Source organism: Triticum urartu, chromosome 5 (assembly GCF_003073215.2).
Source record: "Triticum urartu cultivar G1812 chromosome 5, Tu2.1, whole genome shotgun sequence".
Lineage (NCBI taxonomy): Eukaryota > Viridiplantae > Streptophyta > Magnoliopsida > Poales > Poaceae > Triticum > Triticum urartu.
Genome location: NC_053026.1, coordinates 561,439,174 through 561,510,808, shown reverse-complemented (window position 1 = coordinate 561,510,808; position 71,635 = coordinate 561,439,174). Strand labels below are relative to the sequence as shown.

General features: G+C 44.7%; 3 protein-coding genes and 2 non-coding genes across 7 annotated transcripts; 3 read left to right on the top strand and 2 right to left on the bottom strand.

Moving 5' to 3' along the window:
* Positions 1-23,170: 23,170 nt before the first annotated feature.
* Positions 23,171-26,693, top strand: LOC125510729 (NADH-ubiquinone oxidoreductase subunit 8). The gene is made up of 8 exons (XM_048675978.1): positions 23,171-23,405; positions 23,561-23,642; positions 24,124-24,177; positions 24,281-24,372; positions 24,458-24,571; positions 25,961-26,028; positions 26,153-26,264; positions 26,354-26,693. The coding sequence occupies exons 1-8, from the start codon at positions 23,352-23,354 to the stop codon at positions 26,447-26,449; spliced, it is 672 nt and encodes a 223-aa protein (XP_048531935.1). The 5' UTR covers positions 23,171-23,351; the 3' UTR covers positions 26,450-26,693.
* A 489-nt stretch (positions 26,694-27,182) lies between these two features.
* TRNAT-AGU lies at positions 27,183-27,256 on the top strand. Its single transcript has one exon. It is a non-coding gene; the product is annotated as a tRNA-Thr (tRNA).
* A 1,101-nt stretch (positions 27,257-28,357) lies between these two features.
* Positions 28,358-28,431, top strand: TRNAT-AGU. The gene has a single exon. It is a non-coding gene; the product is annotated as a tRNA-Thr (tRNA).
* Positions 28,432-28,766: 335 nt separating this feature from the next.
* Positions 28,767-32,737, bottom strand: LOC125510728 (pectin acetylesterase 9-like). 3 transcript variants are annotated; one of them, XM_048675977.1, is made up of 11 exons: positions 32,447-32,737; positions 32,114-32,326; positions 31,727-31,806; positions 31,559-31,645; positions 31,314-31,438; positions 31,159-31,219; positions 30,981-31,037; positions 30,780-30,857; positions 30,590-30,695; positions 29,140-29,285; positions 28,767-29,036 (listed from the first exon to the last, which is right to left on the bottom strand). In XM_048675977.1, exons 1-11 carry the CDS (start codon positions 32,601-32,603, stop codon positions 28,929-28,931), a joined length of 1,218 nt encoding a protein of 405 aa, XP_048531934.1. In that variant the 5' UTR covers positions 32,604-32,737; the 3' UTR covers positions 28,767-28,928. The 3 variants fall into 3 exon arrangements, 1 of the variants encoding a protein (XP_048531934.1); XR_007284729.1 differs by lacking the exon at positions 30,590-30,695; XR_007284730.1 differs by lacking the exons at positions 28,767-29,036; positions 30,590-30,695 and having other exon boundaries at positions 30,981-31,219; positions 32,447-32,736.
* A 5,585-nt stretch (positions 32,738-38,322) lies between these two features.
* LOC125510727 (tubulin alpha-2 chain-like) lies at positions 38,323-40,776 on the bottom strand. Its single transcript, XM_048675976.1, has 4 exons — positions 40,565-40,776; positions 39,740-39,974; positions 39,265-39,635; positions 38,323-39,130 (listed from the first exon to the last, which is right to left on the bottom strand). Exons 1-4 carry the CDS (start codon positions 40,655-40,657, stop codon positions 38,474-38,476), a joined length of 1,356 nt encoding a protein of 451 aa, XP_048531933.1. The 5' UTR covers positions 40,658-40,776; the 3' UTR covers positions 38,323-38,473.
* Positions 40,777-71,635: the final 30,859 nt, after the last annotated feature.

Here is a 71,635-nt window from a genome sequence, read left to right as displayed (position 1 = left end):
AGTATAGTATTTTTCTCTGTTGTAATACAACACTTCTTTCTTCTATAGCATGACAATTAATGGACATGTGTAGCAAATTTCTTTGTTATGAATGGCAATTATGTTTGATGTATCATGTCAATCCTCTTTTCGAGCAACAGGGTTTGACCAGCTCCGATGAGGAAGGACGATGACGGCGACGCGTCTTCCGCTTGCTCCGGTGCTTGTAATCGTCATCAGGTGGTCCATGAACGTGGTTGTAATTTTATTATCTCTAGTGTTCTTCATGTTTTCTATAATTTTTATTAGGTGATGTTCTCCATACCTCTAGTTTTTTAGGGGTTCTATAACTCTAGTTTTTTGTTTTTTTAGGGGAAAGCTAAGCTTTATTGATGATAATCCACAAGGAGTGGGATACAATTCCAATCGTGGGGATTAGCCAACCAGACGTGGTGTCCCGGACCGAGGGAAAGAGAGTGCTTAGCTAAACTGTGGGCCTCGCCATTAACGGCTCACCCTTCAAAAATAAAACTACATCTAAAACTAGTAGCTCGAAGTTTTATCTCTGTAATGATGGATCCATAAGGACCTTGATTTCCTTCTCGTATATCTTCCACAACCTGTTTGCAGTCCAAAGAGATTGCGAAGTCTTGAACTAGCAAATCTTCCGCAAGGGCCATTGCTTCCCTGCACGCAATTGCTTCAAGGGTGGCGGGATCTAGTTGTCCATCAATCACCAGTGAGGAGCTCCCAAGGTAGTTGCCCTGTTCATCATGGCACACAGTCGCGGCCGAGCCACCCTGGTACCGCCGGACCATGCCATCCACGTGAATTTTGGCAAAGCCATCGGAGGGGCCTTTGGCCTTGCATGTACCTGGCAAACTTCGGGGGGCCTGGCTGTGAAAATGTCGGCTTTCTCTTCTGAAGCATATCTAGTTCCGCTATAAATCGCTGGATGAACAGGTGGGTGGAAAGAGGACTTTGTGTGATACCTTCATGAATGAATTTCCGGCGTGCAGCCCAAATAGCCCAAAGTGTGAATGCCATTCTCACAAATTCCACGTGAGGTAACGCATCCATGAGCGCAAAGATCCCGTGTTTTGCCCTCAGCTCCGTGCTAGTGATCATCCGGTCTACTATATCTCCTTTATCCAGCGCCCATATACATCTCGCCAATGGGAACTCTAGGAGCGAGTGTCTCTAGGAATCCGGCGAGCCACAAAGACCACATGAACTCATGGTCGACATGTGATGGTGTGCTCGTACATCTTCAGTCGGTAGCGACTGTTTAGCCACGCACCACAGGAATATCCTTATCTACGCTGGAACTTGGGTATTCCACAACTGCTTCCATGATTGTTTCCTCAATATGAGCAGTATATGAGCTGGATGATCCCTCTAACCAAGCTTCTCTTCACTGTCTAGTCGCCACAAGCATCCTGTACGCTGAACGCACTGAAAAAGCGTCGTTTCTCTCAAAGTTCCAGGCCTAGTAGTCATCAATGTTCCTTGTGCATATAGGGATGGCCATGATAGCAGGAACATCGATCGGGAGGAAGGTTTGTTCAACAATATTGAAGGAAATATGCCCTAGAGGCAATAATAAAGTTATTATTTATTTCCTTATTTCATGATAAATGTTTATTCTTCATGCTAGAATTGTATTAACCGAAAACATAATACATGTGTGAATACATAGACAAACATAGTGTCACTAGTATGCCTCTACTTGACTAGCTCGTTAATCAAACATGGTTAAGTTTCCTAACCATATACATGATTTGTCATTTTATTAACGGGATCACTTCATCAGGAGAAGATGTGCTTGACTTTTGACACATTCCGTTAGCTTAGCACTTGATCGTTTAGTTTGTTGCTATTGCTTTCTTCATGACTTATACATGTTCCTATGACTATGATATTATGTAACTCCCGTTTACCGGAGGAACACTTTGTGTGCTACCAAACGTCACAACAAAACTGGGTGATTATAAAGGTGCTCTACAGGTGTCTCTGAAGGTACTTGTTGGGTTGTGATACGTCTCCAACGTATCTATATTTTTTGATTGCTCCATGCTATATTATCTACTGTTTTGGACATTATTGGGCTTTATTATCCACTTTTATATTATTTTTGGGACTAACCTATTGACCGGAGGCCCAGCCCAGAATTGTTGTTTTTTTTGCCTATTTTAGGGTTTCGAAAAAAAGGAATATCAAATGGAGTCCAAATGGAATGGAACCTTCGAGAACGTGATTTTATCACCGAACATGATCCAAGAGACTTGGACCCTACGTCAAGAAATAAAGGAGGAGGCCACGAGGTAGGGGGCGCACCTCCCCCCCCCCAGGTGCGTCCTCCACCCTCATGGCCCCCCTGTTGCTCCACTGACGTACTCCTTCCTCCTATATATACCTATGTACCCCCCAAACGATCAGAAGAGGAGCAAAAACCCTAATTCCACCACCGTAACTTTCTGTATCCACGAGATCCCATCTTGGGGCCTGTTTCGGAGCTTCGCCGGAGGGGGCATCCATCATAGAGGCTTCTACATCAACACCATAGCCCCTCCGATGAAGTGTGAGTAGTTTACCTCAGACCTTCAGGTCCATAGTTATTAGCTAGATGGCTTCTTCTCTCTTTTTGGATCTCAATACAATGTTCTCCCCCTCTCTTGTGGAGATCTATTCGATGTAATCTTCTTTTTTGCAATGTGTTTGTTGAGACCGATGAATTGTGGGTTTATGATCAAGATTATCTATGAACAATATTTGAATCTTCGCTGAATTCTTTTATGTATGATTGGTTATCTTTGCAAGTCTCTTTGAATTATCAGTTTGGTTTGGCCTACTGGATTGATCTTTCTTGCAATGGGAGAAGTGCTTAGCTTTGGGTTCAATCTTGCGGTGTCCTTTCCCAGTGACAGTAGGGGCAGCAAGCCACATATTGTATTGTTGCCATCGAGGATAACAAAATGGGGTTTTTTTTATCATATTGCATGAATTTATCCCTCTACATCATGTCATCTTGCTTAAGGCGTTACTCTGTTTTCATGAACTTAATACTCTAGATGCATGCTGGATAGCGGCCGATGAGTGGAGTAATAGTAGTAGATGCAGGCATGAGTCGGTCTACTTGTTTCGGATGTGATGCCTATATACATGATCATACCTAGATATTCTCATAACTATGCTCAATTCTGTCAATTGCTCAATGGTAATTCGTTCACCCATCGTAAAATACTTATGCTCTTGAGAGAAGCCACTAGTGAAACCTATGGCCCCCGGGTCTATCTTCATCATATTAATCTTCCAATATTTAGTTATTTCCTTTTATTTTTATTTTACTTTGCATCTTTATCACAAAAATACCAAAAATATTATCCTATTATATCTATCAGATCTCACTCTCGTAAGTGACCGTGAAGGGATTGACAATCCCCTATCGCGTTGGTTGTGAGGAGTTATTTGTTTTGTGCAGGTATGAGGGACTCGCGCGTAGCCTCCTACTGGATTGATACCTTGGTTCTCAAAAACTGAGGGAAATACTTACGCTACTTTGCTGCATCATCCTTTCCTCTTCAAGGAAATCCAACGCAGTGCTCAAGAGGTAGCAAGAAGATTTCTGGCGCCGTTGCCGGGGAGTCTACGCAAAAGTCAACATACCAAGTACCCATCACAACCCTTATCTCCTGCATTACATTATTTGCCATTTGCCTCTCGTTTTCCTCTCCCCCACTTCACCCTTGCCGTTTTATTCGCCCTCTCTCTCTATCCTCCCTCTGTTTCTCTATTTGCCTCTTTTTGCCCACTTGCTTTTTGTTTGCTTGTGTGTTGGATTGCTTGCTTGTCACGATGGCTCAAGATAACACTAAATTGTGTGACTTTACTAATACCAACAACAATGATTTTATTAGCACTCCGATTGCTCCTCTTACCGATGCTGAATCTTGTGAAATTAATGCCGCTTTGCTGAATCTTGTCATGAAAGATCCATTTTCCGGCCTTCCTAGTGAAGATGCCGCTACCCATCTAAATAGCTTTGTTGATTTGTGTGATATGCAAAAGAAGAAAGATGTGGACAACGATATTGTTAAGTTGAAGCTATTTCCTTTTTCGCTTAGAGATCGTGCTAAAGCTTGGTTTTCGGCTTTGCCTAAAATAGTATTGATTCTTGGAACAAGTGCAAAGATGCTTTTATCTCTAAGTATTTTCTTCCCTCTAAGATCATCTCCCTTAGAAACAATATTATGAATTTTAAGCAACTTGATCATGAACATGTTGCACAAGCTTGGGAGAGGATGAAATTAATGATACGTAATTGCCCTACTCATGGTTTGAATTTGTGGATGATTATACAAAAATTTTATGCCAGATTGAATTTTGCTTTTAGAAATCTTTTAGATTCGGCCGCGGGAGGCACTTTTATGGAAATCACTTTAGGAGAAGCTACTAAACTCCTAGATAATATTATGGTTAATTATTCTCAATGGCATACTGAAAGATCTACTAATAAAAAGGTGCACGCGATAGAAGAAATTAATGTTTTGAGTGGAAAGATGGATGAACTTATGAAATTATTTTCTAGTAAGAGTGTTTCTTCTGATCCTAATGATATGCCCTTGTCTACTTTGATTGAGAATAATAATGAATCTATGGATGTAAATTTTGTTGGTAGGAACAATTTTGGTAACAACGTGTATAGAGGAAATTTTAATCCTAGGCCTTATCCTAGTAATCCCTCTAATAATTATGGTAATTCCTACAACAATTCTTATGGAAATTATAATAAGATGCCCTCTGATTTTGAATCTAATATTAAAGAATTTATTACTTAGCAAAAGAATTTCAATGCTTTGATTGAAGAAAAATTGCTTAAGATTGATGAGTTGGCTAGGAACGTTGATAGAATTTCTCTTGATGTTGATTCTTTGAAACTTAGATCTATTCCTCCTAAGATATCAATGAGTCTCTCAAAGCCATGAGAATTTCCATTGATGAGTGCAAAGAAAGAACCGCTAGGATGCGTGCTAAGAAAGATGCCTTTATAAGATCGTGTTCTTCTAGTTCCTACGAAAATAAAGATGAAGATCTAAAAGTTATTGATGTGTCCCCTATTAAATCTTTGTTTTGCAATATGAATCTTGATAATGATGGGACTGAATATGATCCACCTTTACCTAGAAGGCGTTCCAAAAATTCAAAGTTTTTAGATCTTGATGCTAAATTTGATGAAAGTGGGACTGAAGAAATTAAAACCCTAGATGTTGCTAAACCCACTATTTTGGATTTCAAGGAATTTAATTATGAAAATTGCTCTTTGATTGATTGTATTTCCTTGTTGCAATCTGTGCTAAATTCTCCTCATGCTTATAGTCAAAATAAAGCATTTACTAAACATATCGTTGATGCCTTGATGCAATCTTATGAAGAAAAACTTGAGTTGGAAGTTTCTATCCCTAGAAAACTTTATGATGAGTGGGAACCAATTATTAAAATTAAGATTAAAGATCATGAGTTCTATGCTTTATGTGATTTGGGTGCTAGTGTTTCCACGATTCCAAAGACTTTGTGTGATTTGTTAGGTTTCCGTGATTTTGATGATTGCTCTTTAAACTTGCACCTTGCGGATTCCACTATTAAGAAACCAATGGGAAGAATCAATGATGTTCTTATTTTCGCAAATAGGAATTATGTGCTCGTAGATCTTATTGTTCTTGACATAGATTGCAATCTGTCATGTCCTATTATCCTTGGTAGACCTTTCCTAAGAACGATTGGTGCAATTATTGATATGAAGGAAGGAAATATTAGATTCCAATTTCCGTTAAGGAAAGGCATGGGACACTTTCCTTGAAAGAAAATTAAATTACCTTATGAATCTATTATGAGAGCCACTTATGGATTTCCTACCAAAGATGGCAATACCTAGATCTATCCTTGCTTTTTATGCCTAGCTAGGGGCGTTAAACGATAGCGCTTGTTGGGAGGCAACCCAATTTTATTTTTATTCCTTGCTTTTTGCTCCTGTTTAGTAATAAATAATTTACCTAGACTCTGTTTTGGTTGTTTTTTTTGTGTTTAATTAGTGTTTGTGCCAAGTAGAAACGTTGGGAAGACTTGGGGAAAGTCTTGTTATCTTGCTGTAAAAAACAGAAACTTTAGCGCTCACGAGAACTGCTGCCATTTTTATTTGGAAAGTGCTATTTAGTTAATTGTTTTTGCAGATGATTAATAGATAAATTACTCACGTCCATCAATTTATTTTAGAATTTTTGGGGTTCCAGATCTTGCACTAGTTACAGATTACTACAGATTGTTCTGTTTTTGACAGATTCTGTTTTTCGTGTGTTGTTTGCTTATTTTGATGAATCTATGGCTAGTAAAATAGTTTATAAACCATAGAGAAGTTGGAATACAGCAGGTTAAACACCAATATAAATAAATAATGAGTTCATTACAGTACCTTGAAGTGGTCTTTTGTTTTCTTTCGCTAACGGAGCTCACGAGATTTTCTACTTTAAGTTTTGTGTTGTGAAGTTTTCAAGTTTTGGGTAAAGATTTGATGGATTATGGAACAAGGAGTGGAAAGAGCCTAAGCTTGGGGATGCCCATGGCACCCCCAAGATAATCTAAGGACACCTAAAAGCCAAAGCTTGGGGATGCCCCAGAAGGCATCCCCTCTTTCGTCTACTTCCATCGGTTACTTTACTTGGAGCTATATTTTTATTCACCACATGATATGTGTTTTGCTCGGAGCGTCTTGTATGATTTGAGTCTTTGATTTTTAGTCTACCACAATCATCCTTGCTGTACACACCTTTTGAGAGAGCCATACATGATTTGGAATTTGTTAGAATACTCTATGTGCTTCACTTATATCTTTTGAATTATATAGTTTTGCTCTAGTACTTCACTTATATCTTTTAGAGCACGGTGGTGGATTTGTTTTATAGAAACTATTGATATTTCATGCTTCACTTAGATTATTTTGAGAGTATTAAATAGCATGGTAATTTGCTTAAATAATCCTAATATGCTAAGTATTCAAGATTAGTAAAAAAATTCTTATGAGTGTTTTGAATACTAAGAGAAGATTGGTGCTTGATGATTGTTTTGAGATATGGAGGTAATAATATCAAAGTCGTGCTAGTTGAGTAGTTGTGAATTTGAGAAATGCTTGTGTTGAAGTTTGCAAGTCCCGTAGCATGCACGTATGGTAAACGTTATGTTACAAATTTGAAACATGAGGTGTTCTTTGATTGTCCTCCTTATGAGTGGCGGTCGGGGACGAGCGATGGTCTTTTCCTACCAATCTATCCCCCTAGGAGCATGCGCGTAGTGCTTGGTTTTTGATGACTTGTAGATTTTTGCAATAAGTATGTGAGTTCTTTATGACTAATGTTGAGTCCATGGATTATATGCACTCTCACCCTTCAATCATTGCTAGCCTCTTCGGTACCGTGCATTGCCCTTTCTCACATTGAGAGTTGGTGCAAACTTCGCCGGTGCATCCAAACCCCGTGATATGATACGCTCTTTCACACATAAACCTCCTTATATCTTCCTCAAAACAGCCACCATACCTACCTATTATGGCATTTCCATAGCCATTCCGAGATATATTGCCATGCAACTTTCCACCATTCCGTTTATCATGACACATTCATCATTGTAATATTTCTTAGCATGATCATGTAGTTGACATAGTATTTGTGGCAAAGCCACCGTTCATAATTCTTTCATACATGTCACTCTTGGTTTATTGCATATCCGGGTACACTGCCGGAGGCATTCATATAGAGTCATCTTTTGTTCTAGCATCAAGTTGTAATCATTGAGTTGTAAATAAATAGAAGTGCGATGATCATCATTTTCTAGAGCATTGTCCCAAGTGAGGAATTAAAAAGGGGGGAGAAAGGCCATAAAAAGGGAAGAGAAGGCCCAAAAAAAAGAGAGAGAGAGAGAGAGAAAGAGAGAAGGGACAATGCTACTATCCTTTGCCACACTTGTGCTTCAAAGTAGCACCATAATCTTCATGATAGAGAGTCTTTTGTTTTGTCGCTTTCATATACTAGTGGGAATTTTTCATTATAGAACTTGGCTTGTATATTCCAACAATGGGCCTCCTCAAGTGCCCTAGGTCTTCGTGAGCAAGCAAGTTGGATGCACACCCACTTAGTTTCTTTGTTGAGCTTTCATACATTTATAGCTCTAGTGCATCCATTGCATGGCAATCCCTACTCCTTGCATTAACATCAATCGATGGGCATATCCATAGCCCATTGATTAGCCTCGTTGATGTGAGACTGTCTCCTTTTTGTCTTCTCCACATAACCCCCATCATCATATTCTATTCCACCCATAGTGCTATGTCCATGGCTCGCGCTCATATATTGCGTGAAAGTTTATAGGTTTGAGATTACTAAAGTATGAAACAATTGCTTGGCTTGTCATCGGGGTTGTGCATGATGAGAGCATTCTTGTGTGACGAAAATGGAGCATGACTAAACTATATGATTTTGTAGGGATGAACTTTCTTTGGCCATGTCATTTTGAGAAGACATAATTGCTTAGTTAGTATGCTTGAAGTTTATTATTTTTATGTCAATATGAACTTTTATCTTGAATCTTTCGGATCTAAATATTCATACCACAATTAAGAAGAATTACATTAAAATTATGCCAAGTAGCACTCCGCATCAAAAATTCTGTTTTTATCATTTACCTACTCGAGGACGAGAATGAATTAAGCTTGGGGATGCTTGATACGTCTCCAACGTATCTATAATTTTTGATTGCTCCATGCAATATTATCTACTATTTTGGACATTATTGGGCTTTATTATCCACTTATATATTATTTTTGGGACTAACCTATTAACCGGAGGCCAGCCCAGAATTGCTGTTTTTTTGCCTATTTTAGGGTTTCGGAGAAAAGGGATATCAAACGGAGTCCAAACAGAATGAAACCTTCGGGAACATGATTTTCTCACCGAACATGATCGAGGAGACTTGGACCCTACGTCAAGAAATAAAGGAGGAGGCCACAAGGTAGGAGGCGCGCCTACCCCCCCCCAGGCGCGCCCTCCACCCTCGTGGGCCCCCTGTTGCTCCACCGACATACTCCTTCCTCCTATATATACCTACGTACCCCCAAACGATCAGAAGAGGAGCAAAAACCCTAATTCCACCGTCGTAACTTTCTGTATCCATGAGATCCCATCTTGGGGCTTGTTCCGGAGCTCCGCCGGAGGGGGCATCCATCACGGAGGGCTTCTACATCAACACCATAGCCCCTCCGATGAAGTGTGAGTAGTTTACCTCAGACCTTTGGGTCCATAGTTATTAGCTAGATGGCTTCTTCTCTCTTTTTGGATCTCAATACAATGTTCTCCCCCTCTCTTGTGGAAATCGATTCGATGTAATCTTCTTTTTTGCGGTGTGTTTGTTGAGACCGATGAATTGTGGGTTTATGATCAAGATTATCTATGAACAATATTTGAATCTTCTCTGAATTCTTTTATGTATGATTGGTTATCTTTGCAAGTCTCTTCGAATTATCAGTTTGGTTTGGCCTACTAGATTGATCTTTCTTGCAATGGGAGAAGTGCTTAGCTTTGGGTTCAATCTTGCGGTGTCCTTTCCCAGTGACAGTAGGGGCAGCAAGGCACGTATTGTATTGTTGCCATCGAGGATAACAAAATGGTTTTTTTATCATATTGCATGAATTTATCCCTCTACACCATGTCATCTTGCTTAAGGTGTTACTTTGTTTTCATGAACTTAATACTCTAGATGCATGCTGGATAGCGGTCGATGAGTGGAGTAATAGTAGTAGATGCAGGCAGGAGTCGGTGTACTTGTTTCGGACATGATGCCTATATACATGATCATACCTAGATATTCTCATAACTATGCTCAATTCTGTCAATTGCTCAACAGTAATTCGTTCACCCATCGTAAAATACTTATGCTCTTGAGAGAAGCCACTAGTGAAACCTATGGCCCCGGGTCTATCTTCATCATATTAATCTTCTAATATTTAGTTATTTCCTTTGCTTTTTATTTTACTTTGCATCTTTATCACAAAAATACCAAAAATATTATCCTATCATATCTATCAGATCTCACTCTCGTAAGTGACTGTGAAGGGATTGACAACCCCTTATCGCGTTGGTTGCGAGGAGTTATTTGTTTTGTGTAGGTACGAGGGACTCGCGCGTAGCCTCCTACTGGATTGATACCTTGGTTCTCCAAAACTGAGGGAAATACTTACGCTACTTTGCTACATCATCCTTTCCTCTTGAAGGAAATCCAACGCAGTGCTCAAGAGGTAGCAGGTTGGCGTATTTCGAGATTAGGATTTGTCACTCCGATTGTCGGAGAGGTATCTCTGGGCCCACTCGATAATGCACATCACTATAAGCCTTGCAAGCATTGCAACTAATGAGTTAGTTGCGGGATGATGTATTACAGAACAAGTAAAGAGACTTGCCGGTAACGAGATTGAACTAGGTATTGAGATACGGACGATCGAATCTCGGGCAAGTAACATACCGATGGCAAAGGGAACAACGTATGTTGTTATGCGGTTTGACCGATAAAGATCTTCGTAGAATATGTGGGAGCCAATATGAGCATCCAGGTTCCGCTATTGGTTATTGGCCGGAGATGTGTCTCGGTCATGTCTACATAGTTCTCGAACCCGTAGGGTCCGCACGCTTAAAGTTTCGGTGATGATTGTATTATGAGTTTATGTGATTTGATGTACCGAAGGTAGTTCGGAGTCCCGGATGAGATCGGGGATATGACGAGGAGTCTCGAAATGGTCGGGACGTAAAAATCGATATATTGGACGACTATATTCGGACATCAGAAAGGTTCCGAGTGATTCGGGTATTTTCGGAGTACCGGGGAGTTACGGGAATTCACCGGGAGAAGTATTGGGCCTTATTGGGCCATACGGGAATAGAGGAGAGAGGCCAAAAGGAAGGAGGTGCGCGCCCCCCTCTGGTCCGAATTGGACAAGGGGTGCAGCCCCTTTTTCCTTCTCCCTCTCCCCCTTTTTCCTTCTCTCCTACTCCGGAAAGGAAAGGGGAATCCTACTAGGACTTGGGAGTCCTAGTAGGACTCCCCACACTTGGCGCGCCCCCTCTTGGGCCGGCCTCTCCCTCCCTCCTTTATATACGGGGGCAGGAGGGCACCTCTAGACACAACAATTGATCTCTTTGATCTCTTAGCCGTGTGCGGTGCCCCCCTCCACCATAGTCCACCTCGATAATATCGTAGCGGTGCTTATGCATAGCCCTGCGTCGGTAGAACATCGTCATCGTCATCACGTCGTTGTGCTGACGCAACTCTCCCTCAAAGCTCCGTTGGATCGGAGTTCGAGGGACGTCATCGAGCTGAATGTGTGCTGAACTCGGAGGTGTCGTACGTTCGGTACTTGATCGGTCAGATCGTGAAGACGTACGACTACATCATCCACGTTGTGCTAATGCTTCCGCTTATGGTCTACGAGGGTACGTGGACAACACTCTCCCCTCTTATTGCTATGCATCACCATGATCCTGTGTGTGCGTAGGAATTTTTTTGAAATTACTACGTTCCCCAACAGTGGCATCCGAGCCTGGTTTTATGCGTAGATGTTATATGCATGAGTAGAACACAAGTGAGTTGTGGGCGATATAAGTCATACTGCTTACCAGCATGTCGTACTTTGGTTCGGCGGTATTGTTGGATGAAGCGGCCCGGACCGACATTACGCGTACGCTTACGCGAGACTGGTTCTACCGATGTGTTTTGCACACAAGTGGCTGGTGGGTGTCAGTTTCTCCAACTTTAGTTGAACCAAGTGTGGCTACGCCCGGTCCTTGAGAAGGTTAAAACAACACTAACTTGACAAACTATCGTTGTGGTTTTGATGCGTAGGTAAGAACGGTTTTTTCTCAGCCCATAGCAGCCACGTAAAACTTGCAACAACAAAGTAGAGGACGTCTAACTTGTTTTTGCAGGGCATGTTGTGATGTGATATGGTCAAGTCATGATGCTATATTTTATTGTATGATATGATCATGTTTTGTAACCGAGTTATCGGCAACTAGTAGGAGCCATATGGTTGTCGCTTTATTGTATGCAATGCAATCGCTCTGTAATGCTTTACTTTATCACTAAGCGGTAGCGATAGTCGTAGAAGCATAAGTTGGCGAGACGACAACGATGCTACGATGGAGATCAAAGTGTCGCGCCGGTGACAATGGTGATCATGACGGTGCTTCGGAGATGAAGATCACAAGCACAAGATGATGATGGCCATATCATATCACTTATATTGATTGCATGTGATGTTTATCTTTTATGCATCTTATCTTGCTTTGATTGACTATAGCATTATAAGATGATCTCTCACTAAATTATCAAGGTATAAGTGTTCTCCCTGAGTATGCACCGTTGCGAAAGTTCTTCGTGCTGAGACACCATGTGATGATCGGGTGTGATAGGCTCTACGTTCAAATACAACGGGTGCAAAACAGTTGCACACGCGGAAAACTCAGGTTAAACTTGACGAGCCTAGCATATGCAGATATGGCCTCGGAACACTGAGACCGAAAGGTCGAGCGTGAATCATATAGTAGATATGATCAACATAATGATGTTCACCATTGAAAACTACTCCATCTTACGTGATGACCGGACACGGTTTAGTTGATTTGGATCACGTGATCACTTAGATGATTAGAGGGATGTCTATCTAAGTGGGAGTTCTTAAGTAATATGATTAATTGAACTTTAATTTATCATGAACTTAGTCCTGGTAGTATTAGCATATCTATGTTGTAGATCAATAGCTCGCGTTTAGCTCCCCTGTTTTATTTTTGATATGTTCGTAGAGAAAAATAAGTTGAAAGATGTTAGTAGCAAAGATGCAGACTAGCTCCGTGATCTGAGGATTATCCTCATTGCTGCACAGAAGTATTATGTCCTTGATGCACCGCTAGGTGACAGAACTATTGCAGGAGCAGATACAGACGTTTTGAACGTTTTGACAAAAGCTCGGTATGATAACTACTTGATAGTTTAGTGCATCATGCTTTATGGCTTAGAACTGGGACTTCAAAAATGTTTTGAATGCCACGGAGCATATAAGATGTTCCAAGAGTTGAAATTGGTATTTCATACTCATGCCCGTGTCGAGAGGTATGAGACCTCTGACATTACTTTGCCTACAAGATGGAGGAGAATAGCTCAACCAGTAAGCATGTGCTCAGATTGTCTGAGTACTACAATCACTTGAATCAAGTGGGAGTTAATCTTCTAGATAAGATAGTGATTGACAGAGTTCTCTAGTCACTATCACCAAGTTGCTAGAACTTCGTGATGAACTATAATATGCAAGGGATAACGGAATCGATTCCCAAGCTCTTCGTGATGCTAAAATCGACGAAGGTAGAAATCAAGAGAAGCATCAAGTGTTGATGGTTAAATAAGACCACTAGTTTCAAGAAAAGGGCAAAGGGAAGAAGGGGAACTTCAAACGGCAAGCAAGTTGCTACTCAAGTGAAGAAGCCCAAGTCTGGACCTAAGCCTGAGACTAAGTGCTTCTACTGCAAAGGGACTAGTCACTGGAAGCGGAACTGCCCCAAGTATTTAGCGGATAAGAAGGATGGCAAAGCGAACAAAGGTATATTTGATATACATGTTATTGATGAGTACTTTACTAGTGTTTATAGTAACCCCGCGGTATTTGATACTAGTTCAGTTGCTAAGAGTAGTAACTCGAAACGGGAGTTGTAGAATGAACAGAAACTAGTTAAGGGTGAAGTGACGATGTGTGTTGGAAGCAGTTCCAAGATTGATATGATCATCATCGCACACTCCCTATACTTTCGGGATTAGTGTTGAACCTAAATAAATGTTATTTGGTGTTTGCGTTCAGCATGAATATGATTTGATCATGTTTATTGCAATACGGTTATTCATTTAAGTTAGAGAACAATTGTTGTTCTATTTACATGAATAAAACCTTCTATGGTCATACACACCAACGAAAATGGTTTGTTGGATCTCGATCGTAGTAATACACATATTCATAATATTGAAGCCAAAAGATGCAAAGTTAATAATGATAGTGCAACTTATTTGTGGCACTGCCGTTTAGGTCATATTGGTGTAAAGCGCATGAAGAAACTCCATGCTGATGGGATTTTGGAATCACTTGATTATGAATCACTTGATGCTTGCGAACCATGCCTTATGGGCAAGATGACTATAACTCCGTTCTCCGGAACAATGGAGCAAGCAACTGACTTTTTGGAAATAATACATACTGATGTATGCGATCCGATGAGTGTTGAGGCTCACGGCGAGTATCATTATTTTTGACCTTCACAGATGATTTGAGCAGATATGGGTATATCTACTTGATTAAACATAACTCTGAAACATTTGAAAATTTCATATAATTTCAGAGTGGAGTGGAAAATCATCGTAACAAGAAAATAAAGTTTCTACGATCTGATCGTGGAGGAGAATATTTGAGTTACGAGTTTGGTCTTCATTTGAAACAATGCAGAATAGTTCCGCAACTCACGCCACCTGGAATACCACATCATAATGGTGTGTCCGAACATCGTAACCGTACTTTATTAGATATGGTGCAATCTATGATGTCTCTTACCGATTTACCACTATCGTTTTGGGGTTATGCATTAGAGACAACTGCATTCACGTTAAATAGGGCACCATCTAAATCCGTTGAGACGACACTATATGAACTATGGTTTGGCAAGAAACCAAAGTTGTCGTTTCTTAAAGTTTGGAGTTGCAATGCTTATGTGAAAAGGTTTTAACCTGATAAGCTCGAACCCAAATCGGAGAAATGTGTCTTCATAGGATACCCAAAGGAGACTGTTGGGTACACCTTCTAATCACAGATTCAAAGGAAAAATATTCCTTGCTAAGAATGGATCCTTTCTAGAGAAGGAGTTTTCTCTCGAAAGAAGTGAGTGGGAGGAAAGTAGAACTTGATGAGGTAAGTGTACCTGCTCCCTTATTGGAAAGTAGTTCATCACAGAAATCTGTTTCTGTGACTCCTACACCAATTAGTGAGGAAGCTAATGATGATGATCATGTAACTTTAGATCAAGTTACTACCGAACCTCGTAGGTCAACTAGAGTGAGATCCGCACCAGAGTGGTACGGTAATCCTGTTCTGGAGGTCATGTTAATTGACCATGATGAACCTACGAACTATGAGGAAGCGATGATGAGCCCAGATTCCGCGAAATGGCTTGAGGCCATGAAATCTGAGATGGGATCCATGTATGAGAACAAAGTGTGGACTTTGGTTGACTTGCCCGATGATCGGAAAGCCATAGAAAATAAATGGATTTTTAAGAGGAAGACGGATGCTGATAGTAGTGTTACTATCTACAAAGCTAGACTTGTCGAAAAAGGTTTTGACAAAGTTCAAGGTGTTGACTACATGAGATTTTCTCACTCGTAGCGATGATTAAGTCTGTCCGAATCATGTTAGCAAATTGCCACATTTTATGAAATCCGGCAAATGGATGTCAAAACTACATTCCTTAATGGATTTCTTAAAGAAGAGTTGTATATGATGCAACCTGAAGGTTTTGTCGATCCTAAAGGTGCTAACAAAATGTGCAAGCTCCAGCGATCCATCTATGGACTGGTGCAAGCATCTCAGAGTTGGAATATACGCTTTGATGAGTTGATCAAAGCATATAGTTTTATACAGACTTGTGGTGAAGCCTGTATTTACAAGAAAGTGAGTGGGAGCACTACAACATCTCTGATAAATATATATGAATGACATATTGTTGATAGGAAATAATGTAGAATTTTCTGGAAAGCATAAAGGAGTATTTGAAAGGATTTTTTCAAATAAAGACCTCGGTGAAGCTATTTACATATTGAGCATCAAGATCTATAGAGATAGATCAAGACGCTTGATAAGTTTTTTCAATGAGTACATATCTTGACAAGATTTTGAAGTAGTTCAAAATGGAACAGTCAAAGAAAGAGTTCTTACCTGTGTTACAAGGTGTGAAATGGAGTAAGACTCAAAGCCCGGCCACGGCAGAAGATAGAAAGAGAATGAAAGGCATTCCCTATGCATCAGCCATAGTTTCTATAAAGTTATCCTAGACAGCGGTCAAAATTATCCTTATTGGAATAAGGATATGTTTCTCGATTATGGAGGTGACAAAAGGTTCGTCATAAAGGGTTACGTCGATGCAAATTTTGACACTGATCCAGATGACTCTAAGTCTCAATCTGGATACATTTTGAAAGTGGGAGCAATTAGCTAGAGTAGCTCCGTGCAGAGCATTGTTGACATAGAAATTTGCAAAATACATACGGATCTGAATGTGGCAGACCCGTAGACTAAACTTCTCTCACAAGCAAAACATGATCACACCTTAGTACTCTTTGGGTGTTAATCACATAGCGATGTGAACTAGATTATTGACTCTAGTAAACCCTTTGAGTGTTGGACACATGACGATGTGAACTATGGGTGTTAATCACATGGTGATGTGAACTATTGGTGTTAAATCACATGGCAACGTGAACTAGATTATTGACTCTAGTGCAAGTGGGAGACTGAAGGAAATATGCCCTAGAGGCAATAATAAAGTTATTATTTATTTCCTTATTTCATGATAAATGTTTATTATTCATGCTATAATTGTATTAACCGGAAACATAATACATGTGTGAATACATAGACAAACATAGTGTCACTAGTATGCCTCTACTTGACTAGCTCGTTAATCAAAGATGGTTAAGTTTCCTAACCATAGACATGAGTTGTCATTTGATTAACGGGATCACATCATTAGGAGAATGATGTGATTGACTTGACCCATTCCGTTAGCTTAGCACTTGATCGTTTAGTTTGTTGCTATTGCTTTCTTCATGACTTATACATGTACCAATGACTATGAGATTATGCAACTCCCGTTTACCGGAGGAACACTTTGTGTCCTACCAAACGTCACAATGTAACTGGGTGATCATAAAGGTGCTCTACAGGTGTCTCCGAAGGTACTTGTTGGGTTGGCGTATTTCGAGAGAATTTGTCACTCCGATTGTCGGAGAGGTATCTCTGGGCCCACTCGGTAATACACACCACTATAAGCCTCGCAAGCATTGCAACTAATGAGTTAGTTGCAGATGATGTATTACAGAACGAGTAAAGAGACTTGCCGGTAATGAGATTGAAGTAGGTATTGAGATACCGATGATCGAAACTCGGGCAAGTAACATACCGATGACAAAGGGAACAACGTATGTTGTTATGCGGTTTGACCAATAAAGATCTTCGTAGAATATGTGGGAGCCAATATGAGCATCCAGGTTCCGCTATTGGTTATTGGCCGGAGATGTGTCTCGGTCATGTCTACATAGTTCTCGAACCCGTAGGGTCCGCACGCTTAAAGTTTCGGTGATGATTGTATTATGAGTTTATGTGATTTGATGTACCGAAGGTAGTTCGGAGTCCCGGATGAGATCGGGGATATGACGAGGAGTCTTGAAATGGTCGGGACGTAAAAATCGATATATTGGACGACTATATTCGGACATCAGAAAGGTTCCGAGTGATTCGGGTATTTTCGGAGTACCGGGGAGTTACGGGAATTCACCGGGAGAAGTATTGGGCCTTATTGGGCCATACGGGAATAGAGGAGAGAGGCCAAAAGGAAGGAGGCGCCCCCCCCCCCTCTAGTCCGAATTGGACAAGGGGTGCAGCCCCTTTTTCCTTCTCCCTCTCCCCCTCTTTCCTTCTCTCCTACTCCAGAAAGGAAAGGGGAATCCTACTAGGACTTGGGAGTCCTAGTAGGACTCCTCACACTTGGCGCGCCCCCTCCCTCCTTTATATACGGGGGCAGGGGGCACCTCTAGACACAACAATTGATCTCTTGGATCTCTTAGCCGTGTGCGGTGCCCCCCTCCACCATAGTCCACCTCGATAATATCATAGCGGTGCTTAGGCGAAGCCCTGCGTCAGTAGAACATCATCATCGTCATCACGCCGTCGTGCTGACGCAACTCTCCCTCAAAGCTTGGCTGGATCGGAGTTCGAGGGACGTCATCGAGCTGAACGTGTGCTGAACTCAGAGGTGCCGTACGTTCGGTACTTGATCGGTCAGATCGTGAAGACGTACGACTACATCATCCGCGTTGTGCTAACGCTTCCGCTTTCGGTCTAGGAGGGTACGTGGACAACACTCTCCCCTCTCGTTGCTATGCATCACCATGATCCTGTGTGTGCGTAGGATTTTTTTTTGAAATTACTACGTTCCCCAACAAATCTGTCTATTCCACTTTCCCAAGGTGTGGTCGATGAAATCTGCCGCAAGCCTCGGTGGGTTCATCGTCCTACTTCCGTAGGGGCGCAACATCTCATTCCTAGGAATCCAATTATCCACCCAAACATTTGTGGTAGTTCCATTGCCTATCCTCATGATGATTCCCTGTTTGAGAATTTCGACCCCCTCGATGATCGCCCTCCAAATTTGGCTAGGATGGGACCCAATGGTTGCCTACAATATAGATGTTGTAGGATAATACACGGCCTTCTGGATCCGCGCACTGAGAGTCTCTGGTTATTGGAGGAGTCGCCACCCCTGCTTCGCAAGCATTGCCAGATTGAATAACTCAAAGTCCTTAAAGCCTAGCCCTCCCATTGATTTAGGTTATGTCATATCCTTCCACGAGACCCAATGGGGCTTCCGACGGCCATCCTTTGAGCCCACCAAAACTTCTGTATGAGCATGTTGAGATGTTCGCATAGCCCTCTTGGGACCTTGAAACAAGACATAGAGAAGACAGGAACTGCTTGGGCCACTGGTTTGACTAAGACCTCCTTCCCCGCAGTAGACAAAGTGTTCTCTATCCAAGCTTGTATTTTATTCCATAAATGATCTTTCAAGAATTTAAAGGCTCCATTCTTTGACTGACCCACATCAGATGGCATGCCCAAGTATTTCTCATTCAGAGTCTCGTTTGGTACATGGAGCAACCCTTTGACCTCCGCTCGAAACTTTCAGGAACACCCTTGCTGAAAAATATGGAAGATTTATCATAGTTAATTCTTTGACCCATTGCTTGACAATAATGATCCAACAATTGGTTGACCTCATCTGCACCCATAGTATTGGCCTTGAAAAACAACAGGCTGTCATCTGCAAATAATAAATGACTTACCGGTGGCGCTGAAGGTGCCACTTGTAGACCAAGGAGTTTAGATGACTCATTTGATTTTAAAAGGCACGAAAGGCCCTCTGCTGCTAGCAAGAACAAGTATGGGGAGATTGGATCCCCCTTCCGGATCCCTCATGAAGGATTGAATTGTTGCAGTTTACTATCATTGAACATGACTGAAAATTTGACCGACGTTACCATGCCCATAACTATCTCAACCCATCTCTGAGTGAATCCCAACTTTAGTAGGATGGCTTGTAAATATGACCACTCCACCCTATCATAGGCCTTCATCATATCCAATTTCAGTGCGCGGTGTTGGTGTTTATTTGCCCTATTCCTTTTCATAAAATGGAGACACTCATAAGCTGGAATTATGTTGTCAGTAATCAACCTTCCAGGAACAAAGGCGGACTGTTCTACATAAATTATGTCGGGCAATATCAGCTTGAGACGATTTGCAATCACCTTGGATGCAATTTTGTAAAGGACGTTGCAGAGGGATATAGGCCAGAATTGAGTTAACTGCGTTGGGCTTTTTACCTTGGGGATGAGAACTAGGATAGTCTCATTAATACATTCCGCAGACTCCGTCCCTTCAACTATTTGAAGCACCACCTTTGTTACCTCATCACCGCACACATCCCAATGACGTTGGAAAAAATGGGCGGGGAACCCGTCCAGCCCCGGGGCTTTTATAGGGAACATTTGGAAAAGAGCCTCCTTCACTTCCTGCTGTGTGTATGGAGCATTTAACTGGATATTCATCTCGGGCGTTACCTTGCATGGCACTGTATCAAGGACTGTCTCCATATTCTGTACTCCCTCGGAAGTGTAGAGGTTTTCATAGAACACGCTGGTAAGATTGGCCATCTCATTTGCACCCTCGGTTAAACTACCATCCGGGCCTTGCAATGCTTTTATTTGGTTCTTTCTTCTTCTCCGACTGGCTCTGAGATGAAAAAAATAAGTATTCTTGTCTCCATGAGCCAACCATTCTAGCCTTGCTCTCTGTCGCCAAAGAATCTCCTCCCGATGATATAACTCTACTAGGCAGTCTGAAATTTTGATCTCCACATGGGAAGGGCCGATCCTCCCCATTTGCGCCCGCAGCACATCTAGCTATCCCTTGAGCTTTTTTATCTCGCCAAGAAGAGAATTGAACTCAATGTGGTCCCAATGATGCAAGCCGTGTGATAGCCCATTCAACTTTTCATGCAAATCTGCCACTGAGTTGGCCTGTGTTTTGCTCCAGTCCTCTGAAACGAAGTTAATGAACTGTGGGTGCCGCTCCCACATCAGCTCATATTTAAACGTATGTGGCCCCTTCTTTTGTGTATGCACATTAGATAACGAGAGTAGGATCGCTGCATGGTCGGATGACGCTGAATTTTTATGCTCAAGCTTTGCTGCGGGAAACGCTAGTGACCACGCCGGTGTGGCGACACACCTATCCAGTCTTACACGCGTGAAAGTGCCACTGGCGACCTTCTTCTCAAAGGTCCACGTACTCCCATGGTAGCCGATATCTGCTAAACCACAAGTATCTAGGGCGTCTTGGAAGGCGTCCATCTGAGCCTAGCTTCTGCTTCCTACTCCATCATGTTCATAGGCATGCAACACTTCATTGAAGTCTCCTAGAGCAGCCCAGGGCAGCTGGCTCGAGCTCGCAATGCCCCTAAGCATGTTCCAAGTTTTGTACCGCTTGCTAACCTGAGCTTCTCCATAGATGAAGGTGAACCTGGCCTTGGTACCATTAAAGGAGTCAACCTCAACATCGGCATGATACTCAGAGTAACCAATTATCTCAAGCTTTATTGAATCGTTCCAGAAAATCCCAATACCACCACTTCTACCAGAACTACTAATAGCAAAACTCTCATTAAAGCCTAAAGTATCAACAAGCTTTTCAACTCTCTCACCCTCTATTTGAGTTTCAACAATGCATATTATAGAGGGGCAAACTGCCTCACCATATCGCGAAGCTCTCGAACCGCCGCGGGTTTGCCAGCACCATGACAGTTCCAACATAAGATACTCATTGGGCTCGGCGGCGCTCCTCGCCGGAGCCCGTCTTATTTGGTTTTGCTGCATTAGTAAGGGCATGTTCTGATCTCCTCTCACTCCACGCTTCACAAATATTGGAGCGGATTCGTGCCGAACGAAATATGACCGAGAAGCTAGCTTCAGGAAGCTACCATCAAGCGTAGTACAAAACGTGAAGCAGGGTCGGCCCAGCTCCACCGATACGAAAAGCTGAAGTTAGCCAATATTACATTGGAAGTGCCACCACCAAGTGAAGGTAATCGAATCGGTACGTTGCCCAGACATATCGCTGGTCATTCTCTCTCGATCGAATAGGTACAAAGGCTCTCTAGGCTACCTCCAACGGCCCAAACTGGCACCCAACTAGGCCCAACAACCTCCTAGCTTGGCTTTAGCGACGCGAGAAGCTATGCTCGGCGTTGAACACTTGCGAATCGCTGTGTGAAGCAAGAAGCTGGTTAGGGAAGCTGGATTTGTGAAGTTGGAGGAGATCAGAACACGCCCTAACTCCCTCATTGCCATCAGCCGCCTTTGCCCTTTTTGATTCTCTCCTTGGTGGAGGACTCATTGCATTTAGTTCAGCCGGAATGATTGCAAGTTAACTGTTTGTGGATCCTCCAACAGATTGTTGTTCACTTTGACTTGCTCTCTCCGGACGCTTCCTGTTACCCTCCATCATATCAGTGTCCACAATCACACGGCTAGCAGTGTCAACAGGATCATCATAACCCGGAGCCGTAGACGGCGCCCCTCTCGCAGTAGCATTGTTGGTGTGGCCACCTCGGCCTCCTCCCTGCCCACCGCGGCGACCTCGGCCTCCCCCGGGGCCAGTCCCCGTCCTCATGGTCCAGGAAGCCCGCAGGTCTTTGAAGAAGAGCGCATCCGGTGCATGAACTCCATCACCGTGCTCTTTGAAAACATGGCCTAGACGCCCACAAACGGCGCACCAATCAGGAAGTTTCTCATACTTCACCCTTTATATCTGACGATTGCCATCGCGAATCATCGACACCGCATTCTTGAGTGGTTTGAAGACATTGATCTTAACCCAGACTCGGTAGAAGTTGCCGGCGAAGTCTTGAGACTGCGATTCCACAAACAGAACTTCCCCAACTTTCCCTGCCAAGGCTGGAACTAGATGGGCGTACTTGTCCAGGACATCATGAATCTGCACCCAAATATCAAGTGTGTCCAGCGCTACTTTGGAGGGTTGGGTGATTCCATCATAGGGTGTAAGGATCATCGTGTGACCACGGAAGTTCCACGGGCCGTCCTGCATGACGTGTTCCCAATCCCCTAAGCAAAAGAACTGTATTGTGTAGAGATTATCCTCTAAGGGATGAAACTTGCAGTTCTGAGCAAGATCCCATGCCGCTCGCATGTTCTTGAAGAGCCAAAATTGGCTATATTCCTTGTCTATGTGCACCCGCGTCACGGCGCTCCACCGAGCCGCCTTCGGCGGTGCAGCTTCCTCATCATAGACGACGTCGTCCAAGTCCTCATCACGAAGGCCCAGCTTTGCCATCATCTTCTCCAACTCGACAGAGGGGCCTGCGACGCGTCTTGCAGCCGCTGACGCGCCTTCCTCTGCCATCCTCTTGAAACCCTAACCTGAAGGAGATCCGATCGAGCATTGTAAACGAACCCTAGCTCCCTGCCCGTAACCAGTCAGGTCCAACCAAGGCCGGGTGATGGTCCAGAACCACCCCGTAATCAGCCCGAATCAGCCCCGATGGCACTGCCAAGGGAGGGGAGGTGAACGAATTCGATGGCGACGAAGAGATCGCCCCAGGGAGAAGAAACCCTAACTCGCGAGCGAGAAGGAAAAAAAAACAGGCAATCGATCTCGAACGTTTTGGATGGGCACGGGGCACTTCTATACCTCTAGTGCCTTGAACACACGGAAGGCCCCCCTGTCTTCTGGGCGGTGCTGCACTTCCCAGCCCAGCCCAGCCTAGCCCACCTGTAAGTTCCTGTTTCTCCACACACCCGGACATCCCCCAGCCACTAACTAGAGACCACAGTGCACAGCCCACCTCAACCCCCTTTCGATCCGAATCCACCGTCTCCTCGTCGCCGACGACGCCACCATGGCGGCGCTCCTAGCCCGGCAGGCAGCGATGGCCCTCCGCGCTAGGCAGACGGTGAGCAGCCCTTCTACCCCTCCCCCGCCTCCCCTGCCCGCCGTCGCCCTCCTAGATCTCCGCCGTCCGCCCTCCGGCTTTCAGATCGAGGCACGCCGCCCCGCACTCCTGTTTGCTGTGACTTGCGCCTGATTCGTGGTTTGCCGGTGTTTCAGGCGCGTCTCGGCCCGTCCGCGACGGCGATGCAGGGCCACCTCCGGACCTACATGGACGCGGGGGCGCCCAAGAGGTTCAAAGGTATCCACCCTCTCCCCTCTTCCTGAGCTTTTGGTATTATGATTATTTCGGAAATGTGGTTCGGGCTATGTCGGTTCTACCTTACCATTTCCATGCATTTCGTGTGTTCAAAGTGATTGATTTTCTATATCTTGTGGTGCATACGGTAGCGTGTGAGCGAGGAATTAGGGTTGTACCTGAAACTCTTTGGAACAGATCTTCGGTTATAGAGTATTAGTTAGTTGCACACTGATGCCTGACACCCAGTATGAAATGGTCAAAAATTGTGCCATGCTGCCTCCCGTTGGTTTTAGGAGAACCTGTTCTTTACAACTTAAAGCCATTTGCTGATGATGATGGACTATAGTATCGAATTCTAATTGGCCTTATTCTTTCGAACACTAATTCCATGCTATGATTTTGTGTGTGCATAGTTGCATCTTGAATTTAAATTTGTGCGATGCTACTGTTCTCTGAAAGCGCTGCCCTCTTTAATGATCAGAGGACGAGGAGAAAGAACAGCTTGCGAAAGAGCTCGCCAAAGATTGGAGTGCTGGTGAGTATATGTTTTTTATATGGGCATACAATTGTATGTTGGCTATTTTCCTTGTTGCTGTTAGGATACTGCTTCACCTCTCATTTTAATGCTCTTTCTTCAGTGTTTGAAAAGAGTATCAATACATTGTTTTTGACTGAAATGGTCCGTGGTTTGATGCTCACGCTCAAGTACTTCTTCGAGAGGAAAGTTACAGTTAAGTGGCGAATTTCACACATGCTATTAGTCTTATTGTCGTGCTTGCTTCTGTTGACTGTTCTTTTATCTTGACTCCTTGTAGATTAACTATCCATTTGAGAAGGGCCCTTTGAGCCCCCGTTTCCGAGGGGAGCATGCTCTCAGACGTTATGATACTGGGGAAGAGCGTTGCATTGCCTGTAAACTCTGTGAAGCTGTAAGTTGTGTTCTCTTAAATCTCGCAATAGTAGTGGATTAGTTAGCAAACCATATGAATTTATCTTCTGCCGAATGAAATTGAGTTCTAAACGGTCCATAGTAATAGCAGGCCATGCTTATATGAAAATTTGGTGTTTGCACCAGTAATACTACTCAACGCAATGTTATAACAGTGATGCCATGTTTTCCATATTAAATTATGAGTTCCTAGGGTCATCTTCTCTTTCCCATTATTTACTTTGCAAAATTGGTTTCTTTCAAATATATCTGACTGAAATTGATTAAAGTTTTTAAGAAAAGTTTGATCCCTTACTTGCTTGAAGTTATTTACAATACATGATGGTTTTGTTCTTGTTTGTGGTAGTCATCGTAGTTGTTAGTGCTTGTGGAGTAAAGCATTAAGATTGATGTTCTGTGAGTATTCAGAATAGTCTGGCCATTGTATGAAGGGTTTCAGTTCCTGGGATTGATCACTTTTTCCCGTGGGTACAAGGAGAACAAATCGTGGCCTGGAAACATTTAATTTAAAATCTAAATTGCAATTTGAAGTACAATTGATGGCATAATTATGGCCGTGAATCAGACAGATGTCGGTCATTCTTTGAGGGTAACGGACAAGTCAAAACCACCAAGAAAATTGCTGGTTACTGACTGGGAACCTGTCCTAAAAGAGTCCACAACTCCAGGGTTGAAACACTGATGGTGCAAACCTCTTGAGTCAGTAAGATTGTGTACGGTGTTAGCAGTTAGAACTTTGAGCTCTGAATCACTGGCAGCAAGAGCATTACAGCTTTCTGCTTATTGGTGCTTTTATTTAAAAAATATTTGCAGCTCAAATTTCTTAGGCCACATGCTTCTTCAATCTAGTACTCCCTCCGTCCAAAAAAGCTTGTCCCTCAAATTGATGTTTCTAGCACCAAGTTAGTGCTAGATACATCCATTTGAGGGACAAGCCTTTACGGACGGAGGGAGTATGGTGTATGGAACTGGTGCACATATGGGGTTTGAGAAGCTCTTGAAGAATCATCGTATCTAGATTTAATAATATTTTGCAATTGAACACACAAAGCTAAAATTCATGAGCCCCCCATGGCGCCATGTGTCCAGTACTACCGTGCTAGATTTACTGTAAACTTTGTTGAACACTGATAGTTTCTGGAAGTAGCTTGCTGTACCGTGTAAGTCTGTAACATTCTCGCCAATCTTAGTTATTGAAGTCTTGGCCTTTGATTAGTTTCAAAAGTTACTGAAAATTCTCATGTATAGTAGTGCAAAACTGTGTGATTGGCTTAAGATGCTTGAATGTTGGATGTTTCTCATACTAGTTGAAGTGGTAGTTATTGATGCATAAGTATGCCTTTTCTCACATGGCTTCACATGTGGTCAGATATGCCCAGCCCAGGCAATTACTATTGAGGCAGAAGAACGTGAAGATGGCAGTCGCCGAACCACAAGGTAATCGAATGGCTGTTTATTTTCTGTGAACCATGTTAACTGTTAAGTATGCCACTTTGATCTACTGCTCTTAATCTGCAATCAAGCTCCATTCTGACGATTCATATTTTATCTTGTTTTGCAGATACGATATTGACATGACCAAATGCATCTACTGCGGGTTCTGCCAGGAAGCTTGCCCTGTCGATGCTATTGTCGAAGGCCCTAACTTTGAGTTCTCTACTGAAACTCACGAGGTAAACTATCCAGTTGATTCTATCGTATGATGTTATTTCCACACATTCCCCGGGAATCATAACACACAACGTTCTCTGCCATGGTGCAGGAGCTGCTGTACGACAAGGAGAAACTGCTCGAGAACGGCGACCGCTGGGAGACCGAGATTGCTGAGAACTTGAAGTCTGAGGCCCTTTACCGTTGATTTCCTCTTGCCATTAAATTGGACCTGCCATTTCCCCTGTTTTGCTCGACTAGCCAATAAATAAGCAAACCTGTATCATAACCTGAAAGCAAGGCGCCATGTTTTTGTGCCTGTGTTCCGTCTGTTGTACTAGCATGCTCCAGGGTAAAGGTTTACGGTATGTTTTTGCAATTATTAAACTATTTTCGACTCTGATGGCATCGTGAACAATATACTGGTTGTGGAGTTTATATTTTCCTGTCAATACGTTGTGTTCGCGTTTGTTATGAATGATTAACCAACCACGGCTATGAACTGGTCTGGACTAGATTGCCCGTTCGTAAATGTATTATCAGTTATGGATTACTGAGCACAATGCAAGAATAAACACAGTTGACAGAAAATAAACAGCCATCCGATTACCTTGTGGTTCAGCGATTTTATGGCATAGTACTTAACAGTTAACACAGTTCACATTTTGCATAAGGAAAATAAACAGCCATTAGAAGGTAGGCACAGCTTGGCAACAGTCATAAAATCGTCATATTTGAGATCTTAGAAGTGGTGCACGCAGCACAGTTTTTTTCTTTTAAGAAGAGTTCCCCATAAAGTTAACTGGCTTTAGTCATGAAACAAAATTCTGCAGAGGCGACAGATCCTCGTATGGCCCACTGTGACAGGAAAAAAGAAGCCGTCGTCCGGTGACAACATAATTTAGACAATGTGTACGTAAATAATTAATTTCGTTGCAAAAGCTTTCATAGCTCAGTTGGTTAGAGCACCCGTTTAGTAAGCGGGAGGTCTTGAGTTCAACTCTCAATGAAAGCAATTTCATTTTTTGTTTTTCGTTTTTCTCCGTGTGTACCAAGAGTGTACTGTTTCTTCAAAAAAAAAATGGCCTTTGCAGTTTGTACGCAAGTGGTTTTATCAATGCATTGTACCGATCATCTCAGCCCACAGGTGGACCTCGCCGTTGGTGAGGTGTTCATGATGCCAGGCTAAAGGACCGTCGTTCATTCCTCTTGTTTGAAAATCCTACACCTTCTACAAATGGCCTAATCAAAGCCTACTTTTTTTTTGAAAAACCCCCATACGTCAATTAATTAATATAATGTTATTACAACATTTCATTACAAAATTCGCCACACAGGGCGGAACGCTATTAAGAAGAATCCCATCAGATTTACTTATAAAGCTCAACTTCGCAATTTCATGAGCCACCTTATTGACATTCCGATTAATTTTTGCAATTTTAAAATTCTTAAGCATCTTCGATATACTCAAGGCTTCTTTCTTCATATCAACGAGCGAGGACCTGTCAAGATTCTCATTTGCAAGAAAAGAACGGACAAAAGCACAATCAGTCTCCAAAATAATGGACTGATGAAGAGTAATACCTATATAAAGGCCTGCCAGGCAAGTACGCAGCTCAGCTTCATTCACGCTGTAGTATTGACCCAGAAAGTCCCACGAAGATATAATAACTTTGCCAGATAAGTTCCTAACAACCACCCCCACACTGGCCGCATTAATCTCTCCACATAGCTGGCATCGACATTAATCAAAGCCTACTTGATTGTGTTGATTTTGATTCTCTCCCTAGCATGGCCAGAACCAAGGACTCATTTCGACTTCCGAAGTTGCCAAAGTAACTAAAAGTGCATCTCTTAGATTCCCTTAATTTGTTTTTGGCGATTTATGACATATCCATTAGGATGAGTAATGTTTGAGTTCATTTCAGAGCTAGCCCCTTGGCCATGAGTGGAACATCAATGGTGACCCCTACCTACAACTTTCGATGATGTTGTCTACCTCAAGCTCTTAGAATGTACTCCTAAAGTCTCAACATTCTCAATGCCGAATTGATATAATTAGATCTAGCAAAAGCTTTATAGGTTGTCTAAGTAAATAATTAATTTTGTAACAAAAGCTTTCATAGCCCAGTTGGTTAGAGCACCCGTTTAGTAAGCGGGAGGTCTTGAGTTCAACTCTCAATGAAAGCAGTTTTTTTCTTATTTTTCCTTTTTCTTCTTCATGTATCAAAGACAAACTGTTAAAAATTTGTTGAATAAATTATAGGCTATAACTAGAGTTGTAATTAGCGGATATCCCTTATATAGGTGGCCTTCTGCACATTTCCTGCCATTCTGATCTCTACCTTGTTTGATGAAACAACTTTTCCTTTTTTTAGGGCGACAACACATGTTTCAATGGCAAAATTCCATCGTCAGCCATGTCTTGGAGCGCAAGCTCGACTACAGAGAAGCAAGCCAAGAAGCCGAAGCTAGACTGTCGGCACCCATCAACGGTGACGGGTTTTGACGCGTCAACGCTCATGTGTTCCGTAGTAATGTGCTTTCTTTGTCATAAGACATTTGATCATATTATCTCATGAGTTACAAGTGCACAAGTTTTAACACGATGCATATCTATGAATTTCGTATAGAATTTCTAGCCACTGACCAATGCATAAACCCTAAAACTCAGTGGCCTAACCTAATTAAAATGGTATAATGTTGTGACAAGTCGAGTCACAAGGATAGGGGCAGTCAACTTCTTGGGCGGCACCCCTTTCAAAGAACCAATCACCAACCAGCTTCGCAATTGTCTGAAACAAAAAGATTTTAGTGCAAACACTACCCATTGTTAGAAGCCCACATACACAAGTACAGCTTATTCTTACAGGAGTAAATATTTATTAGTACTACTACCTTGTCATGTAGTCTTGGGGAATTTGGTGCAAACCATGTGTCCTGGGACTCGCTCTGGCAATGTGAAAAGCAAGAATTGATGAACATCCCCACCTTCGATTCGCCTTCGAATGGTTTCAGAGCCATTAACATTGCGCTTCTCAGGCCTGGAGACGAGTTCAGAAATGTCCTCAAGGCAGCAACTTAAATCAAGGATCTTCTTTTAAGAGAATATATATATAAGACAACAACTTGGTTGGATTGCCTTAAGGCAATAACTAAATCAAGAAGCTTGCGCCCGTTGGTTTAATGTACATTTCACAGATCCGTAGAGTGAAGTCTATTTTAAACCCTGATTTCGTAGAGTGAGACGCAAATGAATCCTCACATCTAAATCCCTGAAGTTGATACCCTATACTCCTTGATCCCGATCAAATCAAACCTTGAATCCGTTTGGCGCACCGGGAAAATAATTATCCCGGCCGAGATCACTCGCCACAGTCACTGACCACCCGGGTCCATATGTCTTCACCTTCTATCTTCTAATCTCTCTGTCTTTCTCAACAACCAACGCTCGAAGTTTTACACAATCTGGAGCTATCTTGATTATTTCCAAGTAAGATGTGCACGCAACCACATACATGACGTAGGCCGCCCCCTGCCTTGATCGATTCTTTGCTGGAAACAAACAAGCAACGCATGCACCCGAGATGTAGTGTGCGCGGACAGCCGCAACATACTAGCAAATCCAGCTCGTCCAAGTCGACAGTGAGGCCAACGCACCCAGCGTACTCGAGGACGACCCTGATGCGCGCATCATGATTTGGGTCGACTGACTCGCGTGCGGCCGTGCAGACGTACCTTTGCTCGTTCTGGGCGCGTTGGCCGAGAGCCGCACGCCGTGCCCAACCCTGCTGCAGGGGCGGCGAGGCGGACGGAGGGGAGGCCGCGTGCAACCGACGCAGACAAAGGAATGACGCATCAGCAACCACGAGCAGGGAGGTGACGGCATCTGTTGTTTTCCTCGCGCTCGCGCGGAGGTGAAGCCGCAGGTTAAGGATCTCTGGAAAAACTGACGGTCCGCCAAATGAAAGATCTCCAGGGCGCCGTCGAGATCGGGTTCCGGCGTCCTAAATGCGCAGCTCCACGCGCTGACCTCGTGGCCGTGCTCGCCATACTTGCTATTCCAGGAAGAAGATGGACGCTTAGGAGAGAGTAGGGGAGATTGAGGAAGAAGATAAAATATGACATGTAGGCCCGTGTAGTACGTGAGAGAAACAACCGATCCTGATCAGGATTATCCTTCCAAACAAGTATAGGATCAGTCTAGAGTTTAGATTGACTGGGATTAAGAAGTATAGGGTGCAAATTTCAGGGATTTAGACGTGAGAGTTCATTAATGTCGCACTCTATGAAATCAGGGTTTAAAACAGACTTCACTCCAGATCCGTATAAAGCACAGAAGTGTAACCTTGGAGAGTTGCAATTTGGGATGAGTTGCATGCACTAAGGGCCACTTTACAGCGACTCCATTGACCTCTAGGATCAGACGAACGGGGCACAAAATTTTGGAAAAACTGTCCAAAAAATGTTAAGCATGTGTAGTTACCAGTGATCGGATGCTGAAAAAAATTATACGGTAGTATCATGTCTTGTTTTACCTGATATACGTCGTAAGCTGAATTCAAGATGAAATAGGGGGCTCTGATGCTCCGAAGCGCATATTGCGGGAAGAAGCACTGCACACAAAGGGTGGGAAAGTTATGCATGGTTTAGCACAAGCGCTGTGTAAAAATGCGGTTTGGTTCTACTAGCAAGGATCTACTAGCAAGGAAGAGTATAGGAATCCAAAGAGTCTTCACCTGATAAGATTTTACTGTTGAATCCGAACAGTTTTTGTTCAAATTCTTCTGAACCCCCTAGATGAAAGTTGAAAAATTGCAAGAAGTATTTCAAAACAAGAAGGTCCAAGGCATCATAGAGATATTCCCAGTTTACCGTGGGAAGACCGGAAGAGGGATTTTGCTAGTGAAAAAAGACCTGGAAATCGACTACCCCGTTGAAGAAAGACCTGACGGTGTTGCGGCCGGAGATATCGTCCCTGCAAAATGACACCAAACCCTTTCAACACATTTGACAAAAAGAGTTGACATCCCAGAAGTATTTTTTTTCTTTCTTGATTTGCTCCAACTTACACATCAAGGAAAAACCCTGCATCGCTCATGCATTTCACCATGGCAGTGCCTCGGAGACGCTCCTCGAGGTCGTCGCAGTGGAAGAATGTAGCTAGACCTCCTGCTGAGCAGCCTGAGAGCAGCACCTGAAGGATTCAGAACTTGCTCAAAACCATGGCCGGCTTAATTGTTGTCTAGCCAGAGAGGAGTAAAACTAATATGCAGAAAGTATATATAGAGGTTATCAGTGATGAGATCTGGTGGACCTTTTCGGCTTTCGCAAGGCCTTTCTGGAAGAGATCTGTGATGATTGCATCCCATATCCTCTGGCCTCTCATGTAGATGACTGAAGACTGCATATGTAGAGGCAAGCACTGAGCAGCAAACTTCTGTTGAACCCATGCAGCAACAAGAAACAATGGTAGCATACTTACACCATTTCTGAACTCTGAATTGCCTGTGAAGGAGCCGCCATCGCAGTATCGCATTTTCACTCGATTCCAATTGTAAAAATCTGCTCGAATTGTTGGCCAAGGCCGTATCAAAAAAATTCTAATATTGACGAGACTTGATGAGCTTTTAATTTTTGGGCCTTGTAAGTGGCCTGAAAAAACTGATGCAGATGTGGGCTAATAATCAATCCTTGCAGGACCGTTAGCTTGAATTCACCATGGACCTAGCTAGCTTGGTTGTTGGTAGTGCTACCTACCGGATTATTGTGACCGTTTGGTGCACGCATGTAACTGAATAACTCTGAAGTGTGTGTTCGTTTTCTTTGTTGCTGAATGAAAAACAATTCAGGGATTGAGCTGTTGAGGTACCAGGGTTCATGGCGGGATCGTTGCTGAGCAATCCGGAGAACGTGTCGAGCTTGTTCATGAGGCTGCTGGAACCTAGTGAAGTGCGGGCTCTCTGGGCGCACGACCGCGCGCCGTTGCACCAACCGCCGCCCTCGAACTGGAGCAGCCAGCCGCGAGCGCCGGCGCCGGAGCCCTGGTGGAGGTGGTACGCCGGCGGGCTCCCGTCGAGGCACACTGCAGTGGAACACAGACGCCACGCCACCATTGGTACTCCGTAATGCAACTGCACATCATAGACAATATGCCGCCGGCTGGAGGAGAAAAGAGGATATGTTCAAGGGGACGTGGACTTGCCTGCTCCCGTCGACGCGGCGCCCGGGACGAGGGTCATTTCCACCATCAGCTTCTCCTCGGCCCCCGCCGCCGCAGCAGCAGAAGCAGTAGCGACGACGACGACGAGCACACCCGTGGCGACGGCTGCAGCCCACGTCCGGACCCGCCGCCGGGCCATGGCGATCAACGGCGGCACGCAAGAAGCCAAGAACCGACGGCTATCTCGTGTGTGTGTGTGCAGGCAAAACTTTCAAGTTGGGAAGCGAAATGACAAGGGCGAGAGAGAATGCACCGGAACCAGATGTCGACGATGGAAACTTGTGCGGACAACAGCGTCTCGTCGGCGTCAGCTCCTTCGTTGGCTTGGGGCGGAACGGATGGTGATGTAGTATAGATCATGGTTTCTTTTGCGGCCACAGATCCACTGCCCGCGTTGTTGTGTTTTAACTTTTTTTTAACACACTATAATCAAAATGGCTCACATACATGAGCACGATGTTTAAACTTGCTTGTTTCGTGAGTTGTGTGTGTGGATCCGATGCAGGAACGTTTAGTTGGTCAGGACACTTTTATCATGAACCACGGTGCATCAAAACGCTCCTAAATACGCCGACAACATGATCTGGACGCTTTTTGTCATGCACCGCGGGTGCATCAAACGTCTTCAAACCAGTTCGTACATTTGAATTTTTTCAAACTGGAAACAAACTTGTGGGAGGTTTGAGAGAGTCCAGACGCCTGCCACATTGGACTTCGACACACCCAGCCCATCCAAACCCCCCCTTCGGAGCCCTCCCCCGTTACACCCTGATCCGTCCGCAACCCAGGTATCGTCTGCCTCCTGTTGACGCCATCCATGATGGACACCACGTCGGTAAGTGTTCGGTCAAATGTCATTGAGATTATTTTTTTGACTTTTTTCTTCTTAACATGAAGCAAGCATGATTGAGGGGGTGGGGGAGTACTCAGTGAGAGAAGGATGCATTGCTGTGCAGCGCGTGGTTGGCCACAAGTATGGGGTTTGTAGGCATGAAGCAAAAGGGCACAATATTTTGCCAACATGTGCATTCTTCGTTTCACAAGCATCAGTGTTGATCTATGTGTTGGTCTATTTCTTTTTTAAGAAAATGGGGCAAACATTTGGTGCATCGGGTCGGATGGCCGTCCCCTATCTACTGTTTGTGGAGACGTCCAAACATGTCGATGGACGTTTGATGTGTCCTTTTTGATGCACAACGTTGGAGATGCTCTTACTAGATAAGTGCTCGCGTGTTATAACGGGGCACACATACTTTAATTTTACAAATTTTAGATTTTTTAGATAAATAAGTTTTGCTAAATCCATCCACGGTGGAAGTAACATATACTCCCTCCGTCCCAAAATAAGTGTCTCAACTTTGTACTAGCTCTAGTACAAATTTATACTAAGCTCAAGACACTTATTTTGGAACGGAGGGAGTATGATGATATGGTTGTCAGGGCATCTCTGACACGGACCCTCAAATCGACCGTATATGTCCTTTGCAAGAGTTCAGACACTTTTTGCCATCCAATATTATCCTTCAAACGTCCACGTAGAAGCCCTTTCCGGTCGTAAGTTTTCGTTATGCAGAAGCTTGAATGGCCCGCCAATGGCTGCAGTGGGTACCGATGGTTCTTTCTTTAGAGCACTTACTCAATTCTCCACCTCTAGAAGACTGGTCAGAGAAAATGATATTACATGAGAAATTCATAACAGACATAGTCAGGAAATCAAGGAGATGATAGAATCCTCTGACGCTGATCATACATTCACGATACAGCATTGTACATCTTATTTAATGGCTTTGATCCTCGTCATTATTCCTAAGCATGCACGTGTAAAAGGTATAACTATGTACTACTCCAGATCTACGTGCAATGCAAATGACACAGATATCTATTCTTCAACATTACTTACACATTTACAAAAGGGAAAACAAGTTTATGTGAAGTTGGGCAGGGGCAGGCACTACTCAGTCGTGGCCCAGCTCAACACATCACATGGATAATGGAAGCGCTTGAAAAAACAAATGCTGAAATTCTTTTACTTACTTAGTATGAAAAACGTTCTTATATTTTGGGACGGAGGAAGTATTTGTGTAGGTGGCAGTTAGCCACTAAAAAGGATGAGAGCTAATACATCAATGTTCTCAATCTTAGCTTTGCTCCATCATAAGCTGCAACAAGTTCAGAATGCCGGTGTTCTAAATTTCCCCATCAGCAGCTGAAACAAGTTCCAAATAAACAGACTAGGCCAGTTTGACTCGAGACAGCAAGAAAATCAACAACCTGTCAATAGAAGTTGTACTGACATAAAAGCAAACACAAACATGGTAACCTGCTCTTACCTTCAGTGTGACACTTCTTGTCCTTGCTCAATCAAGTTCGAAATGTGAGGCCAACCAAGAGCACTTGAGATTGTTCAAAGCATGTTGTGACTCCAGGCCTCCAGCACTATCTAGGACAGATACAATAAACTTCAAGGGATGGAAAACTACGAATGTCAGAATGAACTGTAGAGATCATCAAGTGATGTAAAGTGCATGGAGAACGTGCCATAGAGCATAGTCACGAAGTTGCTCGACATTATCTCTGCGAGGATCAGCCGTGATGACAACTGGTACAAGAATGAAGTACGAAAGGTGATTATAGGTACATAAAAGCATCGAAATCAACTAGACTTGCTCCTTTTATCAGTTGCTGCAGCCATCTTCTGAAGATCATCTGGAGTTCTGGACAAATGTCAGGACAATGTGTGAATCCAAAATATGGCGGAGTCCATTTAATAATGAAACAAGCTCACTTCTCGCTTTATAAATAATACTTATAAAGCAACCACCACGTTGATACAACAAGTTTAAACGCGCTGGCAGAACCTATTGTTAGAAGTATCATTGAGTTAAGAAAGTCCAGTATGATGCTGTCTCTAAGGAGACACCTTACAGGGCACAGATTATCAAGAGAGATAAAAATAGCAGAGGATTGGCTTGCATTTTATTAATAATCGTTCAACACAAATTAACAAGCCATCGGCAACTACAATGAGCATTCATATTTTTTTCGACAGCTTCTTAAATATGGAAAACAATTTGCCTCTGAATATAGCAAGCCATCAGATAGCAGGTATCTATCTACAGCTTCTTACGATCCTCAAAAATTACTTGGCCTGAGAAGATCGCACCATCTGTAATTCGCCTGACCACCCTTTCCTGCTCATCCTTGCTCTCTGGAAAAAGACGCTCTGCACAAGAACAAGGCGGCGGCTGCCCAAGGTCATCACATGCCTCACATGACTCATCTCTCAAAATTATTTTCTGCAAATTGGGTGCTCGCTCCAGCATAGCCCTTGTGAATGCCAGCTGCTGCTTTAGCGGCTTAAACCAAATAATTTGGAGCTCTCTCAGTAGAAGGTTCTTGGAGCCGCGGCAGTCCATCTCCCACTGAGGGCTCCTTCTTTCAGGGAAGGACCGCAGTCTGACCTGGCCATCGATATCGCATAAATGGTCATATACCTGCATTTGCATTAGGAATAGTTATATCGATATAGGCTTGTAGTTTAAATTTTCAGGTTCAGCGGCAGTTCAATGTACAGAATGCAAGAAAAAACAGCATAACATACAAGTTGAATATGAGATTACGAAGATCATAAAAGTATTTTAAAATGGGAAAAACATATTCATTACTGAAGCTGGCAAAACGTTCTTAGTCAGAACGGCACAACTCACCTGAATTTGTAATATTTCAACAGAGGGGGCTGCCTCAAGAAGGGCTGTCGTCCATATAAGGTCGAATTCAATAAAGATACCTAGTATGGACAGCATCCTTAGCTTGCTGAATGCAGAGCTGAGTTCCTTCATTTCAGGTTGCATCCAAAGCTGGCCAAAGATAAATAAATTTGGATTAAATTTCATAGGATGCGCAAACGCAAATCTACATAGTTAAAAAATATGTCACAGAAGTACAAAATCACTGACATGTTGGCAAAATGTACTTGGTGAGAGAGCTCCATTCTAAGAAATGATTGAATCAATTGGGACACATTCTTTTTTGAAAAAGTCACACTTCTGGTGATGGCCTGCTGCACAAAGTGTGTGGCGTTAACATCACTTTCATGTAAATGACTCTGGTCATTCGGGTACCCTACTCGTTTTGAATGCATAAGGTAGAAAATGATCTACCTTTTTATTCAAAAAAAAAAGTCACACTTCACTTGTGAATGTACCAAAATAAAATACAATAATTGTCCGAGGGCAGGGTTTCGTTAAAATGTAGCTTTCTACGCATTTGCCAACCTATGCGTAGTTGTCCAAAAGCTTATACCAAAGGTTTTGTTTTCATAATAGTTTCTGCCCGATAGGTTTGTAGTTCCACGAAATTACTCGTACAGAAAACTCAAACACACACACACACACATGCAGAATGGGAATTACCAAACACAGCCATGTCATTACCTATACAAAGAAACAGATCTACGATGTCACTAGGATAACTGTGAAAACATGGCGAATAGAAAACTTCAACTAGCACTTACATCTTCTCCCATAAAATCCAGTGTTAGAGTCCACGTAGAAGTTCACTTAATTTAATCACATTCTGATGAAGTTCGGGCCCATTTGCAAGGTGTAATTCGCGGAGAGAGGGAACAGAATCAAAAGACAAGGGCGCGTCTTCAGATTCCCAAGTATCCCAATGAAGTTTCTCCAGTTTTGGAAGGCAGACCAGCTCAAGCCTCCAAAGCAACACGGAGTCTTAGATACGGGTCCAGAACACGGAGTTCTGAGTTTGGTGCATCTATCTTCGACAGAAAGCCACGACCAGCGTCACAATGAAAGAGTCTTAGATACTTCAATTGTGTGCAACGGTCAAACAGGAGATGGTGCATGTCCAACTTGTAAAAGCACACATTGTGGAGAGAAAGCCTTGTGAGGCAATGGAACACACTAGGGTAGGCATTGAAGAAATGATCCGTGTCGTTGGCAAGCCGTAGCATATGAGGATCATCACAGTCGCGCGGCTTCGTCTCATCGAGGATCGCAAGGTCCAAATCTTTCAGTAAGCCGCTGTCAATCGCGCCGCACACTAGCGGGCCGATGTCGCTTCAGAAGGTGTTGATCGAGTAGATCTTGAGCTGCAGGTTTGTGAGGGTTGATTCTCTCCGAGGCTTATCAAAGAAGCTCCTGACTGCTTTGGTTAGGGTCACCATCGCGTCATGCATGTCATTTGCATCGATTGGGTCCGGGTGAGGAACAGGCAGGAAATCCTTGAGCTGTAATTAGGTCGATTCTGGTTATGATAGACAGCAAAATATCATCAGTCAGCGCGCTGAGTCTGTCTTCCACCTCTGGTTGCTGCATAAACAAGGCAGAGTCATTCAGTACTGATGAATAAATAAATTCAGAAGTTCCAAACAGAGAGGATTTACACCGTACATTTATTCTTACTTGAACGGGTGAATCAACATTATTTAGCTCCATGATGAATGAAGAATCCAACGGGTACTGATGAATAAATGGATGATCTTACGAGTGATTCTTTGGGGCAATGCTCGTCTGGGTATTATTTTCCCTGTCGAGATTGGTCTGCATAATTGCTTCTGAAGGGCCCTAAACTACTAATCCGACTAGAACTAGGCCCCTTCTCCGATCGATGAACAGGACGAGAAAGAGAAGAAGAATCAGGACTAACGAACGCGTCCATCCACCCCAACGGATTGCTTGCAACTTGCCCCGACTGCAGTCCACACCCATCAACATAATCACCGCCGGTGGTCCGTTCGCGCGGGGAGAATCTCGACCACCGTCCGGGCTAATCAAATTCAGCTACTAAATATGATCCGATCACCAAGAGCAAAGACAGGACGGCAAAGAACACTGTAATGGGGCAGGACAGAACAAATTAAGCGAGATACTTGTTCCACGAAGTACTAATGATGCAGTTCAACAGCGACAAAGAAAGCACCGACGGCTTAACAACCCAACACAAGTTTCCAAAACAGGACAGCACGGCAACATGTAGCGAACGAGCAGATCAGTAGTCGTCGTCCTCCTCGCCATCCTCATCGTCGCCACCCTCAGCGCCGACCTCCTCGTAGTCCTTCTCCAGGGCAGCCAGGTCCTCACGGGCCTCGGAGAACTCGCCCTCCTCCATGCCCTCGCCCACATACCAGTGCACGAAGGCGCGCTTGGCGTACATGAGGTCGAACTTGTGGTCGATGCGGGAGAAGACCTCGACGACGCTGGTGGAGTTGGAGATCATGCAGACGGCCCTCTGCACCTTGGCCAGGTCGCCGCCAGGCACCACGGTGGGCGGCTGGTAGTTGATGCCGCACTTGAACCCCGTGGGGCACCAGTCCACGAACTGGATGGTGCGCTTGGTCTTGATGGTGGCCACCGCCGCGTTCACGTCCTTGGGCACCACGTCGCCCCGGTACATGAGGCAGCACGCCATGTACTTGCCGTGGCGCGGGTCGCACTTGGCCATCATGGACGACGGCTCGAACGCGCTGTTGGTGATCTCAGACACCGACAGCTGCTCGTGGTACGCCTTCTCGGCCGAGATGACCGGCGCATAGGACGAGAGCATGAAGTGGATCCTCGGGTATGGGACCAGGTTGGTCTGGAACTCAGTCACATCCACGTTCAGGGCACCGTCGAACCTCAGGGAGGTGGTCAGGGATGAGATCACCTACACACAGACAAACAGCACAAGTTCCAAGTCTCAGCTTCACATCACACATTGCACAACAGTACTAATACAGGCACAGCAATGAAATGCTTCGATCCAGATGAAAGACTTTGACAATGTCAGGTGATCAGTACCTGAGAGACGAGGCGGTTCAGGTTGGTGTAGGTGGGCCTCTCGATGTCCAGGGAGCGCCTGCAGATGTCGTAGATGGCCTCGTTGTCGAGCAGGATGGAGACATCGGTGTGCTCCAGCAGGGAGTGGGTGGACAGCACACTGTTGTAGGGCTCGACCACAGAGGTCGACACCTGAGGGGATGGGTACACGGTGAACCCGAGCTTGGACTTCTTTCCATAGTCCACGGACAGGCGCTCAAGGAGGAGCGACCCAAGCCCAGACCCGGTTCCACCACCAACGGCGTTGAAGACCAGGAAGCCCTGCAGGCCAGTGCAGTTGTCGGCCAGCTTGCGGATGCGGTCGAGGCAGAGATCCACAATCTCCTTGCCAACTGCAGGGGACAAGAGCAAACAAGGCACGATGAGCAAATCAAACATGGTTGAGAGATCAGTGCTGATTGTAATGAAGCAGTGAGGTTTTGGGGGAATTAATTACTTGTGTAGTGACCACGGGCGAAGTTGTTGGCGGCGTCCTCCTTGCCGCTGATGAGCTGCTCGGGGTGGAAGAGCTGGCGGTAGGCGCTGGTGCGGACCTCGTCAATCACGGTGGGCTCAAGATCGACGAAGACCGCACGGGGCACGTACTTGCCGGCTCCGGTCTCGCTGAAGAAGGTGTTGAAGGCGTCATCACCACCTCCGATGGTCTTGTCGCCGTTCGTCTGGCCATCAGGCTGCAGCAGGGAACAGTGAGGTGTTCAGTTGGATGCAGACCATAATATCACAACACATCAAAACTGACCAAGTAAAGCATGATCATGGCCTAACTAGATCTGAGATTTCACACAAAAGTGGAAACTAAACTAGTACAGAGGTGTATTCGTGTCTCCTGAAAAGCACGATCCTAGGACTCCAATTGCATATCAGATCTAAAATACAAAACGAAACGACTAAGCATCACAGATCGCAGGCTTAAATTAGGAACTACGAACAGTTGATGTTCCTGACGAATTCAGAAGGGTCGCGCAGATCGAACACTAATTGCCGCATTCCCGCGTGAAAACAACTAGACCTACACGGGAAGGTAATCGAGTAATCCCGTCACAGTTCAAATCCCGCATCAATTACAGCCTAAATATTCCAAACCAGAGAAGATCTGACAACTGAACCGCAAAACATTTCGCAGCACAACCCGAATCGCAGCCCAGATCCAGAGGCCCCGCTACGGGAAACCTTCTCCAACCAATCGACACCATCGGAGCAACCGCATACGAATTCGACATGAGGAGGGGCGAGAGATGGGATGAGATGGGGTATGGCGAACCTGGATGCCGTGCTCGAGGCAGTAAAGTTCCCAGCACGCGTTGCCGACCTGGATGCCGGCCTGCCCGATGTGGATCGAGATGCACTCCCTCATCTTCGACGCGGGGGGGCGGGGGGCTCGACGGGATCTGGCGGCGGAGGGCGCGGAGCGGGGGAGGAGGGAGGGAGACGGAGCGAGAGCGAGCCGGCGTTTGTGAAGACGCCGGATGTGTAGTGGCTCCTCCGCTCGGCCCCCTCGGCCCCTTTATAGGCGGCCCCCGGTTAACCTAACGGCCGTTCCGCTGGCGTTAGGCGGGCGGGCCGCGGCGGTGGCCCACGCCGCCAGCCTGGCCGGCCTCTGGTTGGTGCGCGCGCGAGGGTGGGCCGCGGCGACGGCTCGCGGACATGTGGGCCCGGGTTGTCGGGTGCGTGGGCGTGGCCCGCGTGTCACTGGGGGCCGGGTGTGGGGGATCGGTGGAGTGGAGCGTGGGGGCGTCGGGGAGGATGGATGCTGCGGGACGGCAAGGGAACGTTGGCCCCGGTCTCGCCGACGCGATTCAAAATTTGAAATTCGTAAATGTGCGCCGCGGCCGGTCACGGGGAAAAGACGGCGCTGCCCTTGGGGAAAATATCTGTTCGAGTGGAGGCGCAGCGGCCGACGGACGTTTGACGGGGCGCGGGCCGCCCATGAATGATCCAGCGGTGGACACCCACTTGGTTTTTGTTTTCTGTCTCTTTTCTCTTTTATTACAGCACGCACTTCTTTGGGCTTTCTTTTTTCGAACACACGCACTTCTTCGCTGGAGCATGTACTAGCAAACCTATTACAGCACCATCTGAATAATTTAGGGTAGGCTCGATACAATTGCGAGATGTGTTTCTTTTTAAGAAAAAAAAAATACCACTCTTTTTTAGGGGGGGAAATACCACTCTTTATTGATCAAAAATCATTAAAAGGAGTTTCCTGGATACTCCTCAAAGTTACATTGCACACGATAGAATCATGAGAAGAAAGAAACACACAAATGTGCTAAACTATGAGCCGCGGCATTCGATAAACAATTAGCATGACTGAAGAGACTAGATGAGAAGATACCCACGCAAAACCTTGATATCCGAGACTATGGTTCCAATGCTCGAGTGGTTCGCCTTTTGAGAACGAATCATCTCAATGATGGAGAGACAATCTGAAGTAAAGATGGCCTTCTGGAACTCTTTTTGACGAGTGAGATCGACCACGCGACGGAGCACCAGTGCCTCGGCTAATTCCAATGGTGCGACCTCCTCAATGTGCTCACGACAAACCAATATGCATGTATTATTGTGATTCCGGATCACCAAGCAGACTCAAATTCGCCGTGAAGACTGGAAAAGTGCGGCGTCAACATTGACCATGACTGTATCCTGGCGACGGTACCCATCGAGACACTTATGGGTTTGGTTGGGCACGCATGTCAGATTCAACGGTTTTGAAACAATCATGCACCGTCAATTCCACATACGCGGGTCTGTATTGGATGCGATGACTATCCATTGTGACAACACTGGCGCCATTGCGATTGTCAAGGAACCAAGGTTTCACAAGAAGACCAAACACATTAAGCTCTTCAGTTCCATACATAATCATATTAAGGATCGAGACATATATATTTGCAAAGTACATACGGTTCTGAATATAGTAGACCCATTGACTAGACCTCTTCCACGAGCAAAACATGACCAGCACCAGAACTCTATGAGTGTTAGATACATTACAATGTAAACTAGATTACTGATTGTAGTGCAAGTGAGAACTGACAAAAATATGCCCTAGAGGCAATAATAAGTTGGTTATTATCATATTTTCTTATTTATGATAAATGTTTATTGTTCATGCTAGAATTGTATCGACCAGAAACATATATACATGTGAGAATACATAAACAACACCGTATCCCTAATAGGCCTATAGTGGACTAGCTCGTTGATCAAAAATGGTTAATGTTTCCTAACTATAGACATGAGTTTTCATTTGATAACGGAATCACATCATTAGGAGAATGATGTGATGGACAGACCCAACTGTAAGCTTAGCAACAGATTGTATCGCTTATTTATTTACTATAGTTTCCTTCATGTCAAGTATCAATTCCTCGGACCATGAGATCATGCCACTCCCGGACACCTGAGGAATACTTTGTGTGCTATAAAACGTCACTTCGTAACTGGGTGATCATAAAGGTACTCTACAGGTATCTCCGAAGGTGTCTGTTGGGTTGCATGGATCGAGATTGAGATTTGTAGCTTTGGGTAATGGAGAGATATCTCCGGGCCCTCTCGGTAATACAACATCACAAGAAGCTTCATGTGACTAATGAGTTTAGTCACGGGATATTGTATTACGGAACGAGTAAAGAGACTTGCCAGTAATGAGATTGAACTACGTATGGAGATACCGACGTATTGCTAGACAAAGGGAATTGCATATGGGATTATCTGAATCCTCGACATCTTGGTTCAACTGATAAAGATCTTCGTGGAATATGTTGGAAACAATATGGGCATCCAGGTCCCGCTATTGGTGCCCCACTGAAGCCCAAGAGAAATCAAGAAAGCTTTGTGCCCCACTGAAGCTTATTGCAGAAGATGTGCAAGCACCAGACGACATTCGGACACGGAATGTGAGCTAAGAACAACTGAAAAATCATTTGGAAACACTTCCGTTGCTCCCAGCTGAAGGTGCCCCAAATGGTCCTGCGTTTAACGAGCAGTTTCACCTCTCGAAACTTGCTTTCTTTGGGACTAGTCCGTATGAAGGAGAGAGAACTTCACTGTCGCCAAGGTTTTGGACTAAAGAACAAGTTGTGTATTATGCTCGAATTCTATACAAAAAGAATCGCATCTTCAAGCACCAGATTTTGAACTTTGCTGAGCTCAAATAATTACCTTGCTTCCATCATGCAATCGATCATATTGAGCATGCTTTTCTGAAGGGTTTTCTCCATTTCAACCATGGATGGAATCATGAAGTAATTCATCAATTCTATGCCACTCTGTATATCTCAGGAGTACTTGGAGATAGTTTCACATGGATCCTCGAATGGATGACTAGAGAGGAAAAGATAAAATGCTCGGCAGATCAGTTCTTAGTGTTGTTGAATCTGCCTCGATGTGAATTTGATGCAAATAGTGAACACATGTTGCACTACTGGGAAGTTTTTGAGGCCCAACTGCACATGTTGATGGATCCAACACTTGGTGGTGATGAATGCATTGAAGTAAATCCAAAGAAGTTGGCCTATGAGAATAAAGTTCTATTATATATCCTGTGCAACTCCCTCACTCCTACCAACAGGCCAGAAACCATCAATGGCATTGTTGGAAATGCACTGCTTGCCATGTCTTAGGGTGTTCGCTTCGATATCCCAGATCTTTTTATTCTTAACTTGGTATGTGCAGCTGACAGCCCTCAAGCCTTGAAGCCTTATGCACCATGGATCATGTACGCAATCGAGTAGCTCACTAGAGAACACTTTTCCTGCCCATATGTTCCGAAAGTCTTCATGCCTCCGGTCCGCAACATGCTAAGAATTGTGAAAGATATCGGCAAAGGAAAGATGCCAGTGGATGCTACTGCTTCTGCTTCTGCTGAAGTTCTGAAATTCAAGAAAGCAAGAGTTGATATTCCTCATGAAGAAAATCCTTCATTATATGATATTTGTCTTCGCACTCGGCAAGCATTGGAAAGCCACATCAAGTTCGACAGGAAGGAAAGCTCGAGATGATGATTGAATTAAATCTGCTTCATAATTATTCTCGGCAAGCTCTCTTGTACGAGAAAGAATAGAAGAAGCGCTCATGGAGTCTTCTTCGAAAGCATTACTCTCGCAAGCAACTTTTCAGCAAAGGGCTGATGTATACTACACAACCTTCTTCTTGTAGACGTTGTTGGGCCTCCAAGTGCAGAGGTTTGTAGGACAGTAGCAAATTTCCCTCAAGTGGATGACCTAAGGTTTATCAATCCGTAGGAGGCGTAGGATAAAGATGGTCTCTCTCAAGCAACCCTGCAACCAAATAACAAAAAGTCTCTTGTGTCCCCAACACACCCAATACAATGGTAAATTGTATAGGTGCACTAGTTTGGCGAAGAGATGGTGATACAAGTGGTATATGGATGGTAGATAATGGTTTTTGTAATCTGAAAATATAAAAACAGCAAGGTAACTAATGATAAAAGTGAGCACAAACGATATTGCAATGCTAGGAAACAAGGCCTAGGGTTCATACTTTTACTAGTGCAAGTTCTCTCAACAATAATAACATAATTGGATCATAAAACTATCCCTCAAAATGCAACAAAGAGTCACTCTAAAGTCACTAATAGCGGAGAACAAACGAAGAGATTATGGTAAGGCACGAAACCACCTCAAAGTTATTCTTTCCAATCAATTCGCCGGGCTATTCCTATAGGTGTCACAAACAACCCTAGAGTTCGTACTAGAATAACACATTAAGACACAAATCAACCAAAACCCTAATGTCACCTAGATACTTCAATGAACTACAAAAAAGACACATCCGTGACATTTTGGGTCGAACGAAAAAAAATTGCCATACATATGACACTTCTATGACGATAATTGTGACAAAACCCGGTATCACCATAGATGTGGTGGGCTCCTACTTCTATGACAAAAAATCATGACAGAAAATGGGCTTTTCGTCCTAGGCGGGCCGGAGACGAAGCTGCATGACATTCTTTGGGCCGTCCATGACGGAAAAAACGTGGTAGAAGCGAGGGCGAGGAAAATTTCGGGGAGTTCCCGGTTACGGTGGGAGGTCGGGGGCCGAGCGATGCGCGTTTCTCTCGTACACACGTACGCGCGTGTGTGCGAGGCGTTGGCTCTAACTGGACCCGAGTGAGGTGTTGGTCTCTAACTGAATCCGAGCGATTGCACTGCAGGCTACGCATTACTGAACCCGAGTGATCGATCGATGGCTGTTAACTGAACCCGATCGAGCGATTCCTTCGCTACTGCTGCTAATTGAAGCCGATCGATGCTGCCTCTGGGATGAACAGTGAGCGTTGCGGGAGGGTTTGGATGAACAGTGAGCGGTGGCGTTGCCTCTGGATGAACAGGACCCCGTGGTGTGGTGGAGGGCTGGATGAACAGTAGACGATGGAGGGGTGCCCGTGGAGGGGTGGTTGAACATGACCCCGTGGTGTGGAGGGCTGGATGAACAGTAGACGGTGGAGGGGTGGTTGAACAGTAGCCGGTGGAGTAGCGCGCGGTGGAGGCTGGATGAATAGGAGCCCGTGGAGGCTGGAGGAGGTAGACGGTAGCCCGTGGACGCTGGAGGAGGTCGACGGTGGAGATGAACAGTATCCCGTGGAGTCCCGTTTTGCGGTACGCCACACCCCTCCCGATGAACAGGACCCCCGTTTCGACTGTAGCGCTCCAACACAAGTCCGTTTTGTCCGTTTTGCGGTACGCCACACCCCTCCCGATGAACAGGACCCCCGTTTCGACCGTAGGAGGTCCGTTTCATCCGTTTTGCGGTACGCCACACCCCTCCCGATCAACAGGACCCCTGTTTCGACCGTAGGAGGTCCGTTTCCTCCGTTTTACGGTACGCCAGACCCCTCCCGATCAACAAGACCTCGTTCAAGCCTCGTTTCCATCGCTTGTTCCGTCCAAGCCCTCTCGATGAACACGACCACACATTCCGTTCCGACCCAGCCGGTTGGCTCCCACGCGTTCCGTTGCCTCCTGATGAACACGACGCATTCCGTTGCCTCCCCATGAACATGACGCATTCCGTTGCCTCCCCATGAACACAGCGACGACGCTGTTTCTCCGTTCCGACCCAGCCATGTACACGAGCTCTGGCCGTACGTATGCGCGCGTAGGCGTTCGAGACCCCGCCCGTATGTACACATACGTGGCCGTATTTTCTTTCTTGCACCCTGGCCGTTGTACCTACGTGTACATGCTACGTGCGCGCCTCTACTACGACACGTGCGCGCCTCTACTACGACACGTGCACCCCTCTACATCCACCAGTATATATGTACGTACACGTTCGCGACCAGAATGACAACGCTACGTATGCTTCGACCAGATGGGTCCCGACTGTCAGGCACTTCCTTGCCTGCGAAGATGTAGCTGGTGGGTCTCAGCAGTCAGGGGGCGAATCGTTTGTTTTTGCCCGGACGCACTTCCTTGCATGCGAAGATGTAGCTGGTGGGTCCCAGCAGTCAGGGGCAAACATTTTTTTTGCGAAATACGATGGCCCGTCTGGTGGGTCCCCGCTGTCAGGTGGAGGAATAATTGTTTTGCACGTAATAAGGAGGCACTTCCTTGCTGCGGCCGTGGACCCAGCTGTCAGCCTCTCCACGTACAGTCCATGTCCGATGGAAGCTGTTCCTTGACCACGTTGACCACGCCGCGCCGAGAGCACCAGGACGGTGGACAACGGCGAGGCCTAGGAAGGGGACAACGCGGAGCCGGGAAAGACGCGGCAGTGGATGCCCACGCGTAGAGGAGAACGAGGGTTCACTGGTTCGATGCGGTGTGAGGCTGCCGTCGCCGCAGAATAACAGGGGGTGTGGGTGAGTAGAGGGATGGCCTGGCCAGCGGTGAGAGTAGTAGGGGGAGGTGAGGCCTCCACCGCATCGCAGCCGGCCACGGGAGGCAGGAGCACGAGGCACGACCGGCCCTGGTTTGGGCGGCTGGAGCAAGAAGACCAGAGGTTGAAGAAGCACTACGGCCGTTGGATGGACATCGTACGATCACTGGAGCTAGAATCATGCATATTGACTAAGTTGACAAAGCCCTCCGTCCCCGTCAACTTAGTAGGCCCACAAGTCAGCCTGCCACTATACTGGGTCCCAACTAACAAGGGGAGTATTCATTTTTTTGTGCGTAATAAGGAGGCACTTCCTTGCGTGCGAAGATATAGCTGGTGGGTCCGAGTTGTCAGCGGCGGTAACATTTTTTTCGTGAAATACAGAGGCCTTTTCGATGGGTCCCTGATGTCAGGTGGAGGAATCATTATTTTGCGCGTAATAAGGAGGTAATTCCTTGCGTGCGGCCGTGGACCCAGCTGTCGGCCTCTCCATGTACAGTCCACTTCAGATGCATGTCGTTCGTTGACCACGTTGACCAGGCCGCGCCGAGAGCACCAGGGCGGTGGACGACGGCGAGGCCTAGGAAGGGAACGACACGGAGGCAGGGAAGACTCGGCAGTTGTTTCCCACGCGGAGGGAAGTACGACTGTATGAGGGTTTACTGGTTCGTCTGCCGTTGCCGGATAATAACAGCGGGTGTGGGTGAGTAGAGGGATGGCTAGGCCAACGATGGGAGTACGATGGGGCGGTGAGGCCTGCGCGGCAGCAGAGCCGGCCGCCGGGAGGAGGGAGCAGGCAGTCCCGCCGGCGCTTGTTTGAGCGGCTGGAGCAGGAAGGGCAGAGATTGAAGAAGCACGACGGCTGTTGGATGGCCATCCAACAGTCACTGCTTGTGCATCAACCTTTTTTTAGGAAAGCCTCAAATTTGTGGAAAACAGCATACAACCCATCTGCCATTATTTCTAATAATTTACATCCCATTTGCTAATTATTAAGGTTTTTTTGGAGCCCATATTCTTTTTGTTAGCATTACAGCCCATATTATGGCCACGGTTAAAAAATTATACGAAATTTTGCATATTTCGGTGTTGTCCGAATTGTTTTTAATCTGGAAATTTCGACTCACATTCAAACTGATTTTAAAAATAAATGTATATCAATATAAAATCCAACAAATTCTCCACGCATAAAAATTAATGTAATTTAAAATCGCAAAATGAAAAAAAGATATTTTAAACTAATTGTCGGTTTGATGTGTTTTAAAAATGTACAGCCTATTTCTCATTACTGATGGGCCATTTTCTCGGCCAGCTGAATGAAAGCTCTCCTCGTCTTGAAAGATTTGCAGACCAATAGGCGTGACAAAGCGACTTACTTGGCAAATCACAAAAAAACTGGGTTGTGGTCGTGGACCCAGCTGTCAGCCTCTCCACGTACAGTACTCTTCCGATGAAATGTCGTTAACAAAGTTGACCACGCCGTGCCGAGAGCACCAAGGCGGTGGGCGACGGCGAGGCCTAGGAAGGGGACGATGGGGAGCCGGGGAAGACACGACAGTGGATGCCCACGCGGAGACGAGTACGAGGGTTCACTGGTTCGGCTGCGGTGTGAGGCTGTCATCGCCGCAGGGCCTGGCTAGCGGTGGGAGTAGTAGTGGGCGATGAGGCCTCAACGGCAGCACAGCCGGCCACTGGAGGCAGGAGCAGGCGGTCTCCTCGGCGCTGGTTTGGGCGGCTGGTGCAAGAAGAGCAGCGATTGAAGAAGCAGCATGACCGTTAGATTCAAATCCAACGGTTACCGCTGCTAGAATCGTTTGTTGACTAAGTTAACAAGCCTTGCGTACGCGTCAACTTAGTAGGCCCACAGGTCAGCCTCCCAACCGATGCGCCCCAGATATCAGTGGGAGGAATCATTTTTTCGCGTAATAAGGAGGCAGTTGATTGCGTGCGGCCAGGCCAGCGGAGGGAGTAGGATGGGCCGGGGAAGCCTGCGCGGCATCACAACGGGCCACAAGAGGAATGAGCAGGCAGTCCCGCCGGCGCTAGTTTAGGCGGCTAGAGCAGGAAGATTAGAGATTGAAGAGGCATGTCGGCCGTTGGATGGGCATCCAACAATCACTGCTGCTAGAATCGTGTGTTCACTGACAAAGCCTTGGGTAAACAAGTCAACCTCGAAATCTGTGGCGTGTACAGCCCATTTGCTATTATTTTTATAATTTTACTCATTTTCTAATTCATATGGAATTTATTGCAGCCCCTTTTCCATTTTTAGAATTGCTGGCCATTTTTTGGTCAGTACCAGGGTTAAAAAATTAACTAAATATGTGGAAAAATTTGAAAATTCGCAAATTTTTGCTGGGGGACGAAATATCCTTAATCCCAAAATTAGTAGCCATACTAAAACAAATTTAAAAATAAATTAGTACTATGTCATGTTAAATCCAATGAAATACGTATAAGATATCAGTGAAGAACAAAAACAAAAAAGAAACTTATATCCCGTTTGCTATAATTTTTTTGGAATTTTCAACCCTTTTGATATTACTTTTAACAGACATTGACCATACTCTTAAGTCAGGCCGGAATGCATCCCTCCTCGTCTTGAAAGATTTGCAGCCCAGTAATTCGGAGAAAACAAATATGCCTAGCTTGGGTATTCTTCAAAAAGAAATACGGGGCTACCTATTTTCCCAAAGAACTGGTGCATGAGCATTTAGCTTTATTTATTTATTTACTTATTTATGTTTAGGGGACCATGAGCATATACCTCGGCCAGATTCATGTGAGAGCCTCCCTTCCAGTTAATTATGGGCTTCTCTATTGGGCCTTCATCAGTGGGCTGCATGTTATCAACAAGTGGAAAATGTGTTCCATACGAAAAATAGTATGCGCTACGTACGGGACGGGGCACTAAAGGATCGAACCGTGCAACGACTTCCAAAACATTGTGTTTGTCATTCTAACAACATATTTATTCAACCAATAGACGAAATATACTACTAATTGTACATTGAAAACAGCAGCAGCAGCAACCAGGGCTGGGGGTGCAACAGAAGCAGTAAGCAGGCCAGAAGAGTGAAGACACAGCTCTCTCTTACAAACCAAACATCAGCCATCATTACAAAAGGGCTACCAAAAAAGAACAAGTGTATGCATCAAACTAAATAAAGATCCTACTACACCAAGTGTACGCATCTAACTAACTGGCTCAGTTAGACATTACTATTTATTAAGCTGTGGAGATTGGCTGACGGCTTGAACCAGATGGGTGCCTGACGGGGGAAACTCCAGCCAGCAGGTCGAAGTCTGATACTTGCGACCCTCTCTCCTACTTTGGGCTGCAGAGCGTGGCGGCACATATCAGGGTATGGTGCATGCAGAGACGCATGGTACGCTGTGTACACACAGTTTTGCCCGATGAACGAAACCGCGCTGCCATCATGATCCTTGCATGGTACTGAGATTGTCCACACGCGAAACAATGAGCTTGATTACCTCTGTGGGGAGCGAATTCCAGCCACTCTTTCGGCGGACGCTGCTCGGTTCTGCCATTGTTAGTGCTTGGGTTTCGGACAAGGGGGGAGGCGCCTTAGCGGGGATGGAAGATTGGACGAGATTATGTGCGGACAAAGATGGAGAAGCGAATATGTGCTGCGGGAAGTGGACAGGTGATGATGACTATAGCACGCCGCTTGACTTACGAGACACATACCAGCAGCGTAGGGTCATGTCGATGCTAGACAACTTGCTTGAGTGATCACAGTACTGGTACTCCCGACAGTGCTATGCCCTAACTTGCTTGAGTAGAGTAGTAGAGTAGGACTCTGCTCTACTACTAGCACCGGAGGAGTAGTATATTCTAATCTAAAATAGTTACAAACTTCAATGCCCGAGCGTGGAATGACTACGAACCGTGCTCAAGTGTCTACGTGGTGTTTGGACATGGGCGACAACCTCAACACCAACGGTGCTGCTCCCGTTGCACCGTATGTATTTCTGTCCTTCCTGTTCGAAATCATGGTGGAATTCATGTTTCTACTCTGTATCCTACTACTATGCTAGTCCACATGATTAGTTTCATCTCTGCTATAGCCGTCATGATTTATTTTGTGCTTATTTGGATTAAATCTCGTAGTATCTTGCTCATATACTCAACTGGCGCAACGCCCCCTACAGCCACTCCCGTTTCATGGACGGCCTGGTCGATGCCTCCAAGGAGCCCTTTGTCCACTGCTATGAGTGTCCGATGCCGTTTTGTGGCTCGCCGATGGACATGGTGCATCACCTCACGGATGTGTGCAGCGGTCACTGCTGGCCCTTGGCGGAGAACATCAAGTACGAGACGTGCTACCCGTTCACCATGCCGGAGTCGCTGGAGGATCACCGCCGCCTGCTAGTCTCGGAGGAGGACGGCAGCGTCTTCCTCTTGATCGTGGGCACCGGCGAGGCCCGCGCAGGCCGCCGCCCCGTCTCTGTAATGTGCGTCAGGGGCGACGCCGCTGAAGCTGACACTGACACGAGGCCGATGTACGCGTGCGTGGTCAGTGTTACTACCCCTCCGGGTCGCGTGGGCGGCGACACCGGCCTCATCGAACGGACTTGGACTCTGGGGAGCTGGGACTATCCCGCCAATGTGGACTTGGAAAACCCATGGCATCCTTTACCCGCCGACGCGGTGCACGGGGACTCCAAGGAGGTTCACTTGGACATACACATTATCAAGTTAAATGTTGATCATTAGTCTTCGCTCAATGTAATCCGCTGTCTAAGCATGTGGAGACTTCCATGCAGGATCTTGCTCTATTGGAGTATCGCACATGAATAAAAGTGTATCCGTTTATGGTTTAGTCTAGAATCTTCCATGATTTTTACTACAATACTGGTGAAAGACTTATGATGAACCATTTCTTACATCTCCTCTGCCCGCTTGTAAGTCATCCTGATTTAATCCCTCCATCTAGGTGTATAAGGGCATGGTTAATATTACTTAATAGTATAGCCAACTGTTGATTATAAGAAAGTGTCATGTCATCTGTAGCCAACATGTATAACAATCGATACTCAAAAACTAATTCTTACTAGTGTGTATGCATGTGCAATGCACGTCTTAACAGTATGGTGTGATTCCACCAAAAAATACTTTGAAAAATGAATTCCGAGCAAAAAAAATATTGTTGATGCACACGAAATAGAGTTTAGAAATTTACTAATTGGTAGTACAAAATGCAACTACTGCCTGCGGTTCTAGAAATTTTCGAAGAATATAAAAAAAAGTACGTGGTGGAACCCACAAATTGTTTACTTCAACTTTAGTTTCTCCTCCAGACCATCTCACATCGGCTCACAACCAACTCTTTTTTTACTCATCACAACCTGACAATTGCAGCATAGTAGAGGAGGCATAGGTCTTCTTTTCAGGAAGGTATGACACGGTGCAGCGATGGTTCCAGAACCAAGTAGATTCAGCTACAGGCACTGTTCACTGCGAATCCCTCCAATATCAACCGTTAGATTTAGGAGATGAGTGGCTAGGATTGATGCTCTAGGTGCAATCCAGGACTCGTATACTATATAGTATTATAGTAGTATAGATAGTATAGAAAAGATCATTTCTTGCAAAGCACAATAAGTGTTATTTCTTCACAAGTTTTGGGTGCAGGTTGAACAGTTGAATGCTTTTGTTTGCAAAAGATACCTTTTTATCTATTTCACCCGGATGTTTGTGAGCTCTAGAGATGAAATAATATCCGAAGAAACCTATCGATACCCGTTACAATGAGATGACCTCCACATCCTTTGTCAAAATAAACAACACCCCGATCAATGATTTCACTCTTTGGTGCAACGCACGGGCACCTTACTACTATAGATTAGTACGACCAAAAATTGAACTAACATTATATATAGTATGATAAATGCTGATGCATGTCACCTAAAATTATATCATTCAAAACTATGTTCAAATATGAATCCAACGATATAGTTTTTGTTGACATGCACTAACGTTTCTCGTTTTCTCCTCCTCCTTGGTCACGGTGCACCGCCTAAGAGCAAGTACAAGAGAGACTAGTGAGCAGGCTATAGCATCTTCCACATCAGCAAAATCATAGCTGGAGGAGAGAGAAGTGAGAAGAAAGGACCAAGCGGGCGCTTCGCGGGTCGCCGGGTGATAGCACAAGCAACGAGGAAAAGGAGCCTGCATGCAGCCCATGCGAGCGCTACGGCCGGCGTTCAGCTTCCCTAGCCAATCCTGTCACTTTCCTTTGCCTAGCACAGCATGCATGCATTAAATGTATAGCCAACACTACAACCATTCTACTGGATGAACTTTTTCAAATACAGGCTACAGGTGACATGGCTCTACTATAGAGCCGGCAGCAGGCTTTACTATTAACCTTGCTCTAAGATGACTTACTCACCTAGACGGATGGAGTAGTGCATGTGACATGCACTAACATTTCATTAGTTAAATTTATGACCAAATTTGACACAGATTACAATGGGGACCAATAAACCAGGACGGAGGTAGTAGTTATGGGATTACTAATCTAGAAGCCTAAAAGAACCGGCCCCTGGTACTCGTACTAGTAGTAGTACTCAAGTTGGAATTCCAATTGCACGTCACAACTTGTTAGGCAAAAAATTTGATACAGGGTGTAGGAAGCGGTTTGGGAATTTGCATGCCTTTCCAACCAGTGAGATACTCCGTACAAAGTACGACAGAGAAATAACCACAGAGAAGGAAGCTAAAAGTAAACAATCAAATGAGCATTTTTGCATTTGTTTTGCATTGAATCGTTTCACAAGCTTGACTGGTGCTGTTTTTCTACTTTTACAAAAACCGCATCGTAATGTTAAAACGTGCATTTGCACGTACATAAGTAATAGTAGTACTCCCTCCGTCTAGGTGTATAAGTCATCCCTCCTTCTTGGTCACGGTGCACAACCAAAGATGACTTATTGACCTGGACGGAGGGAGTAGCACAGTCTGCAAGCATATATCGAGAGAGACGTGTAGTGCGATAGTATATAGTAAAGTTTGTCCTATATGCACGTACTTGCAAAATGCGTACGAATACACAAGGTTTCCAAACTTTCCCTTTTACATACTTAATTAAGGACGCTAAAAATTCCTGAACGTTTGGGATTTATCATTTGCGTCCCAAAACTAATGAGATCGCCTTACGAAACAAAAATTATACTCCTCCTAAAAGCCACGGCGCTCGCAGGAGCGCTTGCGGCGCGCCACGAGTGCCCTGGTGCGCGGCCGTTTCCTAGCGCGCCGACACAACGCCTCTTCCTCAGCCTCGCAACTCGCGAGGTGGTGATTGGCGGCTTGCCGACGGGCGAGCGCGATCTCACCGGTGTGGTGATCCGGCGCCAACAGGTACTCCTCCTCGCTGGAAGCGTGCACCCGGTCCACGTACCGCCAAGCGTAGATGAGGCGCTTGGGCCCGACTGCACTCAGGGTGTCGGCACGGGTGTCCTCCGCCACCCTCACGGCCCTCGCACGAGCCTTCTGCCAAAGAGACAATCGCCTGACTCTCTCGGACGCGACATAGGCCTCCCAGGCAGCTTGTTCCGCGTGCGCTTCTCTTCCTCGCCCTTCTTCTCCGCCTCTATTTTGGCGCGCTCTGCTGGAGGCAAAGCCTCCCACAAGGCGACATCCATTTCTTTTCAAAGCTCCTCAAGGTTGGGGGGCTCGGCGGGCGGCGCGGCGTTCTCCTCGTAGCGGGGAGCCGACGCGTCCTCCGGCGCGCGTGCTGGCGAGATTGGGAACACCGATGCGTCCACCTCGACGCGTCGCGGCGAGGAGCGGAACACCGACGCGTCCTCCTCGACTAGTGGCGGCGAGGAACGGAACGGCGACGCGTCGCGTTGCGGCGAGGAGCGGAACGCCGACGCGTCCTCCTCGACTAGTGGCGGCGAGGAGCGGAACACCGACGCGTCCTCCTCGACTAGTGGCGGCGAGGAACGGAACGGCGACGCGTGACCGTCCGCGCGGTGCAGCAAGGGGCTCCTAGGGCTTGGGAGGGGCGATGCCATGGTGGTCGACGTGAGAGGGAGGGGGAGGAGATAGGGATGAACGTGAACGTAAGGGGGAGGAGATAGCGATGTCGTGGGAGGCGCAGTATTTATAGCGAGCAATGGCACACCTACGTAAGATATGGACTGAGCTGCACTGACTTAACTACATGTCCAGTTGCGTCACTGACATGTGGGCCAGACCCCTGTTGGGCCCATATGTCAGTGACCCAATGCACCTGCAGTTAAGTAACAGCTACGTGGGCATATTTGTTGGAGTAAATTACGGGGGAGCGAAGGGGTGGAAATATTGCTGGTCACAACGGATTGGACGAGAGTGGGGGGGAGGAGAGTCATGCATGCAGATTTTTTACATGGGGTGGAGTGGTGGGACCGCCGGAGGGAGAAGGAGAGTTTGGTAGGCATATTGTTTCCACACATGGAGAGGAAAAGATTTGGAGACGAACGGGCTTCCTGCAGGTATGGGGAACGGTGCATAATAAGTCATCTTGCATGCCGGGCTAGGTATAGTCTCAAGTTATTAAAAACATACACGCCCCACACATGTTCATATTTCAAGGTGCACTAAATTATTGCATGCGATGATTAAGGCTGGCCATAATGGTGGTATCTTAGCTGGTATCATGCACACGGGAATAGCAAACATGCTGATGTGGCAAAGAATTAAAGAACAGAGGGGGTTAGAGGGGGGTTAGAGTAACTAGTGTTCATGCATGCATCTCGTTTTCCATTCACATTTTACATGTAAAATTCGTGGACAAACTTTGACCCAAAGTACGATGGGGACTAGTAAACCAGAATGGAGGTAGTAGTTTTTTTAATCAAAGAAGGGTTTCCCCTTCCGATTTTCATTACTGAAAACCAGCATCTAAATCTAAACCATAGTATTTGCCCTAGAACTACCAGGTTCAACATCTCGCAACATAAACCCATACAACCTCCATCGCAAAAAAAAACCATACAACCATACGCCAAGGAGGTACTTAGTACTATGAATTCCATTTTCGCTCCATACCAATCGTTCTAAAAACTACTTACTACTTATAACACGCCATTGAAAATCGGAACTCTTAACACCGCTAAAAAACGATATTTTAAACGTGGCTACTCGATCTGTGGCAACTCGCGAGCCACCGCGCTCCAAGTCATTCACCTGTGGTCTCGACCATCAACTCCTATGGATCAAATTATCACGCGAGCTGACTATTCCTACAAAGGTGCTCCACCACGTACCCGGTACCCGCGAATGCAGCAATCGTGCACCTAGGGTTTTAGGGTTTATTTGTTAACGTCGCCTTTACGTAACACTCATGTGTGCGAGACAGCGAGAGGCCGACTGCGTGCGTGCGCCTCTTCTCTTCGTATATGTACTCCACCGTTTGTCTGGTGTCCAAAAAATTATAATAACTACTAGCAATGTGCCAATGCGTTGCCACACGATCAAAGTAGATTAATACATATTCACCGATTTGATAGAAAAAAGTCTAGTTTTGAAATACGTATATCACTAAAAATATGTTATGTTTCACTCAAAATATATTCCTTTGGCGGTTTTGATGAGATAAGGGAGGAATGTTGTTGGTTTCAAGATTCGAGAAGTGGTATATGTCTAATTTCTACTCTTACTAGCAAGATGCCCGTGCGTTGCACAGAACATCAAGATCTTGTGGGAGAAAAGGATGAATGAGGGAAGTCCTTATCTGCAAATGTGGTGAAGAGTGCGGGTAAATTGCCATATTTTCCTTCCTATCTGTCAGATATAAATCGGACAACCTACATTGCAGGATGGCAGGCCCACCATCATCACCAACTCTATTTTGTATCCCTACTCTTATAAAAAGCATTGTCGGTGATGATCGTGTGCCTGCCATCCTGCAATATAGGGCGTCTGATCTATATCTGACGGATAGGAAGGAAACTATGGCAATTTTGCAAAAATATACCCACACCCGTCTACACATTTGCAAATAAGGCCTTCCCTCGTTCATCCTTTTCCCCCACAAGATAAACTACTCATACAAATGCATCTTGATGTTCCGTGCAACGCATGGGCATCTTGCTAGTTGTTGCAAAAAGCCCATGTGTGTGTGAGAGAGAGGGAGAGTGGAGGAGGATGGAGTGCATGTGTGACAAAGACACAAGGAGTGTGTGTACGACATGTATCAGCTTAAAATGAGGCGATAGTGTGTGTGTGCATGATCGAGATGGCGTGTCTCAAGAAGGGAAGAAAAATCTACATAGATACAAGGAGCGGGAGAGAGACATGTATGCCATGGTGGAAGCACGAGTGTGCGGGTGTATAAACCTATCTAGAGGCTAGCTAGTCGATAAATGTTTGTGAGAGAAATACGAGTCGGGGTGCGAAAGCGAGAGTTTTGTGTGTGTGTGTGTGAGAGAGAGAGACGGTAGTGGGAAGGGGAGTGGAAGCAGGAGTTGTGTGTGTGTGTCTGTGAGAGAGAGAGGAGACGGCAGTCGGGGTTGTCTGATCGGTAAACAAATGAATAATGTCAGTCTGGGATGGAGACGAAAAGGAGACCACAACAAATGTTGTGTCTACAAGAGAGAGAGAGTAATTTTAGTGGTATGAGTCATATGTAGAGACATATAGGGTGTGTGAGAGAATCCCATAGAGAGAAAGACAAAGTGAAAGACGAGTGGAGACTGTGTGTGTGGCGGTGAAGAAGAAAGCTTAGGTACCGAGTGATACCAGAGAACAGTAGAGACATGAGAGATAATGAAAACCGTGTAATGTATAATGATAGGGAGAGTGTGACACTTCTCAAGGGAGACATCGAGAGACCATGTTTGCGAGGATAGGAGAAACATGAAGTGAGCATGCGGGTGAGCTGGAGAAAAGAGAGTGATAGCTACCTGAAGGAGCATGCATGCGAGAGAGATGGGCGTGAAAGGAGTGAACAAAAAAGGGATTCAAATATTTGAATTCGAGATGATGATACATGTAATCCATACTCGAACCAAAATTGATCTATCAAACATGCATATTCATATGAATTCACGCACATCTATGTTATTTAATATGTAGATATTACTAATCCATACATTTTAGTAGAACATAATTTGGTTAAAAAATTTCAAATTCAACCTTAAGATTTCGAGATCGTTGTATTTGTAAATCATATTATACATATAAAGGAGCAGAATTCTTTGTTGTGATTTTGAAAGTATATATAAAAAAATAATGTATATAGAATGTAATTCCAATTGAAAATGGATCCTGCCCGAAAAAAATAGAATACAAACGGGATTCGAATTGAGTTGGCACGGTAAACGTGCACTCTGCAAAATTTGAACAAAGCGGGGAAAGTCGCAATAACCGCCCGAAACCAAAATCTGCAAGATGGAAATCACTACTGCCTATCCCTGCCACGCAAAGCCTGTCTGCTGGATTTCTATAGGTTTTGACAGGGGTAGGTTTGTAATTTCACCCAAACGTGATATAACTGCCTCTCACCCGGATTCATACACGGTGGGCGCCAAAACACAGTGTGTCCTCGGCCGAAATCGACTCCCTCCCCGATTCATATTCATACACGGTGGGCGCCAAAAACAAACTCTCGTCGGCAAATATTCGGTGTATGCGAGATTACCCTCCTATCCCCAACCGACTAATGTTGTTGTGATGTAGTAGAAATTTGAAACGGGGGCTAAGTTTGTAAATTTCCTCGCATTTGAGACAAGCGCGCCCTGAATACATGGTTCCCCCTTCCTCTCTACCTCCCTTTTCCCCATTCGTACTCCGTGGGCGCCAAAACACCCTCTCCACCCCACCCTCCTCCGTCCGCCGCTGTCCGCCACCCCATCCACCGCCGTCCTCCTCCACCATGCCAGAGCTGATACCCCGACGCCGCCGTCCATTACAAGAGATCGACCTCTCTCATCCACGGCTTCGGACCAGGATCCTTGCATCCCGTCCTCTCGCTTCATCCCCACCATCGTCCACCTTGCCGGCGCCGCTCCTACGACCGTCTCGTCCACCGTGCCCCGCCGCCACCGTCTACCTCCTATATCTGCTTCCACACCGCCGACAGCCATCGCTACCGCAACACCGTCAAATTCTCAGCAGATGCGTACACGGCGCCGCACCAGAGGCGGCACTCTTTCGTATCTGCTTAACTTATTTATCGCAGCAAGAAAATAGATCGCCACTGCTTTACTCTGATTTCTTGTCTTGGTTGCGAAGTTTCCTTTGTCCAGTTTGCACCTTCAGATCCGCCATGGCATGCTCAGCACTATACTCCCAATGCTTATGGTTTTCCCCTTTTATATTCCACACTAGTTAAATCACAGTAGACTAAATTTCAAAATTGGGTTAGTCGATTTTTCAGAGCTCGCCGGAGTTCGCCGGTGCGATCGAAGGGGCTCGGGTGGTTGTGGGGCCTCGCCGAACGAAGAAAACTCAACGGGGGGGGGGGGGGGGGGGGGGGGGGGGGGGGGGCGAAGGAACACAGGCGGTGGGGGCCGGTGGTCCGGCCGGCGGCCCGTGCGGTGTTCTGTATGGGAAGAATCAAAGACGAGGAAGAAGAAGGGTTAGGAGACGTAGGATCTTCATCCAACCGCCTGAAATGGTCGAGAGACAGCTGGGCGTTGCATTCTTAATGCGCTCTGGTTCATCATGTGTGGTCACTGCGCAACCAACATTTTATTATCCAAAATCTGCTTGCTCTTCTTTACCATGTTCCTCTTCCGTTCTTCTTTAATATGTACTCTCTCCGTTCCTAAAGACAAGTCTTTGTATAGATTCCACCATGGACTACATATGGAGCAAAATGAGTGAATCTACATTCTAAAATGTATCTGGATACATCTGTATGTGATCCATAGTGGAAATCTCTACCAAGACTTATATTTTGGAACGGAGGGAGTATGATAGTAGTACAGTATGTTCCTTGTACTGAAGATGAGCAGGGACATTTGCAGTGTAGAGATCTATACGGTCGGTTGTGATGGACACTTTGAGCCTCTTTGATTCGTAGGATCTTGTAAACATAGGAATATGATTTGTAGTGGCCTGCCCACTTGAATCCTATAAGAATAGCAAGGAAATGCGCGGAGCTATGTCGCCTTTGAGAGTTACACTGATATTAACAGTACCGCACCTTCACTTGAAGAGAGCTGGTATCCGAAGCCTTTCTAGCCATACCGGCAATACTAGCACATATATTCCAGCAAGTTCCACTTTGCTGATTTTACTCTGATGCTTAAGGTTTTCCCGTTATATCTACACTATGATCTGTGTAGCTGCTTTGTGTCACACTAGCAGCAGTCCACTCTTGAAGCTAAACACTGCAATGACTTACAAAATTGGCACCAAGGAATTGAGTGCCATTCTGGATGCAATGAAACTCATACGCTCCCCACCTGTTGATTCTTGTTCAGAATATGATCCTAATGACTATTCTAACCTCGAGGAGTTGAAGGCAGATGGCATGTCCTGTTCACCCATCAAGGTGCCTATTCTAATTTGGCAATGTTTTATTGATTGCGGGTATCTTGCATATGTTGTCTTGCATTTCTTCTACTTTGTTGCACCGCCATCTGCTTAGTTTACTCATCATATATGTCGAGATGCCATGCCCATCCATTATCAATACATATTCCATCTGTCATCATACCATATTTTTCCACTCAAATGCTATTCTTGTGCATCAGACATCAAAAAGGAAGAGGGTGATTGCCGAACCTGAAGGAGCACCAGCAAAGTCCTTGAAAAACATGGTGGTGCCAGAGAAATCAGACAGCACCCCACTTATATTGGTTATACAACCAGTGACACAAAACGTAGGACCGACTCCAGCAGATTGTACCCATACTTCACTGGCCCCACCACTAGCCCCACCACACAGGACCTGCACTCCAGCAAAAGGTATACCGATTTCATTTGTCATAGTACCAGCTGTACCACAAAAAAATCCTACTCGAGCAAAAAGTACAGCAAGTCCACCGACCGAAGACCTATCCCAACTGTAGAGACGGCCAATTCCTGCAGATTGGAACCCCATTCCATTTATTCCCAGTTTAAAAGACAATGCTTTCAATGTTGTTAGGGACTACGTGCATATATTCCCATCATGGGAAGATTATTGTGAAAACAAACACCATTTTCACATCTTCCTGTCCAACTTACATGTAAGTGCTATTATTCATGGTTATTATTTTCCCGTTTTCTGCTGATTGAACACACCAATGATTTACATTACATTGTTGTAACTAGGTGAGGGTCAATCTGGATAGTCACGACGAGCAAAGCTTGCTTGTGCTTTTCAAGGAAGCATTGCAGCAGTATTGGTGTTACCTGAGAAAATCACACTTTGATGGCAAGTCTATAAACGAATTTCCGGTGAAGTCTCCTGTGCTAAATTTACAAGACATTGAATGGAAAAACCTTGTTATGCACTGGTCTCGTTCCCAGGATGAGGTACTGTCTATGAAATCACATGACAATTTGAACTTCTACTTTTCCGCATGTGCCTTATGGATCTTTTTTGCAGGAAATCTGCTCGAAGATGAATTCCGGTTTGACAAGAACGACAGGATATCGCAAATATGCTGCCCGCTGCTTTGCTCAGTACCTGTTGTCTTGTATCACTGTACTTGCATACATACCTGGTTCATTATGTGACAGCAGTATGCATGATAGCTTGCTTATCAATTGTTCACTCCAAATTATTTGATCTGTATGAATGGTTACATAGTGTAGAATATATCCAATGCCAATGTTTTTTTAGCTCTGCATTGTTCTTGTAAGTACATGCTGTCCTTTATCAGTGTACTTATAATGACAAGTAGTTGTTCATGTACCATCACTCTGCAGCTTATTTTCCTTTGCCCTCCATTTTCTACACATCAGATCTATATTTACTCTTACCATAAGGTTGGTACTGAAGAAGTTTAGCTGTGCATTGCTCTTGGCTGTACCTTTTGCCTGTATCGCTGCACTTACATTTATAGCTACTTGGTTATGTAGCATTACTCTTCATCTTATCTTAAATATTCTCCATTTTTTCGTATATTATCACATCTATATTTACTCTTAACAAAATGTAGAATAAAGGCAATGCTTTTGAAGAAGATTCTGTGGTAAACTTCTTGAATTGCCTCCCCATCAGCATGGACAAGGCCTTTATAGAGCCTGTCTTCACCAATAATGTAAGTTTGTCCATCTCAAGCCTTCAAACTTTGTTTTATATATTTGGTTAGGCATGACTGCAACAGCTATTTATTTTTGGTGTTTGCATCAAATTGCTTGTTTAAAGTTTATTATGTAGTTCATAAACAAAAGTTTGTCCTTTGTCAATTTAAGTTTTCAGTTGTACAACCAAGTTCCTTCTCCATACCATGTAAATTAAACAATACAGAGCAAGCGATCTTCTTTTGCACTACATGTATGCTTCTGTTCTTCATCCGTAATCCAGTGGTGTGGTGAACCTACCCACTACAGCACAATGTCATATTCTGCAATGTCTTAACTATGAACAATGTCATATCATTCTACTATTATTTAAACCGTCTCTTTATTTGCCAATCTGAAATGGTATAAATTGACAGCACACTAACCATTGATACTTATGAGTTCTTGATTTGTAATCCAGTGGTGTCGTGAAGCTGCCAACTCCTTCACAATGTCATTTCCTGCCATGTCTTGACCTGAACAATACAATATTGTGTTAATGAAATTTTAAACCGTGTCACTTTATTCGTCAATAAGAAATGTGATGAATTGTCAGCACTGATACTTTTATGTGCAAAACCTGTCATCTGTCTGCTTGTTTATCTTTCAGAGTGAGCAAGATATAAGTGTTGAACAAGCGCAGTCTCATCATCTTGCTCAGCTGCTTGTGCTGCAGCTCCCCAGCAGGGCTAACCTTTCTTGAACTCTATTGAAGTGCTGTCGGTTTTGTATATTATTTTGTCGGCGTGTTTATTTGCACTGGTGGCGATCTTTGATGCCCAGTGTATGTAATCTGCTGTCTGCTTGTGCTTTATTATCATAGTGGCGAACTTTGATGCCCAGTGGATGTAATATGCCGTAATTTCTTTATTATATAGTCTAGGTTTGTTCTTATTCATGATGTTGCAGTTATTTTACTGTATATATATATATATCCTATCTTCGCAGTAAACGGCCAAACCGTAAAATTACGGTACATAATCGGGCCATCATGCAATCACGATGTAGGTTGGGCCTGAAACATGCCGAACAGCTCATGGGCCGGCAGCAGCCCAAAATGAACCCTGACCCATGATTGTGCGAATCAAATCACAGGCTTTTAAATGGGCCAAAATTGTCTCGGTCCTTGTTTGGCCCAATCAGATATCGGCTGCGAGCAGGCTGGATGCAATCCGGGCCGCAGTTAGGCCCAACTATATGACGGGCTTTTAACAGGCCGAAATTAATATAGGGCCAAAATGTTAAACGGGCCCTTAACAGGCCAAAAACTAATATCAGGCCGAATTACTAAGTGGGCCTTTAGCAAGTGGGCCCAAAAGCATAGTGTCCAGTTGACGGGACGAATCTGATATGGGCCATAATTGAGCCCAAAGCCTCTTAAAGGGCCGGACCTGATCTAGGCCGTAATTTGGCCCAGAACGTGGTAGGCTTTTAACGGGCCGGATCTCATATGGGCCACTATTAGGCCCGGAGCGTGGCAGGCCATTAATGGACCGGATCAAATATGGGCCGGCATTTGGCCCAAAACATGGCAGCCCGTTAATGGGCCGTCCTACTAGGGTCCTCAAAATCTTGTGGGCCTACAGCTGGGCCGGCCCATTAATGTCGGCGAAATCTCGTGGGCCTTTAGCTGGGCCGACCCATTATGATCCGCAAGAATCTTGTGGGCCTTTACCTGGGCTGGCCCATTATGGCACACAAAAATCTTGTGGGCCTTTACCTGGGCCGGCCCATTATGGCCCGCAAAATCTTGTGGGCCTTTAGCTGGGCCAGCCCATTATGGTCCGCAAAATCTCGTGGGCCTTTAGCTGGGCCGACCCATTATGGTCCGCAAAATCTTGTGGGCCTTCAGTTGGGCCGACCCATTTAAACTTGATGGGCCGGTCCATGTGTCAACATATCATAGGTGCGTCTCGCCCATTGGATGAGTGACACATGTGCCAACGCGGACCTGACATGTGTCTCCTCCAGCCAATGATGATTTTACACGTGGAAAATCCCCATTGGTCGGGGCTGTTAACGGGTTATCGGATCCAAAACCCGTCCCGATAGCTTAACGACGTTCTGTTACGGTGGATGCCACGTGTTGGTCACCCTTGACGAAAGCACTTCTGTGACGCGCGATTTATCGTCATTGGAGTGGACACTTCCGTGATGATAATTTTGGTAATGTCATGGAACACTTCTACGACAACACATGTATGACTATCTTGATTCTGTCATAAAATCGCCATGGATGTACATGCATGACAAAAAACGCGACCTACTGTGACAAACACGTATCATCACGGAAGTGTATTTTTTTTGTAGTATGTCACCTCAAGTATCCGTGGGTATGATTATACGATATGCATCACACAATCTCAGATTCATCTATTCAACCAACACATAGAACCTCAAAGAGTGCCCCAAAGATTCTACCGGAGAATCACGACGAAAACGTGTGCCAACCCCTATGCATAGGTTCATGTGCAGAACCCGCAAGTTGATCACCAAAACATACATCAAGTGAATCACGTGACATCCCATTGTCACCACAGATACGCACGGCAAGACATACATCAAGTGTTCTCAAATCTTTAAAGACTCAATCAGATAAGATAACTTCAAAGGGGAAACTCAATCCATTACAAGAGAGTAGATGGGGGAGAAAACATCATAAGATCCAACTATAATAGCAAAGCTCGCGATACATCAAGATCGTGCCAAATCAAGAACACGAGAGAGAGATCAAACACATAGCTACTGGTACATGCCCTCAGCCCCGAGGGAGAACTACTCCCTCCTCGTCATGGAGAGCACCGGGATGATGAAGATGGCCACCGGAGAAGGATTGCCCCCTCCGGCAGGGTGCCGGAACGGGTCTAGATTGGTTTTCGGTGGCTACGGAGGCTTCTGGCGGCGGAACTCCCGATCTATTGTGCTCCCCGATCATTTTAGGGTATATGGGTATATATAGGAGGAAGAGGTACGTCAGGGGAGCCACGAGGGGCCCACGAGGGTGGAGGGCGCGCCCCCTACCTCGTGGCTTCCTCGAAGCTTCCTTGATGTGGACTCCAAGTCCCCCGGGTTGCTTTCCTTCCAAAAATAAGTTCCGTGAAGTTTCAGGTCAATTGGACTCCGTTTGATTTTCCTTTTCTGCGATACTCTAAAACAAGGAAAAAACAGAAACTGGCACTGGGCTCTGGGTTAATAGGTTAGTCCCAAAAATCATATAAAATAGCATATAAATGCATATAAAACATCCAAGGTTGATAATATAATAGCATGGAACAATCAAAAATTATAGATACGTTGGAGACGTATCAAGGGCATCGAGAAGGAATATGATTACCTGGAGTAGTTTGAAGTACCTTGGATTCAAAGGCAAACAGCAGTGCTCCCTCAGCGGTCTGCCTCAACTGATCTGTTGTTTGTCGAACCTGATGGTGTTCTTGAAGAAACTGTTGTAACATTCATATACAAGCCAGAAGCACCTCATGCTGCTACTCCCGAAGTGAATCCCGAAGCTCGTGTTGCATCTCCAACTCTTGCTCCGGCCTCGGCCATTTCTCACTCCACATCTCCGAACAATTCGAGTTCTGGTTCTAAGGGTTCTTCGAACGAGTAGTGTTACCTCTTGAGCATGCGTTGGTTTTCCCTTGAAGAGGAAAGGGTGATGCAGCAAAGTAGCGTAAGTATTTCCCTCAGTTTTTGAGAACCAAGGTATCAATCTAGTAGGAGACAACCCTCAAGTCACATAGTACCTGCATGAACAATCAAGAACCTCGCGACCAACGCGATAAAGGGGTTGTCAATCCCTTCACGGTCACTTGCGAAGTGAGATCTGATAGAGATAGTAAGATACATATTTTTGGTATTTTGTTGTATAGATTGGAAAGTAAAGATTGCAAAATAGTAAATGAGATGCGATAATAAAAGAGATGCAATATAATAAGAAAGAGACCCGGGGGCCATAGGTTTCACTAGTGGCTTCTCTCATGATAGCATGTATTACGGTGGGTGAACAAATTACTGCTGAGCAATTGATAGAAAAGTGCATAGTTATGAAGATATCTAAGGCAATGATCATGAATATAGGCATCACATCTGTGTCAAGTAGATCGAAACGATTCTGCATCTACTACTATTACTCCACACATCAATCGCTATCCAGCATGCATCTAGAGTATGAAGTTCATAAGAACAGAGTAACGCATTAAGCAAGATGACATGAGTAGAGGGATAAACTCAAGCAATATGACATAAACCCCATCTTTTTATCCTCGATGGCAACAATACAATACGTGCCTTGCTGCCCCTACTGTCACTGGGAAAGGACACCGCAAGATTGAACCCAAAGCTAAGCACTTCTCCCATTGCAAGAAAGATCAATCTAGTAGGCCAAACTAAACCGATAATTCGAAGAGACTTGCAAAGATATCAAATAATGCATATAAGAATTCAGAGAAGAACCAAATAATATTCATAGATAATCAAGTTCATAAACCCACAATTCACCGGATCTCGGCAAACACACCGCAAAAGAGTATTACATCGAATAGGTCTCCAAGAACATCGAGGAGAACTTTGTATTGAAGATCAAAGAGAGAGAAGAAGCCATTTAGCTAATAACTATGGACCCGAAGGTCTATGGTAAACTACTCACGCTTCATCGGAGAGGCTGTGGTGTTGATGTAGAAGCCCTCCGTGATCGATTCCCCCTCCGGCAAATCACCGGAAAAGGTCCCCAGATGGGATCTCATGGGTACAGAAGGTTGCGGAGGTGGAAAAGTGGTTTCGTGGCTCCCCCTGATGTTTCTAGGCTATAAGAGTATATATAGGCGAAAGAAGTACGTCGGTGGAGCTACGAGGGGCCCATGAGGGTGGGGGGCATGCCCTCCTGCCTCGTGGCCACCTCACGGAGTTCCAGACTTCCACTCCAAGTCTCCTGGTTTGCTTTCGGTCCAAGAAAGATCATCGCAAAGGTTTCATTCCATTTGGATTCCATTTGGTATTCCTTTTCCGCAAAACACTAAAATAGGCAAAAACATAGAAATTGGCACTGGGCCTCCGGTTAATAGGTTAGTCCCAAAAATAATATAAAAGAGCATATTAAAGCCCATTAAACATCCAAAACAGATAATATAATAGCATGGAACAATCAAAAATTATAGATACGCTGGAGACGTATCAAGTAGTTCCTCGTATGCATTCTCTTTCCTTTTTGACACTTGTTGACAAAAAGGGGAGTAGTACATCGAGTGATAGATCGGCGGGCTATTTGCAGGGTGTTTTTATTCGTCATTTGCTTTTCTTCTGAACAATTTGGTCCCGTCAAACTGTTTGCTTCTGAAACTTAACGTACTGCGTGTGGTGTTGATATACTTGGTCATCGTGTAATGTTAATAACCCCCGTTGCAATGCTATTTGCTTTCATCTATACGTTTGCAGGTGTTACCGAAAGTTTACTCCCTAGCAATGATTATCCTCGATATTAATATCTCGTGCAAGGAAGTAAAAGCATTTCAAGGAAGATTGAAAATCATGCATCTCTTAACAAGATATATTCCTTGATTTTATATGTCTGTTGGTTAGATATCTTGCAATGATTATTCTTCGCTATCTAACCTTGCAGAAGAAGAAAGATGCTCCAGTTTAATTCTTTAGAAATATTTTTCCTTGCACATTTGATGTCGCTTGAAGCTACGCCGATATTTCCCCAAAGAGGAAGCACTACTAGGGAAAACGTTATACACAGAATCTTAGCAGCAACGCGGTTTAAAAATAGGTGCTACTGCTAACTAGCAGTAGCGAGCTTAAAGGAACCGCGCTACTAATAACTAGATAGCAGTAGTGCTCTAGGTGAAACAAGCGCTATTACTATAATTGCCACGGATTTGCCCCCAGGCTAGATATAGTAGTAGCACCCTTCCCTGGACGCGTTGCTGCTAAAGTACTTAGTAGCAGCGTGTTTCTGCAAAACTCGCTGCTGCTAAGTGTTGCACCTAATTAAGTTTAGTCCCATACTGCTAAGCGAACAAGGTGTTTACCACCTTAAATATGTTGACTATTTAGATTCTACACAAAAAGATCAATGATGACCAACGTATATTTTTGACGCGTGCTTAGACTTAGCAGTAGTGTTTTTCCTGAAAACGCGCTATAGCTACTTTAGCTATAGCGCGTTTCCTGAAGTGCGCTACTGCTAGTTCGACTTAACCGCCCGCCCGCTCAAAATTCCGCTAAGTCCTCCTTCCCCCACTGTTCCCTACTCCTCTGTCGCCGCCGCCCGAGCCCAGCCTACCCTCACCGCCGCCGCCCGAGGCCGCCGTCAACCTCACCGCCGCCGCTCTCGACCTCATCGTCGCCGCCGCCTCCCCACCCCCTCCGCTCTCGACCTCACCGCTGCTCTCGACCTCACCGCCGTCGTCGCCTCCCCCAACCCCGCCGCCGCCTCTCGATCCCGAGCCCGCCCTCGCCGCCCCTACCTCTCCGTCGCCGAGTACCTCCCCGCCACCGTCTCTCCCCTCTCTGTAAGCCCCCCACCCCTCCCCCACCCTCGTTCTCTCTGCTTAGTTAGTACTAGATGTTTTTTAGTAGTAGTAGATGTTAATTTAGGGTTCATAGATAATGATTTTTAGCAGTAGTAGATGTTAATTTAGGGTTCATAGATAATGATTTTTAGCAGTAGTAGATGTTAATTAGTAGTAGTGATGGTACTAGTTAACTATTGTATAATGTAGTTTATTTTTACTGTTTTTAGTAAGTGTTTAAAATAATTAGTAAGTAAATTAATAAACTAGTTGAACTACTTTAGTTGTAGTTGAACTAGTTTAGTAAGTAAATTAATAAACTAGTTGAACTAGTTGAATTAATAGAACTAATGTATTTTTAGTAAGATAATTAATATAACTAGTTGAACAACTTTATTTTTAGAAAGAACTATTTTTTTATTTATAGTAAGTTTATATTTAGTAAGAACTAGTTGAATTAATAAAACTAGTTGAACATGTCATATTTGTTGTTATTTTTTAGTTTAAGCAATTATTCGGGATGTATTAGTGATAACTTATACAGTTTTTGCTTTTGCAGAAATCAAGGAGCCCCTCCATCATCCCCGCCGTCGTCCCCGTCACCGACCCCCTCCGACATCGAGGTGAGACCAGCCAAATATCCATGTATATCTTGTGTTGCTCAAATAGGATATGTGGTTGCCCAAGTGGCCGTTCATGTTCAGTTTACACCTCCGAGTGGCCTATGTTTTGCCGGAGTGTTGATTAATTTCCGTTCTGGCAAATTTCACGCGCTCGATATGTCCTTTTTTAGCAAAGGTCATGCCGGATTTTTCCGTGAATTCTGGCATGACTTGTGCAAAAATATGTAGGAAATATCGAGTGGCCTGGATTTTCTTGAAAAATGATGATCCAATTTAGTTTTTTTAGTACATATATTTAATTGTACAAGTTTAATCTTTGAATTATGAACGTAGAAATGTCGTACTCGGACGACGACAGTCTCCCGGGGGAGTGCAACTGGTGCCACGACGATCGAGGTATGTGCGACAGGTTCGTTGAGCTGGACAAAGATTGGCGCTTAAGCATTAAGCTCGAGGAGACCTTCGATGTTGAAATGGTACGCAACAACGACAAGTGTTTTTTTCGTAATTAAGCATGACTTCAACTATTTCAACGTCTAATTTTCATCTTTTACAATTCGACTAGCTTATCCCATGCCATGCAAGACGCTATGTCTTGGAGAGGATGGGTTTTGAAGACCATGAAAATTTTCAAACAAAGAAAATACACCTAAGGACCCATCATGATATCGATGTTGAAGTAAATCTATACAATTCTCAGAGCGTAACCCATTTTGGTTGCCAAAATTGGGAAGCACTTTGCAAAATGTATGGTTTTTATGAGGGTATGATTGTCACCATGGATCTTGGTGATCCTGACATCGAGCAACACAATATGGACATTTGGGTCCTTGTTGATACGCTTCTGATTCTACCGCAATGTGAGTTTCTCAAACATAGTTATTAACTAATTTATATTGTTTATTTCAAAATAGTTGACAGCTTATTTCCATTGACAGCTTATTTTAAATCTTCAAAGAATGTGCAGAAGATGGTAGACAAAACCCACTACACTGATGGCTCCGAATTAACTTATAAGGAGAAAAGTCATCTGATTGCTTATTGTACTTATCTTGAGAATTACAATACCTATTATCGAACTCCTCCAAATTATGGTGAATACGTGCCACTAGTGCACGTGTTGAACCACGGTAACTTCTATGGAGATACCCTGGTAAGATTTTTTACTATTACGACATCTGTGCATCTTTTGCATACTTCTAAAACTAGTACATCATTGCTAACTATGAAGTTATTACTATGTTTTTCAATAGAAAATCCCGATGGATTGTGTGCCCCATCTGATGTATCAGAATGGTCGCCTTGCAGTTCTGAACATACAACCAGGTCAATCCAAGGAGCTCACCTGTGCATATCGGATTTCTAAAACCGGTGAACACATGCTAATCAAAGAATGGAAAAATGTTTGGACATTCGCAAGGAGGTTCTTGGAAGTAACATTAAGGGAAAGGCAAGAATTGGAGATAGGATAATCTTCATTCTCCATAATGGAGAGTCAGGGGCTATCTTGTTTTTTGCTATTTTACCTTAGAGAATATAGTTGGTCCTAAGAGAATGTAGTAGGTCATATGAGGTACAATATGTTTATTATGTGATACAATGTGTTAGAGTTGATGATGAGGAGTACTTGTGATTACGACTAGTGACCAATTTGCTATGTGATGTCTCATTGATGAAAACGATGATCTTGAGGAGGTGTTATATGACAATGATGTATTATGATGATAAGTTGTTAATGATATGATGATGATGATATTTATTATATCATTGGCTGAAAGAACCGCGGATTAGTTTCAAGTGGATGTCCATCCACTTGAAACTAGTCCACGGTTCCTTCACCCCGTGATGTAATAACTCATTATGATGTAAAAACAACTTCTAAATTCATGTTGTATGAAAACTTGTGTAAAGGTGTACGAATACAACATGAAATAAAAAAGAAATAAAATACGAAATAATAGTAGCAGCGCGGGCAGGGAGAAGTGATACGTCTCCGTCGTATCTACTTGTCCAAACACTTTTGCCCTTGTTTTGGACTCTATCTTGTATGATTTGAACGGAACTAACCCAGACTGACGCTGTTTTCAGCAGAATTACCATGATGTTGTTTT

Coding starts and splice junctions, on each gene's coding strand:
- LOC125510728 (XM_048675977.1), bottom strand. CDS start 32,603: ATGGCCCGGCGGCGGGTCCGGACGTGGGCTGCAGCCGTCGCCACGGGT. Junction 30,696..30,779: donor CAGCTTACGACGTATATCAG/GTAAAACAAGAC, acceptor TTTTTTGGACAG/TTTTTCCAAAATTTTGTGCC. Junction 29,286..30,589: donor CCAAATTGCAACTCTCCAAG/GTTACACTTCTG, acceptor ACTCGTCTCCAG/GCCTGAGAAGCGCAATGTTA.
- LOC125510727 (XM_048675976.1), bottom strand. CDS start 40,657: ATGAGGGAGTGCATCTCGATCCACATCGGGCAGGCCGGCATCCAGGTC. Junction 39,975..40,564: donor GCCTCGAGCACGGCATCCAG/GTTCGCCATACC, acceptor TCCCTGCTGCAG/CCTGATGGCCAGACGAACGG. Junction 39,131..39,264: donor TGAACCGCCTCGTCTCTCAG/GTACTGATCACC, acceptor GTCTGTGTGTAG/GTGATCTCATCCCTGACCAC.
- LOC125510729 (XM_048675978.1), top strand. CDS start 23,352: ATGGCGGCGCTCCTAGCCCGGCAGGCAGCGATGGCCCTCCGCGCTAGG. Junction 24,572..25,960: donor CCTGTAAACTCTGTGAAGCT/GTAAGTTGTGTT, acceptor ACATGTGGTCAG/ATATGCCCAGCCCAGGCAAT. Junction 26,029..26,152: donor GGCAGTCGCCGAACCACAAG/GTAATCGAATGG, acceptor CTTGTTTTGCAG/ATACGATATTGACATGACCA.